The sequence below is a fragment of the Taudactylus pleione genome, unplaced genomic scaffold (genome assembly GCF_031769625.1).
Source record: "Taudactylus pleione unplaced genomic scaffold, aTauple2 ptg000497l, whole genome shotgun sequence".
Lineage (NCBI taxonomy): Eukaryota > Metazoa > Chordata > Amphibia > Anura > Myobatrachidae > Taudactylus > Taudactylus pleione.
This window is the reverse complement of record NW_028284899.1, coordinates 404,125-476,213: the sequence shown is the minus strand read 5'-3', so window position 1 is coordinate 476,213 and position 72,089 is coordinate 404,125. Positions and strand designations below refer to the sequence as shown.

The window sequence follows — 72,089 nt, the reverse complement described above, 5'->3', positions numbered from 1 at the left end:
TTTGTCAGTGCAAGAAAGGTACGAAGAAGACTAATGGAGGTTGGCCTAAAAGGTAGGATTCCCAGAAAAAAGCCATTACTGAATAAAAAGCAGCAGCGGAAACGAATATAGTGGGGAAAAGAACACATTGCATGGACAGAAGGTCAGTGGAAACAAGTGCTAAGGAGTGACGAAACTAAGATATCGATATTTGGTAGTGATGGGAGAAAATGTGTGAGACGTCGCATTGGGGAAGAGGTACATCCAGATTTTATTCAAGCGACAACAAAGAATCCTACAAGTGTTATGATCTGGACATGTATGACAGCAGATGCTGTAGGCCGCCGTTATGTCTTAGATGGCACACTGAACAGCATAAAGTACATTGACACCATCCTACAACCAAAACTTCTACCTTCTATCAGGGATGTTTTCCCAGATAATGTCCCATTTTTTTCCAGCAGGATTCAGCTCCCTGCCACACTACATGGATATGCAAAAAGGGGTTCACGGAGAATGACATACAGGTGCTGGGATGGCCAGGAAACAGCCCAGGCCTGAACCCCAAAGAACATTTGGGGTTCTGTTTGAAAAAACTGGTACATCTGAGACGTCCATCCAATAAAAGACAATTAATTGAGGCTATAATTGTCTCATGGCACCACATAAAAAAGAAGGAAGAGCTCCAAACATTGGTTGGCTCCATGACACATTGCTGTACTGCTGTCTTGAAAAATAAAGGATACCCCACAAAATACTGATAGGTCAGGGATTTTCACCCTAAGTGTTGATTTCACTGCATAACTTCCCTTGTAATGCAAATATTTGACCTCTGTTTATTGTGTTGAATTCAGCATTAAATTTCCTTTCATTTGATATATGAATCATTGCACTGCGTGAAGTGAAGTGTAACAGTTTTTATAAGCATTTGAAGTTGAAAAACATTCAAATTTCAAAAAGTGTCCGCAATTTTGGCCACCCCTGTATATATACACATAGTATCTATAAATCAAGTTTAGTTCCCTGAAAATGTCATATGCAGCTATTTTTCAATTCTGTATGGTAACAATGCTGGGATCTAAGATTTCCCAGCTCTGACCAGGCTGTTCATGTGACTGACATCATAAAGAGCCTCTGTACTGTGTATACTCACTACTTATTTCTGTGCATAAGGTAAGCTTATGTTATATTTGACAAAAAATATACTCAAGTTCCTCACATTGGTGCTGATGCAGAATGAGGATTACACCACATTACATAGTGTAGCTGCCACCCCCCCACTGTGTATGTGTATATGATTTACATAACTGTACTAATATGGTATTTATATGGATCATGGTAAATCCATCAGACCCCATTTGTTGGTGGTTGAGGGCTTTGTACAGGGTGATATAAATGTGAAAATATTAACTGTGCACATCTCAAGGGTGAATGGATTAAATAGGTGATATAAGTTATTATTGTAACTGAGGGTAAGATGTACAGTATTTATATATTTCATATCACTAAGCCTAGGGTAGCCTGCATGACCCAGTTGTATTTCTGTAATATACTTTTTGGTTCTGGATCTATTGTAACCAAAAAATGTTGTAACCAAATATACCCTTATATACTGTATATAATATTTAGTGTGCTGTATTCTGGGACTATCCTGTGTAGAATGCTTAGTGCCCACCCACACCTTGTTATAGGTCTGTGTTGCAGCATCATGTGACTTATTATACAAATGGGAACTAGTTCCCAATTACCCATATGCTGTGCGGGGTGAACGCCGGACAAGCGTTGCCTGAAATCTCCTCCTTCCTCCTGTTAGGATCTGTGGTTAGCAGCATATTGTTTGCAGTTCCAGTCTTGGTTGCTGCTGAGCCTCTTCACTAATTACTGCCTGTCTGTGTGTACTATCAGGTGCACACTGATTGATTCTCCTGTCTCTGCACAGCCCAGGTTCTCACTGGTCTGTCATTAGGGAGACTTGCTCTGGTTGGGCCCTGTTTTTGTTAAATTCCAGCCAGCCCTTCACTCCATGCCGGTGATAGTGTTTCATGTGTTTCCGGTTTGTGTTGGTCTCCTGTTCACAGTCGAGTTCCACAATCCAGCCAGCTCCATTGTTCCTGCCGTTTGCGTCATCCAGGCGGCACAGTCCGAATGTGCACTACCTGCCATATGTATCATCTGGGCAGCACAGTCTGCACCTGCATTACCTGCCATTGGTGTCATCTTGGCGGCACAGTCTCCATTCCTGCCTTGCTGTTTGTGCCATCCAGGCAGCACAGGCCGCACTCGGTGTACGCAATCCTGTGTACAACTGCTTGTGTCATCCCGGCGGCATTTAGCGCACCTGGGCATCCTAAGTACGCAATCCTTTTTAACAACCGCTTTGTGTCATCATGGCGGCATTTAGCACACCTGGGCACAGGGCCGCCATCAGGGGGGGACTGTCGGGACTGGAGTCCCGGGCCCGGACACTTAGCAGAAGGGGGGGGCCCAGGCCGCTCCTACCACTGTAGTTTCTGACTTTCTTCATGGAGCGCCGCTGCACACATAAGGGAGCCTGGCTGGATACACAGAGAAGGGGGGCTGGCTAGACACACAAGGGGGCCTGGCTGGATACACAGAGAATGGCGGCGGCTGCATACACAGAGAAGGGGGGCTGGCTCCATGCAGGCTCGGACTGGGCCGCCGGGGATACGGGAAAATCCCTGAAGGGCCCCCCGAACTTGTAAATCACCCGTGGGAGTGGGCGGGGCCAAGCATGCCTCACATCTTTCGCAACCCAGCCAACCGCCTGCATGGTGCAAGCTGCCGCCGGCCGATGAATGAAGTGTCACTCACCTCCACTCTGGTCTTAGGGTTGTCCTCCGCCCCCCACTTGTAGCACCGCCCACTTCTGTGGGTGGGAGGGACCAGGCCTGCCTCACTTCATTCACAACCCAGCCGGACGGGAAACAGCTGCACTTACAGTAATATATTGGTGCTTGCTACCGCCGGCTGGTGAATGAACTAGTGTAATCTCAACTCACCTGTGAGGGCTGCCCCGATGAATAGCTCCACCCACTCCCGCGGGTCCTGCTCATGGCCGCGGGTGGGCGGGGCCAAGCCCTTTGCACAGTTCATCAGCTGACAGCCAAGCTCACCAGAAGACAGGATATGGATCAGAAGACAGGATATGGACTAGGAGCCAGTAAAAGGTAAGCTTTATACTGGCATGGCTGACGTGACCGGGTAACATGGCAGCGGGGTGCCAGTGGCCAGGGAGGGCAGCAGGCCAGTGCTGTTATAACTCTCAGGAGTCTGCCACTGCTGGGGATTGATTGCTTTGGCTCCTCTCTGCAGTGAGTCAGGTTATTCTCTCCCTGTTTGCGAGAGCTCACACTGGGAGCAAGGAACAAACAAACTACATGACACTTTGCAAGTATATTTAAACACTGTTGAATACACATGAATAGTGGCAAGTAGTTTACTGACTGCCCCTGCAGACACAGAGAAGCTGCCCAGAAGACAGCCATTATTAGGGGTGTAATGGGCTTTTGTAGATCAGGGGAGGATAGGGGGGGTCCCATGTCATTCTGTGCTTCTATCCCATCAACTGCGCTAAATTGCTAAATCCAGATGACCTCTGTGTCCCTACTACTACCCCACCTAGCCCCTTCTATGACTACCACCATCACCCACACCACCTCCCCCAGCTGCCATGTGACACTACAATTACCCACACCCAGTCCCTGCTAATACTACTATAAGCACCCCGTCCACCTTACTCTGTTGCCATGTGTCACTACTATTACCTCCACCCAGTCCCTACTATTACTACTTTAACCCCACCACTATCATGTATGTTGATCCTACTACACCATCCTCAGCTGTCATATATGTCCTTATTACGATCGCCTTCCCCAGTTATGAAATGACACTACAAACTCCTTACCTTGTGTACATCCGTGCGGCCAAGTGTGCAAGAACAGAGATGACCACTTTTAGCACATAGTGATACCGATTGGTGCATCTATATATGCCACCATCGCTTGCACCATCCATACTAAAACGCTCCTATAATGGCTGGCCACTCCTCTCTGGAGACTGGCCACACCCCTTTGTGGGCCCCTATGATTGCAGTCCCCTGGTGGGCCCTTCATGTCCCAGTCTGACACTGATTAAATGTATCCAGTTGTATTATATCTAGATTTTTTAATTCCCTGCAACCCAAATAAAAACGAAAAATATTTACTGTGAACAGTTTGTTTGATATTGCATTTATGAAAGAAAATGCCTTTCATATACATTTGTTAAGTTTAAATAAATGAAAAAAAAAATAAAATAAACTGCAAAAATGATTTTTTTTTATATTAAAGTACTAATAAGTCAGAAAATATACTGCAGTGGTAGTTCCCTGAATGCTCCCTACAGGAGCGTACACACTAGATGATATGCTCCCTGAGCGATATCGTCTAGTGTGTCCCGGGCAGGGTGTGCTCAATGTCGTTCATGACATTGAGCACACCTGCTGAACGATATCATTAATGATATCGTTCAGCGCCGGGCTCTCTCCCCCATTCCCCAACATGCAGCAAACTGACGACATCGTCAGGTTGGCCTGCATGTTTACTCGATGAACGATAATGACGAACGACCCGCGGGAACGCGCGTTGTCATTATCGTTAATCATTTTCATGTTAAAAATGGACGATAAAGTGGATGACTGAACGATAACGATATCGTTATCGTTCACTCGTCCACTTTAATTGCCCAGTGTGTACGCACCATACCACTGTGACTTATTCAGAGGTAATGGTAGTACTATACACTGTACACTAGATGGCAGTAATGCACTGTAAAAACATAGGGGCCGATGCACAGTTGCACACAAGTCTGTATGCCGAGAATACGCATTTTAATCACATGTCCACTTGGGACTGAATGGATGTAACCAGACTATGATGGGATGTTCTCACATAGGGCCTGATTCCGAGGTGGACATAATGCCGATGTTTTGCACATTTGAACGATTATTTGTTACTGTGTAGTCCTGAAAACCACAACGGCACATGCCTTCCCATGAATGTACACAGTGTTTAGAGGCTCTGGCATTAGAACCAGCTAGTAACACCTAATGGGCGTTCCTGAGTAGTGCCTGGGACCTGAAGTGAGCACAAAGAAAAGCCGTCTGGGCGTGTTATGGGACAGTCACAGGTGTGTCAGTGAATACTGCCGCATTCCCAAATGTAGAACCACAGCCACAGAAACCATATTTAGCCAGAATTCAGAATGAGGCACTGTGCCAGCCAGGCTGGTGCAAGTGTCTATGGTGGACACAATGGTCCACAGATGGTGGAATGTTCAGAAGCACAGGCGGAGTTACAGTGTCCACGGATATTGAAAGTGGGCATTTCATGACTTGCACAGTCCGGTACACAAGGGGAAGGCTGGAACTAACATTTGCAAATAAACTCAACTGCATCTCTCCACAAAGGATCTGCAGCACCGTAAAAAAGTACCCACAGCAAAGAAAAAAACATTAAATTGCAATGCAGATAGATAATAGCACACGAATAACAGAACAAACATCAGCGAGATACAAAATAACTTGAAGAGACCAGCAGAAGAAGTGAGAGGACAGAGGAAATCACCTGTGCCCAGGAGCTAGGACAGGGAATACAGGAGCACAGCCACTGAAGGAGGATATGAGGCTGGGAAGTCCAGTAGCCAAGGGCCTAGGAGAGAAATGCAGGACATAACTGTGCTGGTGTTGTGGATAGTGAAAGGAAGAGGGAACAAGGGAAGAGGGCCCTGCTCATTAGGGAAGTGTACAACATGGAGGATGATACTAGCCGGTGGTTTGTTATTATGGGTTAGGTGGAGGTTTGGTATGGTGGATTAGGTGGAGGTTTAGTATGATGGGTAAGGTGGAGATTTGGTATTGTGGATTAGGTGGAGGTTTAGTATGATGGGTAAGGTGGAGGTTTGGTATGTTGGGTTAAATGGTGAGTGAAGCTGTAGAGAATGGTTACTGGAGGAGGCATAGGCAAACGCAGGGGGGGTTTCCGTCTCCCTGGAAACCCCCCTCCCCAACCCACCCCAATAGAAATAGTAATATAATGGAATTTTACTAGCACTGCATGTTCTTCTCACTATCATAAATGAAATAATTAGCACCACCTGTGGATCTTTTAACATGTATCAGCCAGTAATAAATAACCTGTGCACCAACTAGGAGATCTGGAAAACATGCACTGTTAGGGATGTGCTGCTATAGAGCCCAATATGTACATATATGTCCAGGGCAGTGCTAAGTTATTCTGCTGCTCCCCCAGAATCCCGAACTTGCTCCAATACTCTGGTATGGTGCCCACATCTAAAATAAAAACATTCAGCTCAGACAGGATGGCCTACTGCTGCATATAATGGCTTACTGTGATCACTGGTCCTCTATATGCTGGAATTATGACACACAATACACTTTGTATGACACATATTAAAGCTGGTTAAGTGCTAATTCTGCCCTCTTCATGGACTGGCCACACTCACTCTAAAATCAAACATTTGGAAACCCCCCCTCTAGAAATCCTGCGTTTGCCACTGAGGAGGGGTTACTCTAGAACGTTAAATTCACATATTAATACTAGAAGTGCATTCATTATTGGTACACTAACTGCAACCTAACCACATGTATATCAAGTAATAGTTACTAATAGCTGTAGCTCAGAACACTGGCCCCACAGAGTGGGACAGCCATCCTAAGTCAGTGCCACTCAGCGGCTCTGACTAAAAGCACCCAGCAGCCTGTTCAAGAGCAGAAGAAAGCAGAATAGCAGCATCCCCTGACAGGTACCTTACACCCAAACACATTGTCCCCCAATTTCTCCACTGCCAGCCAGTGCTGACACCAATTAGAGGGAAGGGGACACATTTTAATTTAAAACTATGTATATAAATTTCAAAAATGGCAAATGCACACATGAATGCTGGCAATGTATGGGTTTTTCATCTCATGCACATCGTTGGGATGTTCCCTTCCCAGCCTCCAAATCTCCATTATATCGAAATCTCTATCATATCCGGTGATTTGGAGGCCAAATCGGCCAGAAAATTGAAGCGATTTGCAGCAGTTTATAAGTCATTGCAAATGTGCAGGTTATTTCATTCCAGTGTGCTTATCCTGTGATACTGCTGCATCTTGCACACCTGCTACTACAAGCATCTATTTGGCCCATTATCTGTCCCTGCCTTCATGGTAACTAGAAGTGGTACTCTCAGGTCAGTCTGTCATCTTAATTTTTATACAATTGTTCCAACTATTACTTATTACTTGAGATTAAGTTCTTGGGGCAACCGAGTGCCGGCGCCCATGTGTAATTCTGTGGGTTCATTGTTTGCTATAGTAAGTAAGAGGGAGAGTGGTGAAATGGAAGAAGTAAAAGCTGGTAGGATAGGGGAGGGGCATTGTGAGTAGAGATGTGCGCTGACCGCCGTGTTTTGGTTTTGGATCTATATCTCCCCTGGTTTTAGATCTGGATTGGTTTTGCCAAAACCTCCCTTCCGTGTTTTTTTTTGTTTTGATTTTGGATCTGGATTTTTTTTCTTAAAAAATCATAAAAACAGCTAAAATCACATCAAATGAGACTCGTTTTGTTCCTACAGTACTATTAACCTAAATAACATTTATATCCGCTCGTTTCCAGTAAATTTTTACCACCTCACAGCTTACAATATTGATTTTTTTCATCTAGTTAAGGGCCAAAAGGTTGCATCCAGCTAGCTGGCTGTGACGATTCCTAGGCGGAATCAAAAACTGAGTGATAAATAGAGTTGAGGACTGTGCAAAGATGATGGTTGGTGTACCCCTTGAGGATTGAAGAACTGATAGTTGATAATTTATACAGTCACTGACTGAAAGAGGAATTGATAGTTGATAATTGGTGCAGCCACTGGCTGAAGTAAGAAGAGTTGATACTTGATAATTGGCACAGCCACTGGCTGAAGTAAGAATAGTTGATACTTGATAATTGGCACAGCCACTGGCTGAAGTAAGAAGAATTGATACTTGATAATTGCGGCAGCCACTGGCTGAAGTGAGTATAGTTGATACTTGATAATTGGTGCAGCCACTGGCTGAAGAATTGATAGTTGATAGTTGGCGCAGCCACTGTCTGAAGTAAGAAGAGTTGATTTTGTGTGTACCCCCCACAAAACAAGCTGCCAATGCACTGTGGACATTGGTGGCAATGATCCCATACACAAACTGGCTTTACAACATAGGTAAGATCAGATATCGTCATCATTATCCCCATCAGTGTGTACATCCTCCTCTTCTTCACACAATATTAAATTGTCCCCACTGGAATCCACTATTACAGACACTTCTGTATTTTTTTTACTTAATTGCTGGTAAAGGTCTTCCTCGTGGAATTTGTAATTCATTTTGATGAACATCATCTTTTCCGCATTTTGAGGAAGTAACCTCCTACGCCGATCACTGACAAGGTTCCCGGCTGCGCTGAAAACTCTTTCGGAGTACACACTGGAGGGTGGGCAACTTAAGTGCAGCAAAGCCAGTTTGTGTAAGGGACTCCAAATTGCCTCTTTTTCCTGGCAGTAGTGAAACGGACTGAGTGACATGCCTATTTGGATGCTATCCCTAAAATAATCATCCACCATTCTCTGAATGGTAACTGTATCAAACAAAGTCAAGGTAGACATGTCACTCATTGTAAGCAGTTCTTTCAGACCCAACCAGATGTCATTAGGTTTTGCTGACTGATTTGCATCACCACCAGCAGTGGGTCTCTCAGTAAAATGTAATTTTTTCCAGGCAGCTGCAGAAACTGAAGGAGGAGATGCTGCCGTGTCATATTCTGCGTGAGCTGACAATTATTTCACCACCAGCTCTTTGCATCTTTTTAGATTTATGTCCGTCGGAAAGAAAGACACAAGGTATGAATTAAACCTAGGATCAAGTATGGTCGCCAGAATATAGTTATCTGATTTCAAGAGATTGACAACCCTTGGATCCTGTCAAAGCGAATGAAGGGCTTGATCTACAGGTCCGTCATACTTAGCGGAATCACTCCATTTCAGCTCCTCCTTCAGTTTCTCCAGCTGCATTTGCAAAAGTCTGATTAGGGGAATGACCTGACTCAAGCTGGCAGTGTCTAAACTAACTTCACATGTGGCAAGTTCAAAGGGTTTGAGAACCTTGCACAACACGGAAATTATTTCCACTGCACTTGACTAAGGTGCATTCCCGCTCCTTTCCCTATGTCATAGCCCATAGTGTAGCCTTGGATGGCCTTTTTCTGCTCCTCTATCTGCTGAAGCATATAGAGGGTAGAATTTCACCTAGTTACTACCTCTTGCTTCAGCTGATGGCATCGCAAATTCAACAGTATTTGGTGGTGCTGCAATCTTGGACACGCAGTTGCTGAATGTCGAAAATGTCCCGAAATCTTTCGGGCCACTGAGAGCATCTCCTGCACCCACCTGTCATTTTTAAAAAATGTCGCACCACCAAATGAATTGCGTGAGCAAGACATGGGATGTGTTCGAATTCGCCCACATGTAATGCTTGCACAATATTGTTGGCATTGTCAGAAATCACAAATCCCGAGGAGAGTCCAAGTTGGGTAAGCCATTTAGCAATGATTTCCCTGAGTTTTTCTAAGAGGTTCTCAGCGGTATGCCTCTTAGTGAAACCGGTGATAAACAGAGTAGCCTGCCTCTGAGTGAGCTGGCATTTGTTAGATGCTGCTGCTGTTTGCACAGTTGGAGGCAATATACCTACCCAGTGGGCTGTCACAGTCATGTAATCTTTAGTTTGCCCTGTCCCACTTGTCCACATATCTGTGGTTAAGTGGACAGTGGGTACAATGGCATTTCGGAAGACATTAATAAGTTTTTTTTTAATGTCCTTGTACAGATTGGGAATTGCTATTCTAGAGAAGTGGAATCTAGAAGGGACATGGTAGCGGGGACACAGGAAATCCATTAACTGTCTAAAACCCACTGCATTAATGGTGGATACTGGATGCACATCTAATACCAGCATAGCTGTTATGGCATCAGTAATCCTCTGTGCAACTGGGTGTTTGCTGTCATACTTGTTCGCAAATGCAAAGGATTGTGTGACAGTTAATTGTTTGGTTGAACTACTCAAAGTAGTCTTCTTCCTGGTCCCCTTCTGGGATGAAGATCCACTCACAGCAGCAGTAGGCGTAGCATTCAAGGATCCTTCTGAGGAACAACGGATAGGAGAGGAGTCAGTCCTTATATTGGCTGCAGGACTACTTCCGATCACGATGATAATAATTCCACACATGAGAAGTGGATTTTTTGGTCCTTTGCCCAGGCATGACAACAATGGGATTTTTCCCACCAGGGACAAAAACTGTTGGCTGATTTACAGTTTTTACAAACATCCTCACCATCAACATCCTCATTATCATCAACATCCTCATCATCCTTTTTGTTATCGCCAACTACGTAAATATCCTCCTCATCCTCCTGGTGCAATTCTACAGAAGCATCCCCGATTTCTACATCAGCATGTTGACTTGTGCTGCTCATCCACACATTTGCAGAGGGCACACAAATGGTGGAAGGAGGATCCTTTACAAGTACAGTATTAGAAAGGTCAGGCTCACACATGGCAACCACGGACACACTTGGACTCTCCTCATGGATGTGTAACTTTTCAGAGCACACAGGGCCTGATTCAGAGCCGGATGCGCTGACAAGAGCGCTCGCTCTAAATCTGGCCCGTCCTACCTAAAATTGGAGCGGCCTCCTGGCTGCTCGCATAGCTGTGGGTGACCACCCACAGCTTATGCGAGCGGCCAAAAAGATGGTCGCGATGGTCAAGACCATCACGACCATTGGGCTTGCGACGAGACCCTTGCGGTAGGGTCTCATCTGCTGCAAGCCCGGAGTGCTTTTGGCTCTATCAGAGCCAAAAGCACTCCCACTGACATCACTAGTGATGTCAGTGGGGCCGGACCCAGACGGTAGGCGTTCCCATGGGAACGCCTCCGTCTGGGCAGCCACGCCCCCGGCCCACCCACCGAAGCATGCCCCCTTTGGTGCGAGACCCCGAGCGACGGCTTCCCCGTCGCTCGCCAGGTCTCGTGCATGCGCACGATGGAGCAGCCTTTGGGTAACATCGACCCGCTTGCGAGCGTACAGCGCTCGCGAGCGGGTCTGAATGAGACCCACAGTTGGTTCCGGTGTCTTACTCGTCTTAACAATTTTAATTTTTTTTGTACCCCTCCTTCAGGCAGAAGGACTTAAATCATCACAACTAGAACCACCAGTCATAAATAAAGGCCAAGGCCTTATCCTTTAGTTGCCAGTTCGTGTAGTGAATGGCATATTGCCATATTGTTTCTCTAAAGCTAACTTAGGTTTAAATATTTTTTTTTTAACAGGGTAAAAGTTGATTTTACATGGCCTGACTTAAGCCCTGGTGCATCGGCCTTCATAGATGGTGTTGACATCGTCATTATGACTGCTGCCAGCAGCTACAAGACTGGTATGTGGATGCTGCTCTCCTGTCATGTGACTGTCCTCCATACTCAGGGGGTCATTCAGACCCGCTCGCGAGCAAAGTTCGCTCGCTAGCGGGTCGATGTTGTGAGAATGCACATGCGCACGACGGAGGGAGCTCCGTCGTGCGCATGCGCGAGACCAGGCGAGTGACGAGAAATCCGTCGCTCGGGGTCTCGCACCAAAGGGGGCGTGCTGTCGATGGTGACTGACAGCACGCCCCCTTTGGTTGGCGTGCCGGGGGCATGGCGGCCAGACGGAGGCGTTCCCATGGGAACGCCTACCATCTGAGTCCGGCCCCACTGACATCAGTAATGATGTCAGTGGGAGTGACTTTGGCTCTGATAGAGCCAAAATCACTCCTGGGCTTGCGGAAGCGAGACCCTACCGCAGGGTCTCGTCGCAAGCCCGATGGTTGCGATGGTCTTTGACCATCGCGACAATCATCATGGACGCTCGCATAAGCCGTGGGTGGTAACCCACAGCTATGCAAGCGTCCATGAGGACGCTCCAAAAACAGGTAGGAGGGCCCTGATTCAGAGCGAGCGCTCTGATCAGAGTGTTCAGCTCTGAATCAGGCCCACACTGCGGTCTTACAGCAGTGTTACCAAGCAATTATAGCGCAGCTAAGTTGCGGCTAACGCACACAACCACACAAAAAATATATATATTTTTTTAAACTGGGGAAGAGCACCTCTGAACAAGACAGCGGCCCCTTGATAAACGACACAGGCAGCACCCCTGCACAGCTACATTGCTGATAAGTGTGGCTAATGCGCAAAAACACACATAAAAAAAATAATTTATTTATTTTTGCACTTGGGGGAGAGCACCCCTGAACAAGGCAGCAGCCCCTTGATAAACGACACAGACAGCACCCCTGTGGAACTACGTTGCTGATAAGTTTGGCTAACGCACGCAAACACACACACACACACACAGAAAAAATGGTATATATTTTTTATTGCACTTGGGGGGGAGTGCACCCTGAACGAGGCAGCAGCCCCTTGATAAATGACACAGGCAGTACCCCTGCACAGCTACGTTGCTGATAAGTGTGGCTAACGCGCACACACAATTTTATTTTTTTTGCACTTGGGGGTGAAGAGCACCCCTGATGGACAGAGCACCCCCTGGATAACACAGCAGTATCCCTTATGGACTGCAGTGACACAGGAGCCACTGAAGCCCCCCTCTTCTGTCTGCAGCACAGATCCTAGTATATAAAGTAACAGCCCTTATGGACAACAGATACAGCACAGCCCAGCACAGCAGCCAGCCCTAGTATGGACAACAGCCAGCCAGCCCCTATGACAAGTGATAACAGCCAGCCAGCCCCTATGCAGTATGGACATTAAGCAGCCAGCCCCTGACAAGTGACAACAGTAGCCAGCCCCTTAAACACACAGCAACAGCACAGCCCCCTCCTTCATCTTCACTCTCCACAGCGGGAATGAAAATGGCGGCGATCGCGGGACCTTTTATACAATCCAAAACCCGCGAGAATCTGACAGCAGGATGATGACGTTTTTCCTCGTTTTGAGATCTGAGGCTTTCCATTTGTTCTGCAACTTCGAGTCGTGGGGTGGGTCAAGTGTTGATGATGACTGACATATTTATTAAAGTCCTTTCTCTTTGTCTCCTGTTACCTTTCTCTTTCTTTACAAATATATTGCAATGTGAGTATCTGGCAGCAACTTATCTGTTATCATTGGGATTAAGGATTGTAACTTTCCGTCCATCAGCACTGATCAGAAGAAAACTTCAGTGCGAGTTGCAATGCCATTATTATGGTGAACTCGCACCGCAAATTACATTTGCAATCCAATTCCAAAATCGCATAACTTTTTCAGAGGAAATTAAAAGTGTTTTTGTGTGCTCCCGTCCCCTGAGCAGGTGAAAAGATAGGGAAAATCTTTATTTTAAGGTACAAATGTCGGGGCACAATTCAGAACCTATTGTACACTCCTCCCAATGAATAATCGTGCAATTGGAGAGTTTACTTTAAATAGCATAATTTGGCCAATAAATACATTAAAGTTTTTAGGTTTATCTCTACAGGTATGAGGAGGTATAAATGATGTGGGACAGGTATGTGGGGGTGTAAGTGATGTGGGACAGGTATGTGGGGGTGTAAATGATGCGGGACAGGTATGTGGAGGTGTAAGTGATGTGGGACAGGTATGTGGAGGTGTAAATGATGTGGGACAGGTATGGGGAGGTGTAAGTGATGTGGGACAGGTTTGTGGAGGTGTAAATGATGCGGGACAGGTATGTGGAGGTGTAAGTGATGTGGGACAGGTATGTGGAGGTGTAAATGATGTGGGACAGGTATGGGGAGGTGTAAGTGATGTGGGACAGGTATGCAGAGGTGTAAATGATGTGGAACAGGCATGGGGAGGTGTAAATGATGTGGAACAGGTATGCAGAGGTGTAAATGATGTGGAACAGGCATGGGGAGGTGTAAATGATGTGGGACAGGTATGTGGAGATGTAAATTATGTGGGACAGGTATGTATGAGGTGTAAGTGATGTAGGACAGGTATGTGGAGGTGTAAATGATGTGGAACAGGTATGTGGAGGTGTAAATGATGTGGGACAGGTATGTGGTGGTGTAAATAATGTGGGACAGGTATGTGGAGGTGTACATGATGTGGTACAGGTATGTGGAGGTGTAAATGATGTGAGACAGGTATGTGGAGGTGTAAATGATGTGGGACAGGCATGTGGAGGTGTAAATGATGTGGGACAGGTATGCAGAGGTGTAAATGATGTGGAACAGGCATGGGGAGGTGTAAATGATGTGGGACAGGTATGTGGAGATGTAAATTATGTGGGACAGGTATGTATGAGGTGTAAGTGATGTAGGACAGGTATGTGGAGGTGTAAATGATGTGGAACAGGTATGTGGAGATGTAAATTATGTGGGACAGGTATGTGGAGGTGTAAGTGATGTGGGACAGGTATGTGGAGGTGTAAATGATGTGGGACAGGTATGGGGAGGTGTAAGTGATGTGGGACAGGTATGCAGAGGTGTAAATGATGTGGAACAGGCATGGGGAGGTGTAAATGATGTGGAACAGGCATGTGGAGGTGTAAATGATGTGGGACAGGTATGCAGAGGTGTAAATGATGTGGAACAGGCATGGGGAGGTGTAAATGATGTGGGACAGGTATGTGGAGATGTAAATTATGTGGGACAGGTATGTATGAGGTGTAAGTGATGTAGGACAGGTATGTGGAGGTGTAAATGATGTGGAACAGGTATGTGGAGGTGTAAATGATGTGGGACAGGTATGTGGAGGTGTAAATGATGTGGGACAGGTATGGGGAGGTGTAAGTGATGTGGGACAGGTATGCAGAGGTGTAAATGATGTGGAACAGGCATGGGGAGGTGTAAATGATGTGGAACAGGCATGTGGAGGTGTAAATGATGTGGGACAGGTATGCAGAGGTGTAAATGATGTGGAACAGGCATGGGGAGGTGTAAATGATGTGGGACAGGTATGTGGAGATGTAAATTATGTGGGACAGGTATGTATGAGGTGTAAGTGATGTGGGACAGGTATGTGGAGGTGTAAATGATGTGGAACAGGTATGTGGAGATGTAAATGATGTGGGACAGGTATGTGGTGGTGTAAATAATGTGGGACAGGTATGTGGAGGTGTACATGATGTGGTACAGGTATGTGGAGGTGTAAATGATGTGGGACAGGTATGTGGAGGTGTAAATGATGCGGGACAGGTATGTGGAGATGTAAATTATGTGGGACAGGTATGTGGAGGTACAAATTATGTGGGACAGGTATGTGGAGGTATAAATGATGTGTGACAGGTATGTGGAGGTGTAAATGATGTGGGGCAGGTATGTGGAGGTGTAAATGATGTGAGACAGGTATGTGGAGGCGTAAATGATGTGGGACAGGTTTGTGGGGATGTAAATGATGCAGAACAGGTATGTGGAGGTGTTAATAGATGTAGGGAAAGGCATGTGGAGGTGTAAATGATGTGGGACAGGTATGTGGAGGTGTAAGTGATGTGGGACAGGTATGTGGAGGTGTAAATGATGTGGGACAGGTATGTGGAGGTGTTAATTGGGACAGGTATGTAGAGGTGTAAATGATGTGGGACAGGTATGTAGTGGTGTAAATGATGTGGGAAAGGTATATAGAGGTGTAAATGATGTGGGACAGGTATGTGGAGGTGTAAATTACATGGAACAGGTGACAGGTATGTGGAGGTGTAAATGGTATGGCACAGGTATGTTGAGGTGTAAATGATGTGGGATAGCATAGTGGTGTTAGTTTAATCTATAGGTGGCCTGCCGGGACCAGCAATGCAGCTGGGATCAGTAATGATGGAATGTGTGCACGGGGAGAGTATCTGATTCACGCTCTGAATCAGGGCGTTTTGTTTTTTTATTGTTGCGGCCTCTTGGCCACTCGCATAGCTGTGGGTTACCACCCACAGCTTATGTGAGCGGCCATGATGATAGTCGCGATGGTCAAGACCATCGCGTCCATCGGGCTTGCGACGAGACCCTTGCGGTAGGATCTCGTTGCCGCAAGCCCAAGAGTGCTCTTGGCTCTAACAGAGCCAAAAGCACTCCCACTGACATCACTTGTGATGTCAGTGGGGCCGGCCCCAGACGGTAGGCGTTCCCATGGGAACGCCTCCGTCTGGGCAGCCACGCCCCCGGCCCGCCCACCGAAGGGGGCATGCTGTCACTCAACATCGACAGCACGCCCCCTTTGGTACGAGACCCGGAGCGACGGCTTGGCCGTCGCTAACCGGGTCTCGCACATGCGCACGACGGAGCCGGCTCTGTCGTGCGCATGCGCACTGGGCCACCATCGACCCGCTTGCGAGTGCATAGCGCTCGCGAGCGGGTCTGAATCAGGCCCTCTGTCTCCTCTAACAATTGCCATTCATAGTAATGCCTCTTTTAACATTATCCCTCTCCCCCGGTGTCCAGCCTGCAGCCTCTTATCTCTTTGTGCACCTAGCAGCCTCAGTCTGTGCTCCCCCTGTGTGCTAGATCAACAGATGGTCGGTGCCTAGCCGCCCGCCAACTCCCCACCATGCAGGGTTCAGATGCAGCCATGGGAGACAGTGCCGCTGTCATTCAATCCGGCGCTCGTCGTGAGCTCATCAGAACTCGCGGAATGGCAGGCGCTGTTGATTGGCTCCCAGTGCGCAAGCTCTGATTGGCTTGTGACCGGAGCCAGATTATAATTAACTTTGCACTGTGTTTAATGGCCTGTGGGTGCAGGCCCACTAAATTCATGCTGATCCGGGTCCCCCCTCGGTGGCACTAGCCGAACTGGCCCACCTGGCCTTCGGCCCTTCTGGCATTTGCCAGAATAGCCAGATGGCTAGTCCGGCCCTGCTTTACACACATTTTTCTGTATTCCAAAGACTTTATTTGCTGAAAAACACTTACTTACTTGCTATCATTATTCAACCATTAATAAAAAGTGCACATTTGACACCTTTTAAGAACTTCATGTACTTTCCTTATAGCCACTAACAGCCTTGTATATGGTCATACAATCTCAGCTACCATGTTTTGGGGGGCCAGACATTGGCGTATCTGTAATGGGTGCACACGGGCTCCTGGGTCCAGTGGGGGCCCACACCGCACAACCTGCACCCATATAGTTATACTTACCTCTTAGGAGTCCCACGTGGGTTGGGCCTGCAGAGAGAAATCACTGGGAAAATGGTGCTGCGGCCATTTTCCCCACAAAGCCAGAGTCAACTGCACTGCCAGAGAGGAGGGGACCCGCATGGAGCCTGCACAAGGGCCCTCTCCTCTTTTAAACCGGTCCGGGAAACGCTTGGGTCTGTATGTAAAGCTTGCCATGCCCCCCTGGCACATCTTTTTCCAGGAGTGCCATCTCTGATATTTGAAGTTTATGTTCCAATGGTTTGTGGTCTGTTTAAGCCATTGTTCTGCAGCCATCAATGTACTGATGGAATTCCTCCCATCCTGTAATGACGGCCAACATTTCTTTCTCAATCTGTGCATAACTGATCTGCATTGGTGTCAGGGTATGCAGACAACTGGCTTCCTTCTTGAGTGAACGCCAAGGCTATCCCATTTTCTGATGCATCCACTTCAAACACAGGGCCCAATTCAGACACGCTCGTTAAGCCGCGATTGCACGCAGCCAAAAGGGACCGGGTATGCAAATTTTGCGATCGCACGGCCTGGCTTAAGGACGCCCTCTATGTCTTAGCGTGCAGCGGATGTGTGATCGCAAGCTGGTCTAATGCCTCCCCCTTTCCCTTCGCAGCACACGTCATCTCCAGGAAGTGTATTAAACCATCGGTAACATCGAGAACCATCGAAGGCAAACACAGTGCTTGTGGTAGACCCTACCCTACCACAAGCACTGCGAGTGCTTCAGTCACTAAAAGAGCCAGATGACGTGTACAATGACGCTCCAATTTAATTATGCTCGCCCTGTAAATGCCGTTTTGACGCTCAGACACGCCTGCGTTCGCAGCACCACTCCCCCGTTCACAAGCACCTTCCCCTCTTACCACCCACAAATGGCACTTTCTATCACTCAAACTAGCGGGCTGTCTATGTGTTGAGGGCAATCGTTTCCCGATCGCAATGACTAGCTCGCGCACGCGCACTGCGAATCATACGCATGCGCAGAACACAAAAATTGCCAGCTACCGTGCAATCGCGGCTTAGCGAGCGGGTCTGAATAGGGCCCACAGTAACTTCATTTTAATATCAAATAAACTTAATTCTACTGCGCTACTGTGTGAGTCTCAGAAGTTTTATAAGATTTAGGGGTAAATTTACTAAGAATCGGGAAATTTTTTAAGTCGGTTTGTTGTTTTAAGAAGACCCTGGATGCTAGGGAGAGCAGTGCCAGGATGTCGGTGAGTATAGGATCTTTTTTGCAGGGCCATCCACACGGATTTCTACTTTAGACAAGTGGACCGACCGGCTGGTACAGGTAAGTATGTGTGATTGAGGTATGTGTGTAATAAATTTATACTAAAAACGGTGTGTGTGTTGTGTCTTTATTTAACTATTTATTTTACAGTGGAGGTACGGGTTCTGGCCGCCTGCTGGTACTTGTAGTTCCACAAGTGCCAAAGGGCAGGCATGCTGGCACCTGTAGTTCCACTGTAAAATACAATAGTTTACTTCTATTTTACACTTTATTACCCCCATATCCACAGCCCAGGGGAGTGGGGAAGAGCCCCGGGCTTCAGACCAAGCCTGGGGTGCTCAGGAGAGGGGGGACCCCTTTTTGGGAGGCTCCCCACATCTCCTGAGATCTCCTGCTATGGCCCTGGAGATCCGGTATTAGGATCTCCTGGCTGTGGCATTACACCCCAGTTGGTTTGGGTCCGGTGCTGGTTTTAAATATAGGATGACCCCTACGCATTTTTTCCCCCTATATTTAAAACCAGGACTGGCCCTGCAGCATGGTACTGGTTCCTAAATTACGGTGGAGCCCTAGTTGTTTTGTTCCTTGTAATTTTTGGAACCAGGAATGGCTGACAAGCCCGGGGCTGGTTAGGCTTTTGGGGGGGACGACTTCAGTTGGTCCAGGCTTGGGTAATAACATTGCTGGGTGACCGTAGTTTCTAAAGTAAAATCATTATAACATAAATCCCTATTGGAAAACATTAGACCTGAGACCCTCGGTGTGTGTGAGATCCCTGTCATGTGTGAGAGTGTGGAGCAGGCGGCAGCCGGGCACAGCTGACAGAAAAGTGTCTGGAACACATCAGTGAGTGCCCGGGTGTTTCGTGACCGCATGGTTTTTGTCTTCCCCGTGGGTTGTAGCCGCAAAAAAGTTTTTAAATTGAATAGCACTGATATCGGAAGTGCACAGACCAATCGCATAATGATTGATAGGAAGTGTCGTTTGAGGGAGGTGACGGGTGTGTGGTCTGCAAAACGAAGGTGTCACAGTGCATTCGGACGCTATTGCAGGGGCGTGCATAAATTATCCACTGCGATGCTGTACGCAGCCTGAGGCCTGATAGCGTGCGTGGAAGTTATCAATTCCTGAGCAAGGTCAGAGCTTGTGCAAGTGTGCGTGAGGCTGCGGTGGTACTCGATTGTACCGATGGTTTTGCAGTGTTGCTACACATTATGGATGTGTGGTAAGTAAAGTGGGCGTCCTTATGTAGTGCTGCGACGGGAAAGCGATCGCAATTAATTAGCATACTATTGCAGTGGAACTGCGTCCGTAATCGCAATTGCATACGCAGTTGCGATCCATAGTGAATCAGGCCCTATGTGAGGTTTTTGTTGTAGAGTCGCTCTCTTCTTTCTGGGACAGTCTGTCTGCTTTGCTGGTCCCATCCTGGAGCCTTTTGCATAAGCCACACCGTCTGGCATTAGGTCAAGCCCCCCGGTGATGCCATGCAGGTCACAGGAGAATTCTGCAAGAGATATGAGGCACTAGGCTTCATGAGAAAAGGGGCGGAGCCTAACTGTATTTGGATACTAGAAAACCCCAGAACTGAGAGGGCAACAGATAGGGGGGTCATCAGTTGCCAGGGACCTAGGACAGAAGGGAAAGAGGTCCTGGGTTCCCCCACTGTTACAGCACATGGGCAAAGCATCTGAAGAGAGGATCTTCTGGCATCAAAAGGGGAGAAGAGTCCCTGTGAGAGAAGGAAAAGTGCTGACCAGAGGCAGCGAGGCTACATAGTACTGCATGGAGGCACTGTGCATGATTCCTGGAGGGGCATAGAGGGCACAGAGAAAGTGTGTTATAGCCCAAGGGATATTAACCTGCGCCCCATACCACCATATACAGTGACAAGGAGTTACATAATATAAAGGGTTATAGCATCAAATCTCCAAGAGTTTCCTGTTGTCGGTTTGGTAGTGCCAATTGAGCAGATTATACATAGTGACCATCGAAAACTGCCTATAAAGGTATTGCTGGAGCTTCTTGATCACCCATACAATGGCTAGTCACAAACCACCTCCCAGTCTTGTAGCTTCTTGGAGAAGTCCGTCGCTAGTGGGCTTGACCTTCCCCCAACTGGCTCAGCACTTCTCCCATTCCAAATAATGAGGTATTAGCATGAACCGCCATTGGAAGTCAGGGTCAGACAATACTGACAATACTGGAGCTTGAGTTAATGTGGACCTAAAATGGGCGAAGGTTTGCTCAAACTGACGATGTCATCTGTTTGGGAAAGTTTCTGTTGTAGTTGGTTGTAACTAACAATTCCAGCCCTATTTCTGGTTGGAGGGCTGAGGCCAGTTCATTAAGGTCACATCTATGGCCACATAATCCAGTAGGGTACATTGCAATTAAGCAAACTTAGGGCTTGATTCAGAGATGTACACTAATGCAGTTGTAGCTGCAATCCAACACGCAGATGCTGTACGAAAGTGTGCAAATGTTGCAGACACCGGGATATGTATTGAGACGATCGCCAGGGGGCCAACGCATATTCATTATCTGCTGACTGCATCACGGTCGCACTGCGCATGCATCAAGGTACCTTAGCGATGCCACACGCAGTGAGGATTTCATTGTAAAGTTGTTGACATTTGGGAATCGTTACGGGAAGTTAAACTGTTTTTGGGGAGTTTTGGGTGATCCCATCGTCTCAGTTCAGGCGGCCATCCTGTGTGACCATTGGGCTACTCAGCTGCCCGATTATCGAATGATTTGCGATGGCGGCTGCTTATTTGTACGCACTTGCTTGAAACTGCAAGACTGTGGGCGTCTCAATACATTTCCAGCTGGCAGGAGCATTAGAATATGTTCCCAGAGCAGCGGCTAGTGGGATCACAACTGCGAATGCATTAGCGTACATATCTTAATCAGCCCCTCTATCTCCTGCGTACTATACTTGCTAAGATTCACCAACCCGCCTCCTGTTGTTCATGTGCTCTATTAGTCTGATCCAGTCCGTGCTATCTGCTTCATGTTTCTATCAGTTCTCCACCAGTAGACTGTTCTAGTTGTTTCAGTGATCCAGGCCACAAGGCTGCTCACTAGCCTGCTCTGCATTTTGCCTTTTACCCACACTGCTACCAACCTGCATGAGGAGGAGCTTCATCAAGCCGCCTAGCTCCAAATATTCTCCTAATACAGAAGCCAGCCCTGGGGTCAAAATAACCCCAGTGACCTGACAGTTTGTTCTGGCCAAATGGACCCTGCAGGGGAGCAGACCCCAAGGGTGGACAGAGCCTAATCTTCTGGAGAATCAAGAACCCAAGACCAAGTTATGCAGTTCCTTCAACATTTGTCTACTCAGATGGACACCATTCAAGTAACTCAGTCAGTAGTCTACACCGGGATACGTTCAGTATCCCGTCTTGCGGGGTGCCGATGCTGGAATCTCGACACGTGTTAGAATCCTGGCGCCCGGCATCCGAAAGTAAGTAGCGGGCTTAGGGGGAGGGTTAGAGTTAGGCACTAGGTGGAGGGTTAGGTTTAGACACCGGGGAGAGGGAGGTTAGGTTTAGGCACTAGGGGAGGAGGTTAGGGTAAGGCACCGGGGAGGGAGGGGTAGGATTAGGGGTTAGGTTAGGATACTTGTCCACGTCGGGATTGTAACCTGGTCGGGATACCAGCGTTGGGTACCCATCCTGTCTACACCTTCCATATTTATTTATTTTTTAGCAGTTTCTTATATAGCGCAATATATTCAGTTGAAAACATTAATAGAACAAAACTGGATAATAACAGACAGATATATAGGTAGGAAGGCCCTGCTCACATGCTTACAATCTACATATCAGACCAAGCAAGGCCTGGGTCCCCATTGCCTGTATCCAGACTTCATCTACCCACACCTGCTAAATATGACAGCAATCCAAAACCTGTACGGGGTTCCTAATTCAATACAGCATCCATTTTGAATTACTACCCCACTAAACTGGCTAAAAGTGCCTACATCATACCTTCCTGAGGGGCCCGGCGCCACTCCCCCCTCCCTCACAGCAGCCCAGCACACAGCGTGTGCTGAGCTGCAGTGGAGACTGCTGTGGCTGCTGAGCAGCAGCCCCAGCAGTCTCCGATGCCTGTGGGGAGGAGCGATCACACTGATCGTGCCCCCCCTGGCTTTGAGCAGGGCTGAGGGGGCTCAGAGCGCCCCCTCCCCAGCGCGCAGCGTTGCTTTGCGGCACTGCATATCTTTATTTTTTTGGGAAGGGGGCGTGGTAATGCCTCCCGCGATTAGGCCACACCCCCTATTACCCGGGCCCGCCGCGGCTCTCAGCGGGCCTGTCTATGGGCTTGATTCAGCAGTGTTCTCAATTTCAACTACGTACGCAGATCGGCTGGTTGTTCAGTACTGCACATACATATGCACCGCACTGCGCGTACGCTGCAATCGGACTGCGATTACGCACGCACATAGGAATCCATCGCAGCGTGAGTGACAGGCCATGAGCATTTGGCGGTGGTGACGGGGGAGTGGTCGGAGAAATGCAGGCGTGTCTGTCCGTTGGAACGCTGTTACCTGGGCGTGTATAAATTAGCCACTGCAACAACATACGCAGTGACAGAATAAAATGCTTCGATGTTACCGATGTATATGCAGGATTGCGAGGTATTACTGATATGAGAAAGCAGCAGTGGGCGTCTCTATGCTGGCAGAGCTGTGGTAGGCATTTGCATATTTTCGCAGCAGCATTGCGTGTGATTACGCAGCTGTGATCGCAATAGCGATCCATATTGTATCAGGCACTATGACTATTTCATAACCACCTTTCACAGAATATTCGATAAACCAGGAAGAACAACATCAGCTGCATTTCATAGTCTCTGGCAAGGGTCTCTCCAATACCCAATCCCCCTTTGGGAAAAACCTTTGTTCCTGATAATCTGCTCAAGAAGTAGTTGCAGTGAGTCCATGGCTCTCACTTTGACATCCATACCAGAGACAACAAAACTCAAGAATTGATACAGCAAAGTTATTGGTGGCCCACTCTGCCTCAGGATATGAAATAGTATGTTGCAGCATAATCAAAGTGTGTTCAGCACAAGATCACCGGAGAGTCTCCCGCTGGGCAACTTTCTCTGTGCCAAGTGTTCCAGGGACTCACATCTCAATGGATTTTCATCACAGGCTTTAGGCCCTGTTGAAACACTCACAGAGATATTTGGATTGAGGAATGTATAGGGTTATTCATCACTAGCGAGGCCATCCAGCAACTACACTTCCATAAACCCTTGATATTCCAATTGTAAAGCGCAACGGAATATGCTGCGCTATATAAGAAACTGTTAATAAATAAATAATAAATATTAACTCGGGCCATGAGGCTATCCTGAATTGTCCTCTAGCAATAACCATTCAGTTCTTCAACACCCATGGAACATATCAAACCACTACGTCCCTGCACCTCATTGTCTCCCACTCATAATGGTTTTAAGTCTCTCCATGTGTTTCTGGGGTAAGCCTACCTATAGCCACTTCCACCTATAAATCACTTGCTACACCTTTGGCACATCAAGACCATTGTGGAAGGACTAGTCCTAGCTTAAGAGAAGGTGTCTCAGGGGCAGTGCTGAGACACCAGTGAAGCTCACTGTACCAGTTGTGCTGAAGCTGGGGACATCAGTGGTCTGGAGTATTAGGGGGACTGCTAACCTCTCAGTAGATCTCAGTATATACTCCACAGGATGCCAAACTCCAATTTCAGTGCATGGTACCCTTTAGGTTCCTCCATGTAAGTTGGACCCAAATATCTGGGTTACTCTTCTGCCCTCAGTGGCATTCTGGTCCAAGGCCACTAGAAATTATAGGAGGGTGGCTGGTGGTTTTTACGACATATCCCAGTGACCTCATTCTTTGAACCCTCCTGCCATATCACTGGAATGTTCCTTGTTCTACTCATTCAATCAATGGATAAGAGGCAATAAGTAATTTTCCCTTGGTAGGAACAATTCCTGTAGGTCCCTCACTTAACCCTTCAATATACCTGCTCCATCTTTACCACTTTACCGCTCCAGGGTGCAGTGACTAGAATATATCTCAAATATGATCACCTGCAAATTCCTTTGACTGATATCACCCCTCTTTTTATTATTAGAGTTAGGTTAGGTTTAGGTTACAATAAGCAAAGAATCATATGTCAACATTCTGGTGTCAACATGTTTAATATCATATTTAAACCCCTGATGGAACCTTTTTTTGCAGACTTTTCATCGCAACTCCTGAAACTGCGAGGAAAAGTCCACCAATGGAAAATAACGCACAGGGTTAAATATGCTCATTGAATTGCCTGCCGCAGGTAGTTAGGGTAAATGTATGTTGATATATTGGTTGTCGACCTAATGTCCATGTCTACATTCTGACTGTTGACATTCTGGTGTTGATATTCTAAATGTTGACCTTTTGAATGTCAATCCAAGACGTCAGGCACTTAAAAGGTTGACGGAGCATCTGGCACTGAGCAGAAATCTAAGCAGGTTTAAATACGTTGTTGCTCATAGCATGCCATATAGGCCTCTAAATCGTAGCATGAGAATAGCATGGTGTGGCGCAGTAAGGCGCAGTGAGACTTGACAATATCCACGGCATGCAATACACAGCTTTACCACTGTGTGGCCAGTGCTTCACTGATTAAAACTACATTATGGCACTACAGAATACAGTACAATAGAACAGTAAGCTCTGACAGGCGGGCCAATCACATACTGTGGAGTATAGTATTGTAGAGAAACTACTGTCGTAATGAGGCCTGGGTAGCGAAACTGACTGCGTTTTATGCTGCACACTTGCGGCACTGTCGGCGCTGTCCCAACTGCGGCACTCATACATTGTACTGTACTGTAGTGATTTCATGACTTAGATACTGTAGTGATTACATGTCTTAGAAAGTAGTAGTGGGGTCTGATTGAAAGAGGGGTCTCTGGATTACAAACTGAATGTGCGTTTTAAGCTGCACACTTGTGGCACTGTCAGCACATTGGAGCTGTGGCGGCTGCCGGCAACGGGGGCTCTCCAGGCGGCTGCACATGGGATCTCCAGGGCATGCCCAGTGGAGCTGGTCAGGAGTGATACACAATGCATCAGCACTAGGCTGATGTGCTGTGTGCTCAAGAAAGTGGTGTGCGGTGCTCCATACATCATGTAGCGCCCTGCTAGTCATGCTATGCTGTGGCATATGGAGTCTCATAGTACTGCGCATGCCCAGTAGAGCCGGTCGGGAGTGACACACAGTGCATCAGTACTAGAATGCGCAGAAAGTGGTTTGTGGCGCTCACATACAGTGCTGTATTACTGAATTACAAACTGACTATGCGTTCCAGAGTCCCCTCTTTTACTACTAGTTTCTAGTCATGAAATCACTACAGTACAGTGTATGAGCGCCACACACCAGTTTCTTGAGCACACAGTGCATCAGCCTAGCGCTGATGTACTGTATGTCACTCCAGATTGGCTCCACTTGGCATTCGCAGTACTATGAGACAGTATAGCGCGACAAGCAGGGTGCTACATGGCGTATTGAGCAAGACTTTCTTGAGCACACAGCGCATCAGCCATATATAATTTGTACTCAGCACACCAAATGATTTAATCATTTATTACACACTCAATTACAGCTCTTGATCGACGACAACTATAGCGTAGCAAATGACAGCTTCAGTCAGCCAATGAGCGGGCGGTAATACAGACATTGCATTGTCTTTTTTTACGCATGCGCAGTGCAGTTTAGGAAAAGCGAGATCTGGTGGACAGAAACTTGTACTACACTCTCCGGCTTTTCCAGCGCTTCAGTACGTTATGATGCGACTCCATACACCACGGCATGGCGCGACTAGCATGGCATATGGTGCAAAGCTTAAGCAGGACACATCTGTAGAGTGGTAAAGCAGAGGGAAAGCTGGGCTTTGGCTCAGCCAATCACATGGCTAAGGTTTACCTTTAGCCAGTAAGATAGTGCCTAGTTCGCAGAACCTGGTATGCCCTAGGGGTATATTTACTAACGTGCGGGTTTTTAGAAATGGGGATGTTGCCCATAGCAACCAATTCTACTTATCAATTTTCTAGCACCTTCTAGAAGATAGTAGCTAGAATCTCATTGGTTGCTATGGGCAACACCTCCACTTCTAAAAACCTGCAGTTTAGTAAATATACCCCCTAGAGTCAGTTCGACAAGGGTACATTGCCACAGTCAAACATTAATAGCACAAATACATACTGTATTAGGGACGGGTTACGGACTATAGACAGTTAAAAAGTCAACAATGTCTAGATATCCACCAGATGTTAGACAGGGACAAAAGGTTGAAACACTAAAGGTCAACATGTGAAAAGATCGACGGGTACAAATGGTCAACATTATCAAAAGGTAGACACACAAATGGTCGACACATTTTATTTTTCATTATTATTTTTAGAGTTAGGTACTTACCACAATGGTTAGGATTAGGCACTTACCCCAATGGTTAGGGTAAGGCACCAGGAGGGAGCGTTAGGGGTAGGCACTTACCGGAGGGTTAGGGTCAGGCACCTACCCCAACGGTTAAGGTTAGGCAACAGGAGGGAGGGTTAGGGTGAAGATCAGGGTTAGAAAAAAAACAAAACATGTGTCGAGCATTCTTGTGTCGACCCTGTCAACCATTTGTACCTGTCGACCTTCTTCTATGTTGACCTTTTAATGTGTCGACCTTTTGTCCCTGTTGACCTATTGCCTGTCTAACATCTGGTGTCTATCTAGACATTGTCGGACTTTATCTTTCATACCACACCCATTAGGGACAGCAGTTCTATGGGTTCGGCCTTAACCTTATTTGAAAGTGCCCTGTACCTACCTCCTGTGAACACACTGGGACACCTGTGGAATGTAGGTTAAAAGTACAAGGCACCTGTGGAATAGAACTCAATGGACCAAATGTAATAGGGTGAGAGTTTAGGAGATCACATTTTTTAAACTCGGCCAATGTAATAGAGTCTGAGAACAGGCAAACTCGTATGTTTTTAGACCCAAAAAACTCTCACGATTTAAACTCTCATCCCTTTTTTTTCCCATTTTGAAGATAAAACTCGACCAATGTGACAGGCTACTGCAAAACTCTCACATTTTCTAACCTCTCACCCTATTACATGTGGCCCAATATCTTGTTTAAAATCGTCTTTAACAAAGTGTTTCTAAAAATAACAAAGGACACAAATAATTTCAGAGCTGATGCAAAGTCGTAAACATTTGGGCTCTATCAAATTATTGTGGGCAGACTTGGCGTAGTATTGACGGCATGCACATGCAATAGGTTATTGTGACAAGCAATATGTGATGAGGTTTAAAATATAATTGGAGATGAGGGTACGTAATAAGCAGGAAGTGGTAAATCTATGGATGGCTTTGTAAGGTGCGGTCTTAAATTTTATTATTGAGGAAATCAGTGGGAGGATGGCAGCATAAGAGGGCAAATCACATTAGCAGTGAGTTGCATTGCAATTTTGTAATATAAAAAGTGACGGGTATATTTACTAAAGTGCGGGCTCTTAGAAGTGGAGATGTTGCCCATAGCAACCAATGAGTTTCTAGCTATTATCTCTAGAAGGTGGTAGATAAATGATAAGTAGAATCTGATTGGTTGCTATGGGCAATTTAGTAAATATACCCCAGAGCTTTCAGCAAAACTCTATCCTCAGCAGTGTCTAATGCCGCCATCTAGGGCGTCACATAGAACAACAAGGTTTAGGGGGGACCTAAAACACTGAATAATGTGCAATAATGCCACTCAGTGTTACTATTTTTCCTGTGGTACTCTCACACAAAGCGATGGTCGCCTGAGGATTTCCATTAAACATCCCCAAACCCTTCCTCACTGGGTGAATGGAATTTCCAGATAGGGAGGAAGTTTGCTGCCAGACCATTGCGTACAGTTATACTTCAGACTCATGCACCTAACCGACCACACATCCTTAACTGCCTAACAATTCTTTCACGGGCTCCATAAGCCACAGGGTGATTTATGAGACTAACAGCCCTATGTTTTTCAGAATTGGGGCAGTGTCCCTGGCCTATGTCCAGTTAACAACAATGCAAGCATGTGATAGTGAAATTATACTGCTTGTGCCGCACCAGCCGGTCTGTTATTACGTTATTCTGCTGTGAGCACGGAACAACATGAGTATTCTCTACAAATCAATTTTGGTTAATGAGAGGCCAGAGCAAGTAATTGAATCATCCATTTTATAAAGTCAACGCCAAAATGGAGTCAACTCGTCTGAAAGTCAGGGGAAAAAACAACAAAATTAAAAAAAAAAAAAAAAAAACCATAAAAAGTAAAAAAGTGAGGGACAATAAATGTTAAAGTAGTTTTTAGTTACAGCTATTATTATACCTTATTTTATAGACCAAAAGAGTGGACAATAATGTCAGTTCTACCCAACAGGGGCAGAACTATCGGAGACAATGGATGCACCTGACGCCGGGCGCCAGCACTAAAGGGTCACCTCCTCCATAATATATTCACCCCACTTAGGGCTGTAACTATATATCCGTGTGTGTATCGATATGGCCACCCAATACATGGCACCTTTTCCTGGCACCTGAGAAGCTACCATAACCATATACTAGTGGAGGGCTCCGTATCAGACCATCAGGTGCCACTTCCATCTATCTATATAGCCTGTCCCTGTTCATTGGTGTCGCTGCTCCTCAGTAGCTTCTCATGCCAGTGTGACTCTGGCACTCCCCCTCACCCACAACTCCCCATCCCACTCCTCCCTGGAGGCAGCTCTAGCCGTGGACCTGTGGGGCGTGCCTGGTGTAGCCCCTCACCCACAACTCCCCATTCCACTCCTCTCTGACAGAAGCTCTAACCGCAGACCTTTGTGGTGGGCCCGAGCATTAGTGTGGCTGCGGATCTTCCAGGAGCTGGATGTCAACAAGGATGTACCAGACGGAGCTGCGGGTAAGAGGGCATGAGAGGCGGGGGCCTGGGGCACCAGCAACTGAGTCTGGGGACAGATCTTTGGTGGAGCAACTTCCCGGCATGTGAAGCAGTCGGCAGTAGACTGGGCATTTTGTGATTTGTAGTTCCACCACAGAAGCAGGCTTACAGTATCTTGACTCAAACTCAAAGCCACCAATTCAGGTGGTTTTCTCCTCTATCTAGGCCAGGGTATAAGGAGGGCTCCCCACCCCACATCAGGTGGCTTTCTCCTCCGTCAGGAGGACTGTGAGCCTCATGCTAATTGCACCATACAGGTCACTATCTTATCTGTCACTAATGCATAGCTGTATATACCTGAAAAAGTGGGGGGATATCCTGCAAATTTACTTTAGTAAATAGGCCTAATAGAAACAAATTCACATATTATATATTAATGTTGTTGTGCGGATAGATAGATAGATAGATAGATAGATAGATAGATAGATATGACATAGTTAGATAGATAGATAGATATGACATAGATAGATAGATAGATAGATAGATAGATAGATAGATAGATAGATAGATAGATAGATAGATATGAGATAGAGATAGATAGATAGATAGATAGATAGATAGATAGATAGATAGATAGATAGATAGATAGATAGATATGAGATATGCTGCCCATCCACTAGGCGATTATACCAAGCGATGGAGCGATAACGACGGTCGTTATCGCTCCATCACTTGGTAATCGCCCGCAAATTGAGCAGTAAAAGGTTAAAAACGACCAGCGATGCACGCGCCCACTGGTCGTTTTTAACATCAATCATCGCCCGAACATGACGGTCAACCTGACGACCGCCGTCAGGTTGCCATGTTCGGGGATGATTGATCCGCATACACTGATCCTCTGAACGTTCAGTTCATGCAGTTCACCCAGCGGGAGACGACGGCGTCGTAATCATGCCGTTGTCTCCCGCATCGTTAAATGGATGGGTAGCATTAGATAGATAGATATGAGACAGAAAGATATGAGATAGATATGAGATAGATAGATATGAGACAGAAAGATATGAGATAGATAGATAGATAGATATGAGATAGATAGATATGAGATAGATAGATATGAGACAGAAAAGATATGAGATAGATAGATATGCACCATATTTATTTTCCTTTTTTTTAGGGGGAGGGCAGTGGCGGAACTAGCGGCGGTGCAGCCGGTGCCTTGCACCGGAGCCCGCTGTGGTGCAGAGGCCCATAGCCCCTGCAGCCAAAAGTGTCGCTGCACCTGCCACCAGTGTCCCCCAGGCCCCACAGTGTAGTGCGGACCGCAGTGAGGGCCTGATTCAAACCTGCTCGCGAGAGCTATGCGCTCGCAAGCGGGTCGATGGTGGCCCAGTGCGCATGTGCACGACGGTGCCGGCTCCGTCATGCGCATGCCGAGACCCGGATAGCGACTGGCAAACCGTCGCTCCGGGTCTCGTACCAAAGAGGGCGTGCTGTCGATGTTGAGTGACAGCACGCCCCCTTTGGTGGGCGGGCCGGGGGAGTGGCTGCCCAAACGGAGGCGTTCACATGGGAAGCCCCACTGACATCACGAGTGATGTCAGTGGGAGAGATTTCGGCTCTGTGAGAGCCGAAATCTCTCTGGTCAGAGCGTCCGGCTCTGAATCAGGGCACATAGCGGGGACTACTACTGGGGGCACTGCACATAGGAGGGACTACTACTGGGGGCACTGCACCTAGGGGGAACTACTACTGGGGGCACTGCACATAGCGGGGAACTACTACTGGGGGCACTGCACATAGCGGGGACTACTACTCGGGGCAATACACAAAGAGGGGACTACTACTGGGGGCACTGCACATAGGGGCGACTACTAATGGGGACACTGCATAGCAGGGACTACTACTGGGGGCAGTGCACATAGGGGGGACTACAACTGGGAGCACTGCACATAGTGGGAACTAGTACTGGGGGCACTGCATAGCAGGGACTACTACTGGGGGCAGTGCACATAGCGGGGATTACTACTGGGGGCAGTGCACATAGCGGGGATTACTAGTGGGGGCAGTGCACATAGCAGAGACTACTACTGGGGGCACTGCACAGAGGGGGTACTACTACTGTGGGCACTGCACCTATGGGGAACTACTACTGGGGACACTGCCCATAGGGGGAACTACTGCTGGGGGCACTGCACATAGGGGGAACTACTACTGGGGGCACAGCACATAGCGGGGACTACTACTGGGGGCACTGCACATAGGGGGGACTACTAGTGGGGACACTGCATAGCGGGGGACTATTACTGGGGGCACTATATAAGGGGCACTACTGGGGGCACTGCATAGGGGTACCACTACGTGGGGCACTGCATAGGGGGGCCCAAAGCATATTCTTGCACCTGGGCTCACCACTCTCTAGTTCCGCCACTGGTGGGGGGCACCAAGTTATAACTTGCCTCCGGCCGTCTGGGATGAACTTATGTCACTGCTACCCAATAGCACATTTTGAACTACACAACCTCTCATTGTTACCCACAGTGGCTAAAATATGTCATCATTATCCATATTCATTTCTAAAATTGTTAATAACTGACATTTAGAGGGCATTTGGCATTGCTGGCCCCACTTCCTAAAATTCAGTATATCTGCTTATATTTGCGCACAGGTTTGATTCAGGAACCAAAGGTATTTATTGTTTAGTAAAGCAATGAAGCAGACGTAAACTTAGAAGTGTACAACAGATAGTAATGTCCCGAAGGACAAGTACGTTGGGACTTAATGGTCTCTCAGCACTAGCAATATATGACTTTTGACACACTTTGTACATACAGGCACTGATAAACATTGCTGTTATCACTTTCAGCTAAATGATTGACGTGTGTTTTCAGAACTAAGGGGCATAAGGCACTAAGGAGTCTATGTGCTAAGCCTTGGAGAGAGATAAAGGACCTGATTCAGACCCGCTCGCTCTGAGCGCTTTTCGGCCATCTGCGCATGCGTATAATTTGCAGTGCACGTGCGCAAGCCATTCGTTGCGATCTGATTTTGGTAGCTCCTAAGCCACTATCAGGTCGCTGCTTTGAGTGACAGATAGTGACGTTTGTGGGTGGTAACAGGGGAAGGTGCTTGTGAACGGGGGAGTGGATGTGCGAACGCAGACGTGTCTGGCCGCAAAAACGCAGTTTAAAGGGCGTGCATAATTAGCAAAGTAGCGTCATTGTACACGTCACCTGCATGTATTTCAACCAGCGCTGATCGCTGTGCTTGCGGAAGGCTAAGGCAACCCCAAGGGCTGCGAGCAGCTCCGATGGCTCACGATGATCCCGATTAATCCCTCATTTCCCGAATATGACGTGTGTTGCGTGTACAACGGGGCGTCTTCAGACATTGCGAGCGCACTTTGCCGTAGCTCGGTAAAACATAGTGGGCGTCCACAACGCAGTGTGAGCGCTTAATTTAAGTATCTGGCCCCTTTTTGCCAGCGAGCGATCGCATTTTGCGAGCGAGTCTGAATGAGCTCTAAAGTACCAACCAATCAGCTCCTGTCATTTTTTAAACACAGCCTATAAAGTGTCAGTTAAGAGCTGAGTGGTTGGTACTCTGGACCTCATTCAGAGTCGGTCGTTGCGGCCGTATGGTCGTAAGGGAAAAGGGGCCGGATATGCAAATGATGCACTCGCAAGTTGCGTCGTTAAGATGGGATCGTTAGCTGGACGACCAAGGGGAGGATGCGGCCGTAAGACAAAAAATACGCCCCCTTCTCGTTCGCATTACAGGTCATCTCCGGGCATATAAGGTTTAATCGAGAACATCGGGAACCATCGGAACTGGTCGTAGAGCTTAAGGTTGACCATATCTAGAGAAAGTAAGTGGTCTGGTGCGCTCTTTAACAGTAAGCTTATGTGGGATACTTATTTATCTAATTAATATCTATACCCTAGTGCTGCCTCAAATACCTGTGGCTTACCTGTACCACCTACTTGGAATAGATAATATGGATCGTACAGGGCGCAAAATAGACTAAAGATATTAATGTATAAAATAAGATAACAGAAATATTTATTGAAAACTACATATATGTTAAAAAATGGTCCTATCAAGATAAGGATTAAAATTTTAATCAAAAAGATAATATAACCATTGAATAAAATGATGATATTCTGTTGTTCCTAATTGGAATCAGAATTTCTATATTAACAATGGTGTGGTGTTACCCTTAATAGGTGGGTGTATCAAGTTATAAATAATGACAGGTTGATATTAAAACATATAATAATGAAACATTCATCTGTTCATCATGCATAAATAACAGATATGATAAGTAACGTGAATATAGTTTATATAGTCCAGGCTGATAGCAGCAACTGTATAAAAGATCCAGGAATGTCTTTTAATAATAAGAGTTTTAGATAATGAAATCTTGGTTGAATATGTGTCTCATGAATCCTTGCTGTATATAGCCATGGGAAAAATCATAAAAAAGTTCATTTTCCATAGACTCTAGAACTCCTAGAAACAGCACTCCTGGAGGCTAAAGCAACAGAAAGAACAACTCTCCTTGAATACAAACCAAAAAGAAAGGAAGAAAAAGGACTCTTCTTTATCACTCAATTTAATAGTCAATTTAAAGATATAGAAAAAATTATTCGCAGACACTGGCATATTCTCCTGAAAGATGACATTCTGAAAGATCTCTTACAGAAGAAACCTCGATTCGTTTATAGAAGAGCACCAAATTTAAAACAAAAAATAACCTCAAGTTACCTAAAGCCAAAAAAAGAAAATAAAAGTATTAGGAACACCTGGCTGGAAAAAAGGAACCCAGGATTTTACTACTGTAACAGATGCAAAGCATGTAAAATAACCGGAAAAAAAACAAACCTCATCAGTGTGTGAGTTTACATCAAATACCACAAAACAGCACTACAAGATTAAAGAAACCATGACTTGTGATACCCAAGGGGTGATTTACCTTCTGACTTGCCCTTGCGGCCTACAATATATAGGCTGCACTAAAAGGAATCTCAACATAAGAATTAAAGAACATATCAACAACATTGAAAAGAAATTCGAGGCCCACAGTGTCTCCAACCATTACAGAAATTTCCATAACGGGGACCCAAGCACACTTCATTTTCATGCTATTCAAAAAATAAACAAACCCTGGAGGGGAGGAGACTATATAAAGATTATGTCGCAAGAAGAATCAAAATGGATTCATGAACTCAAGACGCTTAAACCAAGAGGATTGAACATCGACTTTGAATTCTCATATTTCCTAAAAGATTAAGACAAGAGGGCCCAAAGCAGTATTTATGAGCATCATAAGTACGGAAATTTTAATTTGGGAGATAAGGGACACATTAGAGGTCACTACTTACATACCACCCTGTCACCGCCCAACCACTTCCGAACTTGGAAGCTAAACAGGGTAGGGCCTGACAAGTAATGTGATGGGAGGCCTCACATGAACATCAGGTTATGTAGTTCAACCTCAATATGATGTCATTTGCTCCCTTAATGTGGAAGTACGATGCCAGAAGACAATCATCATGTAAGGGCCCGAAGAACAACAATTCAACTTCATCAACAAATCAACTTTGTCAAGAAGAAAAAGGATGAACTAAACCAATTAGAAACAATTCAATTAATTAATAGAGAATCCATTAAAAGAGAAAAATACATATTATAAATAGAAACATTAATACTTTACCACATCCATATAAGGAATATAATAATTCATAACACCACTCATCTGTAATATTGCAATTCTTTTACCTTCCATGTTCCAATTTACCCTATTAGATCATAGTGCTAAATATTCCCTTTAAACTCTCATTTCAATTCCATCTTCACTGTAATATAGATTTACAAATTGTAACCAACATTGTATTTATATGAAACATTTTTCAGCCTCACTGTGGAATACACTTATTTCAAGATTCTTATGTTAATATAGTACAAGTCACCACCATCTATATGTTGCTGCAGTATGAGCAACGAAGGAGTTAAAAAGAATAGGAGGAGCTGAAAGCCCTATATAAAGGAATCACAAACAAAGGACACGCACACACAGCCCTGACGAAGCCCGCATTTTGATTGGACGGGCGAAACGCGTAGGCCACGCCCCCTGTACGGAACACTACCCGGAAGAGGGAAGCCGACGGTGACACAGACGTGCACGCACACCGCCGGTAACATCCCTCTACAGCGGCTGAAGATTTCCATCGCCCTGGCTGCTACATCACGGGACCCACCCAGGACGGGTCTCCAACATCTCCAATGGGATCCGGGAAGTAACCGCAAGGAGGCAAGATACTACACACTAGCAAGGAACGCTGACATTGTTTATACTGACACGGAGGTAGGAGGTGCATGCACCGACCAACGTTTTTAACAGTCTTTGGAAAATGAACTTTTTTATGATTTTTTCCATGGCTATACACAGCAAGGATGCATGAGACACATATTCAACCAAGATTTCATTATCTAAAATCCTTATTATTAAAAGACATTCCTGGATCTTTTATACAGTTGCTGCTACCAGCCTGGACTATATAAACTATATTCACGTTACTTATCATACCTGTTATTTATGCATGATGAACAGATGAATGTTTCATTATTATATGTTTTAATATCAACCTGTCATTATTTATAACTTGATACACCCACCTATTAAGGGTAACACCACACCATTGTTAATATAGAAATTCTGATTCCAATTAGGAACAACAGAATATGATCATTTTATTCAATGGTTATATTATCTTTTTGATTTAAATTTTAATCCTTGTCTTGCTAGGACCATTTTTTAACATATATGTAGTTTTCAATAAATATTTCTGTTATCCCATTTTATACATTAATATCTTTATTCTATTTTGCGCCCTGTACGATCCATATTAAGGTTGACCATGCCCTCTCTTAAGCTCTACGACCAAGTCAGTGTAAAAACCTCCCATGTCACGTGTGCCATGACACTACTTAGTTAATTATGCACTCCCATAAAATGCCGTTTGCAAAGTCAGGCACGCCTGCGTTCGGATCTCCACTCCCCCGTTCCCAAGCCCCTTCCCCTGTTACCACCAACAAACGCCTCATCCTGTCACTCAAACTAACGACCTGGCCAAGTTCAAGGAGAGAGATATTTCCAATCGTAACAGCTAGTTTGCGCACGGGTATTGCGAAGTTTACGCATGCGCAGTTTAGCGAACATCGGTGGCGTACGACCATGCGGCCGCAACGACCGACTGAATGAGGTCCTCTATCTCTCTCCAAGGCTTAGTACATAGACCCCTTAGGGGCTGATTCTCTTTGTACAAATCTCTTTGTATGGACGCAAATAGCGAGATTTACACATTTTTGTGTTTCTCCATCCCACTATGAGTTGGACGGATCTTTGCTGGATCTGTCTTTCTGTGAAATGGGGCATGAACTGGACGGTGACAGTACGCTCACATGTAGCAGTTCTGCCTTGTGGAAGTGGCCTGGACTTGTAGCTACAATTCCGTGCAATTCGGAGGCAAGCATACGGACAAGGGAAACCTATGTCACACGGACCTCTTGCACGAGCATGAGACGTGTGCAAGTGCCAATACTAATGATGATCGCAGCTGTGGACAGGAATACAGTGGGCGGAATGGCTTCCAGTCTGAAGTCGCACAAATCCTCCCATTAGTCCTACAGAAACTGGCATTAGCGTAATTTAGTAGATCAGATTTCCGTGACATCACGCAACTTCCAATTCAGAATCAGACCCTAAGTAATCAATGGACGTTGTATTTTAACTTAGTGCAGACACTGCAGGTGATGTTGAAATTGACTCAAAGCAAATCGAACACTTGTCAGATACTTTGTACATGTCCATCTGCTGATTTTGTAGACTACCAGCAGAAAAGCGAGTTTAGCATACTCTACAAATGGACGTTAGACCATAAAAATTACTCGGTTTTACTCGGATATGTTCGGATCTCAAAAACAGCATCATACTGGCTATCTGGCTCTCATGTGCAGGGGAGTAGCGAGGATGGTTCCAGTGGAGCATGAGCTCCGGGTGCCAAAATAGACAGAGGGCGCCATCCAGGTTTCCGGAATTCATGGGGCGCTGCACAGTATGACGGCCGTCTGTTAGTTTTATCTCGGTTTGTTTGCTCTATATCCTAAATAAGTTATGGATCTGAGATCCGTTTCTACATTTCATGCTCCCCCAAGCTGCCCAGATTGTCTCCCCTCCGGCCCCCCCTCCTCTGTGATCAACTTCTGTCACCTCCCCTTTCCTGCCAGATTGATTACATTCACTTCTCACCTCTTTAATTCCCTCCCCTCTCTATCATGGGATCAGCTCATTGCCCCTGTCCACTCCTTTATTTTTGGCTTCTGTCACCACCCCTCTCTGATCAACTCTTTGCCCCTCCCCTCTCCTTTCTCATTGGCTTCTGTCACCACCCCTCTCCTTTTCTTATTGGCTGCTGTCACTACCTCTCTCCTCTCCTTTTCTTATTGGCAGGTATGAGTTTAAAAAAAAAGTAACTGCTTTGCTTTTTAAAGTAATGAGGTGTTCCTAGGCATGACCACACAGTGTTACTTGAAAGGCCTTTAAAAAAATACTGTATTAGGAGACCTGAAATAATGGTGGTAGACAGAACATGATTAGTAGTACATACATTAATATAGGTGCAATGCATACCTCCCAACTGTCCCGCTTCTAGCGGGACAGTCCCATTTTTCGGAGCAGCGGGTGTGCAGAAGATGCCGTACGCATCGCACGGCATCTGTTCACTAGCGTAGGGAGAGCCTGGGGGGCTGCCCAGCATCTTGGAGAGTGCTGGGCACACCCCCTATAGTGACGAAAATGGGGGGAAGCCGCGAGGCTCTGTCACGTTTTCAGTTGGCTCCGCCCCCTTTTCAAAAGCCACACCCCTTTTTCAGGCGCGCGCACCCTGTCCCTCCTTCCCGTTTTGAAAACTTGGGAGGTATGGCAATGTATATTTGCTAAGTAGTAGCATAGCTGAGAAGGGAGCTTTCCATAGGTGTTCCCACTCCAGTGACAGCTGCTTGGGGCAGTAATTGCAGTAATGAGCTGTGCACCCTGTGGAATCTCACTCTAGCACATGTACTCTGTCAGTTTAAGTTAAATGATCAGAATATATAACACAATCTCCTCTATTGACTAATAGCAATGATTCAAATGAGATAAAAGTCAGATCCTAGGTGCTATACATAAATAAAGCAGTGCCAAGCAACTACTCCTTAATGTCAGATCACCGAAGCATTCTATTCCCCCAATGAGACCTCAATGCCCAGCGTGATACTGCCACTGTGTGCTGGTTCTCTCTTCACTTCATTCCCCCGCAGGCTGGCCATACCCCACTGGCACAGTTGAGTACAGGGAGGGGGCGCTACAACATGCACTTTCTCCAGGCGCCATGGTTCCACGCTACTCCTCTGCTCACGTGTTTTGGATATCCAATAAGATAAATCCGAACTTGCGCTAATTTGACGATAAGAACCAACTAAAACCGAACCTGCATATCTCTAGTAAAAATGAATTCCTGTATTTGAGACAGAAGCAGTTTTGCAGACATTTTTATTGCTTTTATCTTCTGTTGTAGAAATTACTTTACAAATGGCTCATCCTGCCCACTGTAACATGCTGTGTGGTGGCCTTACACGGCTGCCTCGTCTTGGCAGGATCAATGACCTGTTGAACTATTTATACAGTATGTATCCTGTTAGTTGCTTTTCCTTTTACCCTTAGATGTCTTATTTTTATGTATTGCTTATCTCATACACACATTGTTATCTATACTTACACTCCTAGAAGGTGCGGGAGACCCACGATCTTTCGGGTAGCCTTCTGGACCCCCAGAAGAGTGGATGGATCTCCCGCATCCCGCCCACTTCCTAATTAAATGGGCAGGATGAGGAGATACTGGGAATCGTGGGTCCATATGGAGGGTTAAAATGACACATCATTTTAGTCCCTCCCAATCCCCACGCATTCGCGATTCTCAGCATTTTGCCGCGACTAGGACGGGGTCCAATGACGAAAAGAGCCTGGCCCCACCCCTGAAGTGGTCAGCTGCATCTCCTCTCCGGACTTATCCCAGAGAGGAGAAACAGAAAGTCGGTAAGTATGCTATGTTGTACACCCAAGATGGCTGCCTCGCTTGATTCTTGTGTAGAATGAACAATGCACAGTTTTGATGATTTTGTAAGGCTCTTGTAAGTATTTTTATGTCCCCTATTATGTGACATCTCTTCCAGATATTGCCTATTCTGTCCAGTTTAATTTCTATGTAGTCTGCCTCACCTGGATCCTTCATGGGTAGGATGAATAATCCTTGGAACTGATGACCCAAAATGGCTGCCACACCGTTGTTTTATAGTTTCTGTATTGTATGCAAATGTAAACCTCTGTATTACATTCATGTTTTCTGTATTTTATGAAAATCTGAATCTTTGTATTATGTTCATGCCATTTGGAAAAAATAAAACTATTATTATATATACCAATTAATCTCTTAAACTAACAATGTTATCGTGTGAAGTCAGTACTGATGTAGAGTTGAATAAATTTCAAGACGCACCTAGCTCTGCAGTGGTTACATATGTGCTAAGTCTATGCCACAAGAAAACAGTGGTACATGCTCCTGGTTTATACGAGATGGGTCTTGACAGTGGGCCTAATTTAGTGATGTACGTAAAGTCGATATTTTCGATTTTTACAGTTCTGCACATGCGTAAGAGATGCACTGAGCATGTGCAGATGTTTCTGCAATATCGCTCACAGTGCACCAAAGCCGCAGCATGACTGACATGATGCCGCCATTTAGGGGCAGCGAGGGGTAACGTTGCAGAATACAGGGATGAGTCGGCCTGATTTTCTGTGCATGACAAAGCCAGTGGATGCAGCTTCACTGGTCCCGGTATCGTGATTTTGCTGGACACCCTGAGGATACACGCTATAAGTAACCTGAGGATACACGCTATAAGATTATCTGTCCAATCTGGCTAGTTGGAACGGAAATCTGGTAATGCATGGGAGCAAATGCCATCAGACCTTTTGTTCACAAATGTCGGAAAAGTAAAAGTGCAAGGACGTAGTACCCCTTTGTGACAAATATAACGATGACCAGTCCCCCCTGCACCATGCTCTGCTTTGCATCAAGGTCAGGCGGTGGAGCTAGGCCATGGGTGAGGGGACTAACGAGGGGACATCTTTTGGCACTGGGGTGGTTATGCTGCCCATTTTTGATGGGGGCCTATGGACACGGGTATTGGGGGATGCTAAACATCTCCTAAGTGTGTATATATATATATATATATTTTTTTTTTAAATAAAATAAAATATTTATATACATTTTTAAAAATACTTTTTATACTAAAAAATAAATAAATAAAAAAAAGACAATTTCTGTGTTTCTGACGATAAAAAAAGTAAGTTAAGTGGTTAAAAATCAAATGGTAATTTTCTTTCCTGCCGCAGACGGAACAGAAATATTATATAATTGGAATAGACCTCAGAATTCACTATAATAATTTATATCGCTGGTCAAGAAAAACGTGCATCTTTGTCGCGCTCTAGCTTAGTCACTATTGCGTAGTCGGACAGTACTTACATTCTCCCTGCCTGCGCATAATGAGTCGGAAGCGCAGGGAGGGAGAATGTACCTGTGGGACGGAAGACTTCATTTCTGTGCAGGCGCAGTATGCAAATACGCATTTTACACAAGAAAATAAGACGCTTACGCCCAACTGTACATCAACCTGTCAGTGTGTCTGATTCATTAAGGATCGATATTGTGATCGCAGCTCCATAATCGCACGCAGGTTGTTGTGAAAATATGCTAATGATTGCTATCGCAATTCTGTCACACTGCCAGCAGACACCCAATGCCTCCACTACTGCTATCTCACATCCATAATACCTTGCAAACCTCCATAAACATTTGTAACATCGAGTACCATCGGCCCCTCACGCAGAATTACACGCAGTATGTATTCAAGCTGCATATGCAATCGTACTGGCTAATTTATGCACGCTCATGCAACTGTGTTGAAACGAACAGGCATGGCTGCGTTTCGTCAACCACCCCCAAACGCTCACGGTCTGTCAATCACTTTGCGATGGCTCTACGTGGTCTGCTTGATCGCAGTGCGATTGCAGTGGTGCCTTTGCGGACTGCGATGCATGCACAGTATGCAATAATCGCCCGTCTGCATACTCTTTAGCAGTTGCGATCCTTAAAGAATCAGACCCTGTGTTCACTTTGGTAATACAAGCACTTCATTCTCTGTTCTCCAGGTGGCTCTGTGCATTGCAGTAATTATCATCCAGCCTGTTCCTTTTTCTGGTAGTTATCAGGAATCAAGATCACAGTAGCAGAATCAGGAAGAAACACAAACAAAAAGCACTATAACCCAAAAAAATCCCCTCTCCTCTCCTACACCCCTCCCTGCTGTGAATCAGACTCATGTGACCATTAAAGTTTCCCAATCTCAAACACGAAACTTCCTCATTCAGAGCCAGAGAGGATTTCTTCTGTCCCCGCCCCTATCAGGAAGTACCCGCCCACTCTTTCCTCCTAGCCTATCACAGTCCCCCAGTCCCTCTCTCTTTCCTCCTCCTCCTTCTGCTGCACACACTACACTACATTACAGAGACGAGGAAGCTACTGAGCCCACTGTACTACTGAGCTGAGCTCCCCAGGTCTGCGTACATCAATTACCTTGTGTTCTATATACCTTCCCATAGCTTATATACTTCTACTGTGCCTCTTGCATATTATTCAGCTGTGCACAAGCTTCTGTAGCTATTAACCCTATTACAGGTTTCTTATTAGCTTTTTTGCTACTTTTTAGACCACATAAATAATACAGCAGCTATTGCTTGCAACTATTCAGCTGTATTTGCTTATTCTGTAATGACACAGCTATATACATAGGAGCCATGCCTGTGGGTGATAGATGATTACATTTACAACCCCCCTCCCTAATATGAGTTGCCCCATGTGCTAGCCCTGTTTGCACATGGTATTTTCAATGATATGAGGGGGGAAGGGGTAAATGTGAGCATTCACAATCATTTTAAAAAGTTGTCCCCTATGTATGTAGCTGCGAACACTCTATTGATCCCCAAACACTCCCCTCTGCCTGATTATGCCGCATCTCTATTACACTTACCTCCCTCACATCACTTGTATGTGTGTACACAACACAGACCGCTAGGGTCACTTGATCCCATCATTATTGAAGTTTTATTTATTTTTTTCCAGAGGCGAAGATGGGCTCCATATTCAGAGGGGAAGAGATGTGCCTGGCGCAGCTGTTCCTACAGTCTGGCTCAGAGTATCAGTGTGTGAGCGAGCTGGGCGAACTCGGTTTGGTGGAGTTCAGAGATGTAAGTACGTTGTGCAATAATGTATCTTCTGCTTTTTTTCTTTTATATTCTATTGTGAACAAATTTTCATAAACAAATTTCAGCATTTGAAATGTTTCTATAAAACGAGCTTTGTAATGTTCAGAGAATAAAAATGAATAAAGGTGCATACACACACAATGATTTTTTGAACGATTATCGATAACTGCATCGTTGAAAAAAAACGTTCACTTTCTGAGTTAAAACGATGAACGATTATCGTTCATTCGTGTTCACGTTTGTAGTTCAGTCAGACTGACCAACTCAATGATTTTCAGTAATGGAATATGCAAAAATTTTTATAGTTCAAAAAAATCGTTCATTACATTTAGTAAATGAACGATTATAGTAAACGATTTTCAGTCATTTTTCCCTTGAAAAAATGAACGAAAATCATTTACTAAAATCGTTCAGTTACTAAATCGTTGTGTGTAAGCAGCTTAAAGGTGCATACACACACAACGATGTAAAGCTGCATACACACACAACGATTCTTTGAGCGATTATCGTTAAATTATATAGTTTAACAATAATCGTTTGAAAAAATCGTTCACTTTCTGAATCAAAAGATGAATGATTATCGTTCATGCGCGTTGATGTTTGTAGTTCAGTCAGACTGACCAACTCAACGATTTTCAGTAAGGGAATATGCAAGAATCGTTTGTAGTTAAAAAAATCGTTCATTACACTTTAAAAAATCTGACAGATAATCGTTGATAAAATCGTGGTAACAAAATCGTGTGTGTATGCAGCTTTAGTAATGTTTTCGTTGAATGATTTTCGGTCAGTTTTTCCCTTGAAAAAGTGAACGAAAATCGTTTTACAAAGTAGTTGGTTTTACTTTACAATTACATAATAAACGATTTTCTGTGTGTTGAAGGAAAAATGTTTCAACTTCTATTGAAAATCGTTTAGTTGGCCAGTCTGACTGAAGTACAGTTGACAAACGTGAACGCACATGAACGATAATAGTTTATCGTTTTACACTGAACGATTTTTTTGAACGATAACGACGTTAAATCGTTAAAAAAATCGTTGTGTGTGTACGCACCTTTAGTATTGCATAGTCCTATAGATTGCAAGCTTGCGAGCAGGGCCCTTTTACCTTTATGTCTGTCTGTCACTACCCAGTTTTGTTCTATTAATGTTGTTTCTAATTGCAAAGCACAACAGAATATGCCGCGCTATATGAGAAATTGTTAATAAGTAAAATAAATAATAAACACAAGTTTTATTGTGTAACTTGATCAATCCCTAGGTCAGAAACGCCTGTTCTCATGTGTCCCTCTCTGTGTTCCTTCTTTCAGGCGTTCTCCCTATAATGAGATTATTGTGGGTTTGCTATGGTGACTGTTGAGAATTGCAATAATAGCCCAAGAACGCTTCTTAAGTGCCTTCTATAAGGATATAATGATGGTGCAACCCCCTCCATGACATTACTAATGAAACTTGTTCTAATGTTAACTTATTTTAACTGCTGCTCTTGAACCTTAATGAAATCTTGCATAAATAGAATAAGAGAAGTAGGACTGACTGCACTAGCAGTTTTTAAGCGGAAGAAAAAAAATCCTTAGCACTGTACAGGAGACTCCGAGATGGGCGGAACTTTGGTCATCCAATTACATTCTATACATTTCTTCCATTCTAACAGGTTTAACCACTAGTGCTCCAACCTCTCCGATTCTCCTTTGTCTAACATGATGTAGGAGCTTGTGTCAAGTAAAGCTGGGTACACAATAGACGATATCTCGGTTGATATGGCGAATTGGACCGACTTATCATCCAGATCGTCTCGTGTGTATGCACTATGCGTGCTCATGCGCGGCAAGATCGGGGTCGTGCCATGGACCGTGCATGCACGGCAGATGGAACCACCCAGCTGCTGACGCCTGGAAGGTGAATGTTACAGGTGAACGATGTATCGGGTGTTCGAACACCGGTTTGTGCAGTGTGTACCAACCGACCGATATATCGTTCCGTCGGGTGTCAAATTGGCGGGTCGGGTAATGTGTATCCGGCTTAATAGAGACTCCCTACAATTTTTATTTATTTTTGGTGGGGGGGTGTAGTTAAAGATGAGAATGGTTGAAAAGGTGCACCTCCCCTCCCCGTGATCATTATTCTAAGTCTCCATCTCGCTACGTGTCCTCTGTCAGTATAATGTTTGAGTAGAACAACCTGTTAATGAGATCATTGGACTAGTTACAGCAGCACAGATTATTTCATGAGGCGGTTGAGAGATAGTGGAAGTAGCGATGTGATGCTCCTGTCAGACTGATGTGGGCCAGTTGCTGTCAGATGTACTTTTATATGACCCAACTTGTTTTTCTTTTGATCTTTGTAGCTGAATCAGAATGTTAACGCTTTCCAGCGTCGTTATGTGTCGGAGATCAGGCGTTGTGACGACATGGAGACTAACTTCGGTGAGTGCTAGGGCTTTTCCTATGGAGAGAACCGGCAGTGTCGTCGGTCTCAGTGTTTTCATGGCTGATTTAATGCTTTTCAGGGTACCTGGAGCAGGAACTGCGCAAAGCTGGGGTGCCCGTGCCGGTGTCCGTGCTGTCTCCACCTGCTCCTTTACCCAGAGATGCGCTGAGGATTGACGAGGAATCGGAGCAGCTGGCAAGAGAGCTGAAGGAGGTGTCTGGCAACAGGCAGACTCTGCGAGAACGTCTGCGGGAGCTGCGGGAATACGCTAATATACTGCGGGAAAGTCAGAGGTTCACAGGGCCGCTGGTGAGTGTCTGGGAGTAGAAGGGTTTATACAGTACGTTATTCTTGAACATTTTACTCTCATGGGGATCGGTATTTTTCTATTCACTAACCTACCCCCACCCCCAAACACTAACCCTCCAATAAGGGGTGCCCCATCTCCAACACCCCCCGCCCTAAACCCCCCCCCCCACACCCGTGCGGCCGTGCCTGGCTTACCTTCGAATGGGATGCCGGGCGTCGGGCTCCCAGTCTAGGTAAAATGAAAGGCATCAGGATTTTGAGGCCTGTCATTAGACCTCTGCCGGGATTAGACAGTCAGGATGCCGATGGTCGGCATTTAGACCGTCGGCATCCCCACTGCATACCCTCTCATGTATGGGGAGCATTACCGAAAAATGGTGCACGACGGCCCTATTTTCTGGGTGTGCCGTAGCTGGTGGCTGCGTCCTTGGGTGCAGCTTCACTGACCCCTGCAGTGTGAGTTTGCCGGAGATCCTCTGGGGGTTACTTAATGTTTACGCAGTTGATCCGATGCTGCATCTACCCATGTCTGGTTTTCCCCTTCTTTCCTCATTTTTCTCTTTCCAGTTCCACAGTGCAACAGCTTCAAAACCCATAATCACACTAAGTATTAGATGGCACTGAAGGCACCAACATCATGTGTCTGTCTGTATGATCTGTCCAGCAGGGAGAGGAGTACGCAGTCCCGTATAGTGGGTAGCAGGGATTAGGGTAATCATTTAGTTTATGCAGAATTTTCTGTATTTTATTTTATTTTTTTAACCTGTCTACCAAGGATAAATGTTTAGCTGTGCTGGTAAAAAAGTTGGAGCTGCAAAAATGGTGAGACGAGCCCTCCACCATTACCCCTATCCCCATCACCCATCTTCCTCCTCCCTCTTTTCCCACCTCGGGTGCTGACAATTAGGGCTCTGGAGAACATTACATGAATCTGCAGCTTTAATTTCCAAATCTTCTCTGCCTTAAGAGTTACAGCTCCTCCCAGGTAACGACTTGAAAGAAAGGTTATGTGGAGTCAGGCAGCCAGTGAGAGCTGTGAGGGGATGGAAGGGACGAGGCTTACCTGCAACAGTCGACTGATGTCCCTTCTTGTATTTTTATACACGGGGGCATAATCTTAACATCATTAACACATGTTTTATGTACAATTAAACTATTCATGACTCACTTCATAGCCTCATGTATGTAAATTTGATGAGGGTATGAATTGGAAAGTCACAGGATTGTTGCTTTGGGACAATCCCTCCTGGTCTACTCTGGGTGTGTAATTCACATTTAACACGGTCACTTACGGCAGCTTCTGAAATGGGCCTCATTGCTCTGGTTGGTGTATGTCTGTAATGCTATGATCATTCTGTTAATTTTTCGGCATCTTAGGAATTCCTGAAACAGAGTGTGACTAAAGTTAGTCGCTTCCTTGGCTATATCCCCGGAAACGATAGAGATCTCAGAGCAATCTTTTGGAGCGTATGCTTCATCCAGTATTGGCTGACTATGCCTTAACATGTTGTCCTGCTGTCCTGTATCAGTGACATGTTACATTGTAATGGTGTCCATTTTTTTTTCTATTATTGCTACAGCCGGAGTCTGAGCCATGGAGGGAGAGGACGGAGACTGACCCTTTAATTGACCCTACCGTAGCCTCTAGACAAGACCTCAGAGTTAGGTGAGTTGCTGGCCCCTACTATCCTCTATGAAGGTTGGCATGTACAATTGTTCAGAAAGGAAATTGGTGCAAAAATAGGTCCTGTTTCACCGCCAAAAACGGTCCAAACAATACAGGTCTGATTCATGAACCTTTTCAATTGCTCTTATTTATTCAGTGGACTATGGCAATAATCTCCTATTTAATCAATTGTAAACTAGATTATTGGTTTCTGTGGCAGGTGGCCCAGAATTTATCAATGTAATCGGTGCCCAGGATATATACAAATGTAAATCAATCACTGGTTCTGTATTGAGTGCCAGCTGTGCGTATTTTCTTTAGAGTGACAGATCTTTGTTTTAAGTATGAAGGTAACAAAAAATAAATGAATGTGACGGGTCCTCTTTTAATGATAACAATTTAAAGCACATTTTACACTTCGCTTCAAATATTTGTCTTTGCAAATGAAAATTCAACATTTGCTGTGTCTCCTGGTGGCTTACTACCGGGTATCCAAGCAGCTGTTGGTCCTGCACTGTACAACATCATATAATAAATAGTTATGCAAAGAGCAAAAACTAGAAAAAAGACAAATAAGCCTTTGTTGGGGCACTCTTAGAAAGAAAATGTAATGAAAATTAATGAACAGAATTATATGAAATTAAAACTTAACTTTTAATAGTGAACTTGGTAAGATAAAATCTCTTCAGTTAGGTAACTCACATGTAAAACAAATATATATAGTGAACAAATGTAAGCAACATAAATGTTGCAATCAGCATACTGTAAGAAAACAATTGTTGGCATATATATAATATAATATATGAGAGTGATTTACCTTGTATCACAAGTCATTGATTGAATGGCAGCAGGGAACAAGAATATTTAGACCTACGGGGTTGGAAGTTTTGTCTGTTACCGCTAGACTACCAGGGACAGAGCTGCAACAGGGAATCATTAATAGCAGGTCCCTGGGTTTTTCCAGGTGGGGAGGAGCTTTTCCTTGAACTCTCCACCCCCCACTCTTTGGCTGGTTCCTGTCCTGGGCTCCCCGCTAAAGGCTCATCTCTCCTCACTCCCAGACGCTGAGCAGCCATATTGGCTCACGGCACAGCCTGCCTGCACGGAGCGAGGATTTTCTGCCTCCCCTATAGCTCAATCTTGTGGTGCCAGGTTTTTCCTATCCCCTTCCTCATCTATTGGTGCTGGTTGCTGGGAATATATGTGGTCTCTCAGTCCAGTGCTCTTGCACCCACACGCACTTAGTTTATTTACAGCGTGTCTATTTGCTGTTTCTTTTACAGAGGAAATATGTCCTCCAAGGGTACTTCTACAAGGAGAGGGATGCTCCTATGATGCGCATTTATACCTCCAAAGGAAATCTTTTCCTGTTTGGCGCAGAATTACACTGGCGTTTGTGACCGGTGTTCTGTGGAGACACAGGATGAGTCCCTCTCAGAGGTGGTGCCTCCACAGGAACCTGTCTGGGCAGCCTCCCTGTCACTTGCCATGCGGGAATTAGTGTTTCAGCTGGTGGTTTGCCAGGCCCCCCCGTCTTCATCAATGGTCTCTGGAGGATCTCAATTGACCTCTTCTCAGCCTACGCTCGGGGATCAACAACTGGCCCTCTCAGAACCAGTTTGGGTTCAAGGTTTGTTCCAATCAGTCCAGGGTTTGGTGCAGGTCTCGGCTCCCTACGCCTCTACACTTGGACTATGACTCCCAGTCTGACATCTACTCTGAGGAAAGCGAGTTGTCCCAGACATCGAATCTCAAATCCTCCTCGGTTCAGGGCGAGCACCTAGCCCAGATCGATGTGGATGCCTTAATAAAAGCAGTTAAGCCTATTATTAAGGATTCTAATGTCTCTCCAGCTTCTGCACGGTCCCCTCTTCAAACGTCAGAAGAAGAAACAGGTGGTTTTCCCTCCATCTACTCAGCTTCAGGATATTCTGATATTCTAGCGGAAGCCTGGTCAATAATGCAAAATTCTAGGTATCCATTCTTGTCCCCCGGGGGATTGGAGAAGATGGGAATCTCCTCCACCAGTCGATGCACACATTGCACTGTTAGTGAATCTACCACGCTTCTCATTCCCAGTGTGGCCTCTCTCAAAGACTCCAAGGACAGAAAGTTGGAAAATTTTCTTTAGTCCATTTTTGCCAATTCGGGGGCTGCTTTGAGTACAGCTCTTGCTTGGGTTGGCAAAGCCCTGGGACGCTGGGCGGATTCTCTGGAAGACTGACTCCGCTCAGAAGCTCGTCGCTCAGACCTCCTCTCCATAGTGGATACCATCAGAGAGGATGATACTTATCTGGGTGAGACCATTGATTTGGGTATCATATTCTGCAAGGTCTCAGCTTCCACGGCGGCAGTTAAGCAAGCGTTATAGCTTCGCACTTGGCAAATGGACAGCGAGTCCAAAAATCCCCCCTTTTTTGGTGAGGTTCTCTTTGGTGCTGAGCTGGATAAAATTCTTGCCACTGTAGCAGCTTGAGAAAAAAAAAAAAGGGATATTCCCTCCAGCACACTGCAGCAATATTGGCAAAAAATACTTGAATCCTACATGATAATAGAAATTCAGAGGTATTAGTTGCATACATTTGCAAATATATGATTAAGCGCCGGGACAACGTCCGATCTTCTCTCCCGTGTCTTCATCCTGATCTCGCCGGGTTGGCTATTGAAACCTCGATTCTAAAGGATTATTTTGATTCAGTTATCCAGACCATGATCCAAACCAGGAAACCTTCCTCAGCTAGGATCTATTTTACCGTGTATGCGAACATATTTTGAGTGGTGTTCTGTCTATGGTAGGGATCCACTAATTTTTTACCTTTCCAAGATTTTGCAGACTATCTTGGATCTGGGCCTTCGCCTTGCTTCCCTGAATGTACAGATGTCTGCCCTCTCGGTCTTATTACAGCGCTCTGTGTCTGGCTATTCAATCATTTCCTTGCAAGGGGTCATTAACATTCAGCCACCCTTTATTCCCACAGTGAATTTACTGTTGAGGGTGCTACAACAATCCCCCTTTGAATCGTTTGCTGATGTGGAAAACAGTTTTCTTACTGGCTATTTCATCAGCCCACAGAGTCTGGGACTTGGTGCTTTGTCCCACTGAGCGCTTTTTCTTGTTTTCCATGCTGACTCTGCGGTTACTTCTGGTTCATGCCTCCAGTTCCACTTCGACTAGTCTTCAATTACCTCCAGTCCCAGTCCTGTTTAAACCTCTGGTTCCAAGTTTGCAATCTCTGATTCTTATCAAGTTCATCTATTGTCCAAGTCTGAGTTATTCTGCAATTCCAGCCTTCTAATAGAGCAGGATGTCCACTACTGACATCAGGGAACGCCTGCGTTTGTGCAGCCACCCCCCCTCCCCGCCTACAAAACGGGGCGAGCTGTCATTCAACATCGACAGCCGCCCTGTCTTGTAGTGAGTCCCGGAGCGACGGCGCTGCCGTCTCTTGCTGGGGCCAGCGCATGTCGGAGGTGGCGCATGCGCAGTGGGGGAACATCGACACGCTTGCGAGCGGGTCTGAATCAGGCCCTAAGTTCAGAGACATGGGAATGGTTCAAGAGCTCTCCTGCGCCTTATAGTGTCTCAGCGCCTCCTACGCGCCACGTGCCATAACAGGTGCCGTCCCCACCACTGCTACCTTAAGCAGACGAGCAGGAGGAACTTCTCTCCGTGAAGGGGCCCACATGACAGGATGACTGATCCGGACTCTCAGGTAGCAGTGCTGCTGACTGGGATAACGTGTCCAACTAGCTGCTGCTGATCTCTGAGCCTCGGACATTGCTTCTGCAAAAAGGTATGTATGCACTGACAGGAATTGCATTTTATTGATCAACGTTTATATAATCTAGATTGATTTATAATCTATCTATGACACTAGTTTAGCCGGCACCTGTCTCTGTCCCCCGCTCAGCCCTGCCCCCTCTCTGCTGACCTCCCCTTTCTTGCGCAGCTCCGTCCCGTCCACACCCTGTCGCACCTCTGTCCCCACTCTATCATGGCTCTGTCCCTACATCCGTGCTACCATACCATGTGTATCAGGTGGGCACTACAATGTGGTATAATGTGTATCGTGGCACAGGGATGTAAAATAATGGACTGAGACATCCACTTTTAGCGACTGTGCACGCAGTAATACTGATTGGTGCGTCCTTGCACACCACCATCGGTCACACCATCCAAACTTTCACCAGCCCTGTGGCATCTGCAGTGTCTCTGTCTGGCTATGGACTCCTATGGCGGGACCATTTTTACGTGCCACCGCCCAGGAGCGCCCATCACTTTTCCACAGCATTTCTGATACCATGTGTCTCTTTCACAAAAGTGCCCTTGTGTATACATTCTGTGTAACGCATGCGATGGTTGTTTTCAGAAATGGTAGGGCATAGGGCATGCATAGTTGCCAAAAATGTCTTAACTACGTCAACCTCTGCATTGCGTGCGGCCCTAAATCATGTTCAAAATGTGTACTGAGGACACTAATATGTGGGATGATGTGTATGAATGGGCACTACTGTGTGGCATAGTATGCGTTGGAGTCGCTACTAAAAATAATGATGGTGATCATTTTAGCATCTTCAGTGTGTTGAGTTGTAAGGGTATAAGTGAGTTTTGGTGGCGGCAGGTATGTGCATTGCTTTGCTGCTATTTTGCCTTTGGGAGGTGATCTAAACCGGAATTAAATCGCAGATGTCTCATCTCCCAGCAGGGGCCATCCAATCGTCCCCCTCTCTGTCCTCTGCCCTGCATCTCTGATGTATACAGTCTGTGTGTATGATTTACTGTTATGTCCTAAACTACACTGCAAACAGCTCTTGACTGTTAGTGTAAAATTATATGCAGTATACAGTGTATATCTTTAATAAATAAAATATTTTATTTAATGCTCAATATTATAGAATTTAAGCAAAGAGGGGAGAGAGTTTGAGGTGGCTGACGGTAGGCGGTAGCTATGTCCTCCATGGTGCTAGCCACATCCCTGTGCAGACCAAACTCCCACAACTGTAGTCACAACCCGCTGTGCTAGTCACGCCTCCTGCGGAAGCATACAATAGGCCCTTCAAAAATGTCAGCTCCAGGCCCATTTGGACTTTAATCTGGCACTGTTTACTCCTGTCCTGCATCATATTGCTTTTATCCTGTGCTGCAGGTATTTTGCACTAGAGAACTCAAGCAAAGTCTGCCTATCTTTAATGATGGCTCAAAGCAATACCCTGTGACAGCGGGACTGTTAAAATTAAACGTAATCGGGCTCCGTATCTGAGCTAGCTCTATGGCTGGGATGGGGAACCTTTTTTCTGCCGAGGGCCATTTTGATATATATATATATATATATATATATATCTAACATAACATTATTCGTGGGTCTGATGCAGGCCATGCCTCCTCCGTGGACAATCGCTGGTGATTACAGCAGCAGAGTGACCGTCTGAAGCGTCCAAAGGATGCTCCAGGCGGCACTGCTGCATAGATTCTGGCTGCACGGTGCCATTCTAGGCACCCTGCTAGACAGATGAGACTAGTAGAAAAAAAAGCTCAGAGGGTCAGACCAACTGATTCCGGGGGCCCTAATAAGGCCCACGGGCCTGAGGTTCCCCATTCCTGTTCTATGGCATTGCAAGTTATTGCTACTGTGATTCATAATATCAAGGAGATTTTCTGTTACTAAAGTTACTATTCACAAAGACGGTTTACAAGAGACTGTGGCCCTGATTCAGAGCCGGACACTCTGACAGAGTGCTCACTCTGAATCGGGGCCGGGCTATTTTAAAAAATTTTTAACGGCCTCCTGGCCGCTCGCATAGCTGTGGGTGACCACCCACAGCTATAGCGAGCGGCCAGGAAAATGGTCAAGACCATCGCGACCATAGGGCTTGCGACAAGACCCTTGTGGTAGTGTCTCGTTGCCGCAAGCCCCAGAGATATTTCGGCTCTAACGGAGCCGAAATCTCTCCCACTGACATCACTCGTGATGTCAATGGGGCTGCCCCCAAACAGAGGCATTCACATGGGAACGCCTCCGTTTGGGCAGCCACTCCCCCGGCCCGCCCACCAAAGGGGGCGAGCTGTCGCTCAACATCGACAGCTCGCCCCCTTTGTTGCGCATGCGCACTGGCCCACCATCAACCCGGTTGCGAGCGCACAGCGTCTGAATCAGGCCCTGTATCCAATTGTCGGATGATTCATTACACTTAAGGTGCCCATACACCTACACGATTTCGGGCCGATTGCCCGATTTTCAATGAGTCATAATATGGATCTTGTGAAAATCGTATATTTTAGTAAGATACGATCCGATGTGAGCTCCCGCAGCTCCTAAAATCGGATCTTATGATCAGATGTGCAGCACATCTTGTCCATCGTATCGTGTGCAGATCGTGCCGTTTATTTTGTTCATGCGATCCATCGTGTGTAAATTCAAGTCATTTCAATGACTGTTTCCCTTATGAGCCTGTGAGACACAGGATCGATCTTACGACAGATCCTGTGCTAAGAAAAACAACAAACATGCTGCCGGGACTGCCAGGGATCTCCGGGAAATCGTATGATGAGTCGGATCTTATGCTGGTCATGTAGGTGTATGGGCAGCATTACTGGATATAACAGAAATCTTATGTAGTTATTTCATACCCCTTGTAGGGAGTTTATTGAATGTATTTTATTTAGGTTATGTATTAACTATATTTTTAAACTGTTTAACACTCCTGGGATGTGATGTTATGTTAAATAAATTATTTGTCTACTGCTATGTAATAATGTGAGATTGGTGGGATCCTCTGAATGTTACCATTTATGATATTTTGTCTCCCACTTTTTGATATTTGCTGAATTCTTTACTGTCATGTAGTGTCATTAAAATAAAAGATAAAAAATAAATAAATATATTTTGTCTATATATTTTTATATACTGTGTGATCTAATGTATCTAGCGGTGCAACATATATATTCTTGGTGTACCTGGAAAGGCATCCCCTACTTGTTGCTTGGCTGCTGATGCATTATTTATTGCGGTGGACTTTAGGAGTGCTAGGATTTACTGTTTATAGCAGATAATAGGATGAGTTTCGGGTCAACAAAGATGGTACTTGGTTAACTGATCTCAAAAAGTGTGTGTATGTATATGTATGTTTGTGTGGTGTGTGTGTGTGTATATGTATGTATATATCATCCAAGTGATTTTTCTTTAGTCTCCGCCCCCTCTTTGACTGGCCCCACCCTCTCTGACTGGCCTCGCTGTCTTTTATTTGATTTGCTGGGTTTTTATTGATTGATTTTTTTTTTGTGCATTTTCATTGAAAACAATAGATATCAGCCATAAAGTGACATGTGAATTTAAATTGAGCACTATGGTCTCTCTCTTTACCTCTCTCTCTCTCCTTCCAGTTTTATGGCGGGAGTCATTCACCCATGGCGCATCAACTCATTTGAACGCTTGCTATGGCGAGCCTGCCGCGGTTACCTTATTGTTAACTTCGTGGAGATGTCTGAGCCCATGGAGGACCTGCTGACGGTGAGAAATCAAACCTCTATTCCATCTACTGTTACGTTTATGTTGAACCATTACATTTATATTAAACAGGAGAGACCGTCTTTATTTACTAAAAGTGTTTCAGTTGAAACTGATCATACCAGACTGATTGCTATGTCTGTGATGGCTAGACCTCATTGTGAAGATGGCTCAGCTGTGCAGTTAACTCTGATGAAGCAGGATACAATTTCATTATCTTGTGTTGATTAATCAAATCACATAGATAAACCTGTTACCCCACCTATCCTAGATTTATTCTTCTGTGCTTCACCTAACGCTATCTACCAATGCTCTGTCCTGGCCCGGCATTGTCTAATGACCCCACACACAAATTAGTGTAAACATCCCATGGACTGTCCCCAACTATATGTCTTTTGTGCGTTAGGCTAAAACTACTGTAGACTTATAATGGAGCCTACCCGTGTCTGTCACAGAGTAACATTTATGTTCAGTGAACAGCATTATGTTCTCGATGAATATGGGTAACTGGATTATTCTCAGCCAAAGGTACGCTGCTAGCCTTTAACCATTTGGATCCAGTGTTCTCTTTTAGAGAAGCCCACAGAATTCAACTGAGTCATTTTGGAAGGATTTAGAGCATGTTTTGGGGTTTGCCCAGGACTGTGTCTTAAAAGAAACAGAAGAAGGTTTTGCGGGGAGGCAGATGTAATTTATTGCTAATGAAATAAATAGAGTGGGTGGAAAGTGTCTTTTAACTCATCTTTTGGGGATGTGGCATTCAAGATGCTCTGTTAATTTAGGTATCACAGAAAAAAGAAGATTCCCTCCAGCACACTGCAGCAATATTAGCAAAAATACTTGAATCCTACATGATAATAGAAATTCAGAGGTATTGGTTGCATACATTTGCAAATATATGATTAAGCGCCGAGCCAGCGTCAAGGCTCCTCTATACCTGCGTCCCTAACATTAAGGGGTTCACGTCCGAGGCGCAGAGCAGCCCAAAATAACCCAGCCAAGGACCATCCCCAGGGCATCACACGAAAAATTTAGGTATCACTGGATTCTTTCAGCCTGTGTAGGCTCCTGGATATACGCAAAGCCTGGTTCACCCCTTTCTTTAATAATTAATAAGAGCATCTCCTGTTTTCTCTTCTGATTACTTACCCTGTTTTTGTGTTTGGGATCATTTGAGGATGCTTGATTGAAGGAGCAAAGTACTGACATCATCACTGTGTTCCACTACTATATAGTTGTGGCCACCAGTTATCAAGGAGAGAAGACAAATTTCTATGGAAGCCTGGAGATGCCAGCAGGTCTTCTGTGGACTGGAATATACAATGGTGGCGCCTGATTAGACGATGCGTATCCTGTACAAGCAGGTGGCACAGTAACTTTGGCTTTCCAGTATCCCAGGACTGGATGTGTTTAGTGCTTATTTATGCCTCTGACACACACTATTTTTTTTTTTTTTTTTTCCCTGTAGGGTGAGAGTGTTACTCAGATTATATTCCTCATTTCATACTGGGGGGAACGCATTGGAGAGAAGATTAAAAAGATTGCAAACTGGTTAGTGTTGGTGTGCTAGCCTGGCAATTGCCCTAGCCATTACAGCTACCTCCAATTATTGCTGCCATCAATCTCATGTCGCTGCCTTCTTCCTAGCTTCCACTGTCACATTTACCCCTACGCTGAAGATGAGACTGCGAGACTCGACACACTGAGAGATCTCCTGGTGCGGATCGAAGACATGCAAAAGGTGAGGAATAGGGTTTTACATAGAAGAGTTTGTCTGCGGGGAATGGGTACGGGATGCCAGCGCTCAGGATCTGTGCATTCGGAGTCCCGATGCCAGCATCCCGACAGGGTTAGGATACCAATACCTGCAGGTAAGCATACTAAACCCAACCCTCCCCCTTACAAGTACCTTTATATAAAAGGGGTATTAGTATAATTCAAAGACCTACATGTAGAAGTTGCTGCACCGTGACCGAATTAGTCACTTTAACGTTCTATGTAAATTTGTTGTGTAGCCGAAGACTCCTTACTAGCCTGTTACCAACCAGGTTTGGATTAAGGTGGATACCAGAGCCTAACTGCAATGTACCTCAGTGGGCTAACTGGGAGGATGCGGGTACATGACAGGATGCCCGCTGTGCAAAAGATCTCTTCTCGCCCCTCTCAGTTTTAAAATATCTTCCATTCCATCCAACTAGAATGGGCAATTTTGCACCAGGGCAAAACTAAGGGTGGGCAAATATTTTAGATGTGCATGGCCTAGATCAACTCGATGTGGCAGTTCAAAAATTAAGCTGCCTACTGTATGGGTCCTGCCTGAAATAAAAAAATTGTGTTCATATTCCTCGCATCACAACTTTTTTTGCCCAGTGGGACTTGGAATCCTTTTACTGGATTTTCTCCTAATTTTAAATGAAGATCCTTGTATGAGTGGTGCAGACAGCCCTTTACACCCCTTTAACTCTCGTATCAGCATATTTTCACCTTCAAAATGCTTCTTGAACTATTTAGAAGGTTTTACAGAAAGGAAGTCTGGAGTGCTACAGATATTGTTTTCCCCGGCTTATCTTCCACATCTCCCATTTCTGATCACAGTTGCACTTTTATATGATCAGCTTGTATTTCAGGGTTTAAATTCACAGTGAGTGAACTGTCCAATAGTCGTCGTCGTGTTTTTGGCCTGGTCTTCGGTGTGGCCTATTGTTGTGGGGTGAGATGCATCGTTTATATGTCTCATTTCTCCTACAGGTACTGTTACAAACTGAGGGTTTCCTGGTGCAAGTTCTCAATCGAGTGGCTTCAGCTTTACACCCTTGGAGAGTCTCTGTCAGGAAAATGAAGCACATTTATCAGATCCTTAACTTGTGCAGCGTTCGGGAACGGTGCCTAATCGGAGAGGTTTGGTGCCCAGTGTCTGACTTGTCTGTCCTCCAGGGGGCGCTAGCTCGGGCTTCGGTAAGCATAATTTGTGGGTAGCTAGCTAGTGCCATGGTTCTGCAAAGCTAGATCTGTGGTAGGGAAATTAACAGTGACCTAAAGGTCCATCAAACATTACAGGATCCATGTAATCTGTCTGGACCATGCACCCAAAAATGTAGATGTTTTTGATCTGTAATAGGGTACATGAGATAAGATATTACAAAGTTAGATTTAGGAATAGACTTAAGTTTATGTATGTGTGTGTGTTCAGGGTTTGAATTATTTATTTTTATTTCGATTTATAAATACCATCTAGTACACGTTTCAAGCATCCACCTTACGCAATAGCCTGCGATTTGCTGGCCTCTGCATGATTTTGATGAAATATTCATCATATTTGATTTAAAGCAGCAATTGGTTTTAAATCGAAACCATGTTGTTTTTGCTTTTAAAATGAATTGCTGCTTTAAATCTAACCGCTATCTCTCTGGGACCAGCGAGTCACAGCTTATTACATAGGGGCCTTAGAGTAGCCACCTTTCTCTAAGCAGAAAAGTATAACCTTGGCTGCTGCAAAGCCATTTTAGCTATCGCGTGTCCAGAGAGCTTTTCTTTACTAGTAATGTTAGCATTTTCCTCTACTTGAGAAAAGGATAATTGAGACATTTTACACTGAAGGACTGAATGTTATTTAAAACTGCAAAAAAGGAAACTTGGAACTGATGAGGCCTAGGGGTATATTTACTAAAGTGCGGGTTTATAGAAGAGGAGATGTTGCCCATAGCAACCAATCAGATTCTAGCTATTATCTTCAGTAAGGTGCTAGATAAATGTTAAGTAGAATCTGATTGGTTGCTATGGGCAACATCTCCACTTCTAAAAACCTGCACTTTTGTAAATCTACGCCCTAGTGTGACGTAATAATTGGTACACACCTTCTTCCAGGTCAACAGTGGAGGTGGTGGCGAATCATTCTGTCAACGGATCCCTTGCTCCATCAGCCCACCCACCTTAATACGAAGTAATAAGTTCACCTCTGGATTCCAGGGGATTGTGGATTCCTATGGCGTAGCCAGTTACCAGGAAGTGAACCCAGGTATGTGCGATCGATTGGATTTAATTTAGTCTTCGTGTTCCTGCTGTCTTCAACGTCTAACTTTGTTTGTTTTGGAAATTAATCCTTTTTTACTCTGCACCTTCTTTCAGCTCTGTACACAATCATAACATTCCCATTCCTCTTTGCTGTGATGTTTGGGGACGTAGGACATGGCATCCTCATGTTCTTGTTTGCCCTTTGGCTGGTTCTTGGGGAGGACAACCCAAAGCTTAAGAATTCTGAAAATGAGGTAGGAGGCCAACATGTGGAAGATGGCTAGTGACTGCTGAGGAGAAGACCATGGGTCCTAAGATTGAGAGTCACTTTTCTATCTCTTGTCTACGCAGATTTTCTCCATGTGTTTTGGAGGTCGTTATCTAATCCTCTTGATGGGCCTGTTCTCTATATACACAGGCTTTGTGTATAATGAGTGTTTCAGCCGAGCCACCACCATTTTCCCTTCCGGTTGGAGTGTTGCTGCCATGGCGAAAGATAAGGGCTGGACGTAAGCCGACAGTCAGTGGGGTGTTGAGGGTAAAAAGGGTATCTTTTGGTTCAGTATGACTCTCTTATTTCTCTAACATTTAGAATCGAGTACTTGAATACATCTATCCCGCCACCGCTGGACCCCAACATAACCAATGTGTTTACTGGTGCATATCCATTTGGTATAGATCCGGTGAGCGATGCTTAATGTCTGTTATCATTCTATTCTATCTTTCTCTCGTTTTATTAATATTTCCTTAAGAAGCCATTGGGAGGACACCAGAAAGACCATGGTATAGTTGGCGGTGTGGGGACTTTGGCTGCCTTAAAACCAGCTCAGGCAGGCTTTTTATATAAGGACATATTGTTTTTCGCCCAAATGGTCTGGGTGGACAATGGAGGGATAAAATGGTGGGGTCATTATTTGATGTTTGGGAAAGTTACACTGGCATTCTGCCTAGAACTGGACAACTCAACTTCCTAATTCTCTGAAACACACCTCATGGTAGGAACAGATTACTGGATGATTCCGATCTGAACACATTAAGAATAGTCTCTCTTTGGCAGTGTCGGACTAGGGAAAGAAGGGCCCACCAGGGATTGCAGTGGTAGGGGCCCAAGCTTAAGGGGGTGGCAGAACCCCACAGAGGGACATGGACAACCAATAGATAAGACATGCAAAGAATAGTGATGCTTTATAAAGGAGGAGACAGGGGTATGTCAGGACCACCCACTTTGATTGAAAGGCTAATCTTGGTGTAGTTTCCATAGAAACAAACCAAGCATCCAGATTCATCCATGATCCTGCTCCACCAAGTTACTGGTGTTTAGAGGAGGGGGTGGGGCCCACCAGTGATGTCTCCTGTACACCTATTGGCCAGTCCGATCTTCCCCTGTGGTCTCCTGGGCATATAATTGCTCTTGTACTCAATATATCAATGCTCACTAAGTGCCTTTCAGAGATGTCCAGAATTACAGAGCCGGACACAAGCGCCTGTGCAATTCCGTCTATCTAAAAGGCAAATGCAGTATATGGGAAAGACTCCTGGACTATATATATATATATATATATATATATATATATATATGGGTGGTGCTACCTGATGAAACTAATCTCAGGTGCACAACTCCACATTATTGATAATATATAAATGCAACAATATTTTGCAATCAATAGAGGCTTTTGGCATAATCATGGCCAAGGTTATGGGCCTACCCACCATATCCAGGTAACCTCTTTAGGGGTAGGTCCCTAACATACTAGGGTTCAAATCCAGAGCGCAGGACCCCCCCCCCCAAACTGGCCCAGCTAAGCCGCCCAGGGCACCGCCATAGTAAGAAAAGTGCAGTGTAAAATAGATAGTTAAGAGCAGCCACAGCTGCATATAAAGAATGAAAATTAAAAAGTGAAGTACATGTATAATAAACAAACAGTGAAGGGTTAAAATGTGTTATAAAAGAAAAATGTGTTATAATGCGGTGCCCTGAAACAGATTAACCAAAGCAATCCAGGGGGACCCACGCCCCAAAAATGAACCAAAGTTGCACTACAGTATATAACTTGTAGGACCTACCTAGAATTGTGCCTAATACCAGTGTGCATATACATTACCAGACTCCTTGCTTTTAAACCAATAAGGAAGGGTGCTAGTCCAGACTGGGGGCGTCTCCTTTCCCTCAAGTGTGCAATAAAGCACATTAAATGGAGTATATGGGAGATTCCTGGACTGCATATATATTATCAATAATTTGGAGTTGTGCACTTGAGATTTGTCTGTTTATGTAAAATGCAAATGCAGCAGGAGATGTCTGTAGGACACTAGATACCCCCTTGCTGCATCTGCGCTCTGCGACCGAGATCGCAATGGTTGCTACTTTGGCCAGGCTGCAGAAGTTGAAGCTTACCGCAGCCTGGCCGGTGTCCTGGCAGCTGCAAGGCCAGGACATTTGCATCGACATGACCCTGGCCTCCACCCCCCCCCCCAAATGCCGCTGCATGAAGGGGAGCATTCAGAAAGATAGGCGAATATGGGAAGGACTGTAGTGAAGGCCTTGGGAGTAAAAAAAATTTTTAGGAGAAAAGGGTGCATTACCTTGTTGAAAGCAGCAGAGCTGTCAAAGAAGGATGAGATGGAGAATAGGCTCTTAGGTTTAGCCGTGAAGAGGTCAATGGTCACTTTGGTAAGGGCAGTTCGGTAGAGTGAGAGGGTGGAAGCCTGATTGTAGATTGCTGATGTGCCATGATCACCTAGGATAGCAACTGAGCGCACCCAAGATGGCTACCACACCCTCTGCTGTATGAGTCCCATTAGGAGAAAGGCGCTATAGAAATGCAAAATTTTTATTGCAACGTGAGGAAATTTTGTAACAATTCTTTCCACCTCCTTTACAGATCTGGAGCCTTGCCTCAAACCGCCTCACATTCCTAAATTCCTTTAAGATGAAGATGTCTGTAATTTTGGGGGTGTGCCACATGACCTTTGGAGTTTTTCTTGGTATCTTTAACTTCATGTGAGTATCATTACTGCATTGAAGAGCTGAAAAAGCACTTGTCACCTGCACACAGCGGGGATAGCCATTTTGTGGATTGTACTGTCCTCTGCATCATCAGGCAACTGACATTCAAAGTCCCAGTAGCAACCGTCAGGGCCGTCGAGCTCTGACGGGCCAAGGTACAGGGGGCGGGTCCAAACTCAAAAGGCATAGCCTTGCCCCCTTTAAAAAAACAGAATAAGCTTATTGCTGCGGTAATTGCGCACTCAGAACAGGGGGCAGCTCCAGGGGAGAGGGGGTGGCTGCAGGGGACGCCCTTGCTCTCTGCCCACTACCGCTGGCCGTGCCTGTATAACAGCGGACTGCAATAGCATTCTCAACTCTCTTACTGCCTAATGTGCCTCTCTGCTCCGCCTCTATAAAGGCGCAGCCAGCGGTAGTTGGCAGAGCAGTGGGGGAGATTGTAGACCCGGGCCCCCGCCAGACCCCACCATCCGGCCAGGGCCCAGGTAAATATAGCCCGCCCCCTTCAAGTCTCGGAGCCCCTAGCAACCAATCCTGCACAGGGACTTCCAAGTATAATTACGTCAACTACCTGAATTCTGTGGGGCTGACACATTTAAAGAGAAGACTAGATGGGCCAAGAGGTTCTTATTTGCCGTCAAATTATGTGTTATAATTCCCCTGTGCTTTGGTCTACTCTCAAATCAGTCCTCAACCACAATCAAGGGCCCAAACAATGTAATGCAAGAGGGAAGCCTACAATCCGCTAAGGGAAGGGTGGGTAATTACTATTTTGAAATATGGCTAAAAGCACAATTGGCCTTAAAACGTAACAGTGCCGCCCTGTTCATTACCAAGCAAAACAGTGAGTTGCAAATATGGCATTGTCCTATGTTATATTCATAAAATACTCACTTTGAAGTCTTAATTTAAATTACCCCTTAAGGTAGAGGTTCCCAAACGCGGTCCTCAAGGCACCCCAACAGTCCAGGTTTTAGAGATACCCATGGTTGAGTACAGGTGGTTAAATCAAATTGACTGAGGTGCTAATTAAGTCATCTGTGGTCAAGCATGGGTATCCTTAAAACCTGGCCTGTTGGGGTGCTTTGAGGACCGCGTTTGGGAACCTCTGCCTTTAAGTAATATTTGAGTAGACTCAACTGCAACACAAACAAATGTGATGTTTTTATATTTATCTCTCGCAGTCACTTCAAACAGAAATATCGCATTCTGGTGGTCTCCATCCCAGAGCTCCTGTTCCTCCTTTGCCTCTTTGGGTACCTGGTATTCATGGTTTTCTACAAGTGGTTCGCGTTCGATGTAAGAGATGCTCGGACGGCTCCAAGTCTTCTCATTCATTTTATCGACATGTTCCTGTTCACTAAGAATGAGAACAACATAGACCTCTACAAAGGACAAGTAAGCCCAAGCCACACAATTACATGGGTTTTGGTACAATAAATCCCGTCTTGCTATTTCAGCAACGCATCACAACGCATTTGCAAATCAAGGATGAGTGTGAAGTAGATAAAGGCAGGTACAGTGGTGCTTGAAAGTTTGTGAACCCTTCAGAAATCTCCTTTGTTCGTGGCATGATACACCTCCACAAACGTATCAGACTTTGATAAATTCCTGTTCTTTTAAAAAGACAGGTTGTCCACTCATTTGTTTGATTTGATTCTCTTTATTTACTTTTAGTACTTGTGTGAAAATCTGAGGTAGTTTTAAGCCAAATTTCTGCAGAAATCTAGAAAATTCTGAAGGGTTCCCAAACGTTAAAGAACCACTGTAGGTGTGTTTCCAGCTGCATCGATTGTGCCCCAGGGGAGCCTTGCCATGACGGCTTCTCATACAGTAAATACACAACCGGTAATCTTAGTCCTAGTTACTTAGAACTGCTCAAGGTTCTATCAGTTGTTACAGCAATCTGTCCTGACACCGATTAATGCTGCATAATTAATTGAAGAGGCGGCTGGAAAGTTAATAGTTTGCAAATGAAGAAAAAGTTCATTCAAAAACTGATTTGCTGTATGCTGATCATTATGCTAGTAGACCTGTGCCACTGTTTTCCTTCTCGAGTTTAATAAGCTATAGCATTTCAGTATTTCCATATTGCAGGGTTTCCAAAACATCGCCATTACAGTCCATGTTTTAAGGATATCCATGTTGAGTCCAGATGGTGAAGTCAAATTGACTGCTTTACTAATTAAGTGATCTGTGCTCAGGCATGGATATCCTTAAAACCTGGACTGTAAAGGTGGAGTTTGGGAAACTCTAAGATATTCTATTCTCACACACTGTCCGGCTGGGGCGGAGTTGCGTGCAAGTCCGTGTTGTGGACAGATCTTTTTCGCACTGCGCATGTTTCGTAGGGTCCACATCTACAGGCGATTCAGCATTATCTGCAACTCTACTGACTGCTGAATGGTGGCAACAGGGAATTTGCAGACTAAGTCGAGCAAGGGCGTGTAGGCAGATTTGAGGGGTATTCAGAGTTGTGCAAGAGTGTGTTGATACAAGTGTTTGAACAAGCGTCTGGATAGGGACAGTGTATAGAGGCGTACAACCCTGCATATGGGCACATAACCACATTTAGTTGTGTGCATGCCACTCTGAATCAGTGTCTGCTCTAGGGCACAGGTTCTCAAACTCTGTCCTCAGGACCCCAAACAGTGCATGTTTTCCAGGTCTCCTCACAGAATCACAAGTGAAATAATTAGCTCTGCCTGTGGATCTTTTAAAATGTGTCAGTGAGTAATGACTACACCTGTGCACCTGCTGGGTAACCTGGAAATCGTGAACTGTGTGGGGTCCTGAGGACCGAGTTTGAGAACCACTGATCAGGGGAATGCATCTTCCTATTCTCAAATCACCTGGAATTGGACTTGTCACCTGTGACTAGTTAAACCGTTTGATAATTGTTGCTGCAGGCACTACCCTACTTTGTAATAGTGATGGGACGGATGACCTCTGGACATTACTGACTCTTCACAGTAGATTTGTGCCTAGAGTACAGCAGGACGTACCTTTCCCTTCTAGTGTAGGTGACCCCATTCCCAGCAGCAGTCACTTAGGCAGTCTGCCAGTCGGACTCCAACTTGCAAGCTCTCAGACTGCCTAAGTGACTGCTGCTGGGAATGGGGTCACCTACACTAGAAGGGAAAGGTACGTCCTGCTGTACTCTAGGCACAAATCTATTTACAGCAAAAGAGGCGATACTTGAAATCTCAAATCAAAAGCAGAGGAGTCAGTAATGTCCAGATGTAATCCGTCCCAACACTAAGGGGCATATGTGTCAAAGCTTGATGTGAGATAAAATTGTGAAATATAGATCACCAACCAATCAGCTCCAAAGTATCATTTCTTAAACACAGCCTGCAAAATGTAAGTTAGAAGCTGATTGGTTGGTGATATATATCTCACAATTTAATCTCGCATCAAGCTTTGATACATATGCCCCTAAAAAGTTTGTGCTGTGAAGACTTAAATGTTGCTTCAATGTATAAACAGGAAGCACTTGTAAACATGGCCTGCACCTCTGTAGCTTTGGATAACAGGAACTGAAAGAGAATTAGAAGAACTCCATTTAATGCATGATCAGATTCAAGATATTCAAGATACAATATATTACTCAAGTTTTTAAGATGCTATATAGAGGGTAAAATAAAATGTATGTAGCTGCCATTTTGGGTACAAAGTCTTCTCTGTTATTTTATAGCATATCGTCCAACTGACTCTGGTGGTTGTAGCTGTGATTTGTATCCCAGTCCTGCTGCTGGGAGACCCCATCTGCCTCTACCTTCAGCATCGCTGGAAGAAAGGGAGCCAGCAGCCTAGCAGGCAGGTATGATATGATACATTCCCCAACAGCTATTTATTAACAAAAAAAAAAAAAGTTGTGGATCTGTAGCTGAATCAAACAATGGAGAATATGTAGAAAAAATACTTTATTCATATATTAACCCCAGCAAGGTAAACTTGCCCCATTAAAACGACTGGGGAAATTGTAATGTAGTGGTCCGTGGCTGATGTTACTTTTAACATGGCTGAGCCAGTTCTATAGCAGCACCCACATGAGCGGTGTGGTTGGGATCTTTTGCTTGCAGAATGGATGGCAACCCTGCTCCATTGATTCCAATGGTCCCCACTTTAATGCTCAGAGCTGTGTATTCTTTGCCATGTATTATGGTGTTTAAGGGCGGGTGTGGTTAGTACAGGGATCAGTGAATTCTAGGTCACAGCGTTAGACTAGCAGTGGTGGCGAACCCTGGCACTCCAGCTGCTGTGGGACTACATATCCCAGCATGCACTGCCACAGTTTTAGCATTCCCTAATAGCAAAACTCCAGCAGTGCATGCTGGGATATGTAGTCCCACAGCAGCTGGAGTGCCAGGGTTCACCAACACTGGACTAGGGTGTTTGTGCCTATTGTAATCCTTTTTAGGTCCGTGATCTCCATACGTCCTTTCCATGCAGCAAAAGCAGGCGTGTTTGTACAGGGCTTCTTTCTAAAGGTTTACCAAATAGATTATTCCAATGAATGGATTGCTGGAGTAAAATAGAGTGCTTTTTTTTTCTAAATGGCCTCAGAATTTTTGTCAGGACTGTGTTCAAAATGGCATCCTACTTGTTGATCTGACAGTGATATTCTTTTCAGGATTTAGTAAATAATGACGATAGGAGCGGCATATTAGTGGAAGAAGATGCCAGTTCCATACAAGACTTGGGACATAAGGATAAAGGGCATCATGACGGCAAAGAGGTAATCTTTTACCTGGGGCATTAGGTTTGTTTTGACACTACCATGAAGCACAGGGGGAGATGTATTAAGCCTTGGAGAGAATTAAAGTAGGGATGTGCAGGCTCAGATTAGTTCGGATTTTCCCGCCAAAATCGGGTCTCAGAGGCAAAACTCATCTTTCATTGACAAACATGATCATTTATGGACAAAAGTCCATGAAAGATGACGTTTTGCCTCTTTCTGAGACCTGATTTTTGGATGGATTTTCCAGCCAAATTTGGATTTTTCCCAACTAATCAGAGCCTGCACATTCCTAAAATAAAGTACCAACCAATCGGCACCTGTCATTTTTCAAGCACAGCCTTTAACATGACAGGAGTTGATTGGCTGGTACTTTATCTCTCTCCAAGGCTTGATACATCTCCCCCAGTATTCTATGTACGTACTTCAGATAAAGGCCTTTTGTCATATTAAAGTGTTACATGTTGGGATATTTTACCTTTATTGAAATCAAAACCCTCCTAGATAAGATCAGCTCCTCCAAATAAATAAACTTCTGAATGTTTATTGCCTGATCAGATCCCCAGACAAATGGTTTTTCAAGTTTTAAAAATGGCGTACAAAGGTCTGACCTAATCCTAACAGAACTCTGTTTCCCCCTCCCATGTGTATAGTTTGATGCCAGCGAGGTATTCCTGCACCAGATGATTCATACCATAGAATACTGCCTGGGCTGCATCTCAAATACAGCGTCCTATCTGCGACTGTGGGCCCTAAGCCTGGCTCATGCACGTAATTATCTTTTCTTTTCTACATTCTACCATCACCCTCTTTCTGTAATTGTCCAACATAAAGAAAACGCCCTATGGATCTAGTTCTTGTTTTATGACAGTTTCAGCGATGGGGGTTCTACTGTTGGTTGTGGAGCTCATCATTCGGTAAAGGTGCTATTGTTTGACTTGTTTTCCCAAAGCAACTTTGTCTTCACACAGAAATCTTCCTGATGTGTAATAATCCTTTTAGGAGATGAGGAAGGTACGTGACCTTATTAGGGCCACGGTATGCCTTAGTTTGGCTAGTAACCTGGCATATATTACGGAGCAAGTAAAAGCGGGTGGAAAATGGGTCACTACTGTCTAACGCACAAAGGGATCTATGTACTAAGCCTTAGAGAAAGATAAAGTACCAACCAATCAGCTCCTGTCTTTTTTTTCTAACCCAGCCTGTAAAGTGACAGGAGCTGATTGGTTGGTACTTTTATCTCCTTCCACTTTTTCTCCAAAGCTTCGTACATAGGCCCTCATTCAGAGCCGTACGCTCTGAGCAGAGCGCACGCTCTGAATGAGGGCCGGCCTCCATGAAAATGGAGCGTCCTCTTGGATGCTCGTATAGCTGTGGGTCACCACCCACAGGCTATACGAGCGTGCTGTTTGATGGCCGCGATGGTCTTGACCATCGCGACCATCGAAACTGCGAGCCGGAGCCTGCGGTTGAGGTTTTCAACCGCAAGCTCCGGAGTGATTTTGGCTCTATCAGAGCCAAAATCACTCCCACTGACATCACTAGTGATGTCAGTGGGCCGGCTTCTGACGGGAGGCGTTCCCGTGGGAACGCCCCCGTCAGGGAGGCACGCCTACCAAAGGGGGCGTGCTGTCAATCAACATCGACAGCACGCCCCCTTTGATCAGACACAACGAGCGAAGGACTTTCCTTCGCTCGTCGCGTCTGGCGCATGCGCACGACGGAGCTCCTTCCGTCGTGCGCATGCTCAGTCCAGAAAATCGCCCCACTTGCGAGCGGACAGCCGCTCGCGAGTGGGTCTGAATCAGGCCCATAGACCCCATAATCTTGCTGTGAACGTTATTACTGTTACAGCCCAGTAATGATCATTGGTTACGTTAGTTTTCCGAGAATTCCAAATGATGTAGCTCCGGGTATCAATAGCATTAACTCCTGTATTTACAATAATGGGTTAGATGGTCTGGCACAGAAGCTAGGGCAGACCTTCCCTCATTCTGTTTATATCTCCACCTGTGCAGAATTGTCAGAAGTGCTGTGGGATATGGTGATGCACATTGGATTCTCCAATTTGGGGCACATATGGAGTATCGTTCTTGTGCTCATCTTTGCCGCCTTTGCGGTGCTGACGTTGGCTATACTGCTGATCATGGAAGGGCTCTCTGCATTTCTACATGCCCTCCGTCTGCACTGGTAAGTGTCTGAGTTCCTTTGCGAGTGTCATTACACCTAGGAAAATAAAGCCCATTACCCTCACTATTACTTTAATGACAAAAATCATTTACCCCATCATTTAGAAGCCGCATTCTTCTCAGTGGAATCCAATCAGAATGTCGGCATGGACTTTAGGTCGACAACCAATATGTAGACACTCGAAAATGCTGACATGTTCATGATGTCGACGTACAGTTTTTTGCTTATTCTTATGGAGCGTACACACGGTCAGATTTGTCAGACTTGTCAGATTTGTCAGATGAACGACTGAACGATTAAACGATTTGAACGATTTGGACGATTTGACCAAAGTTTTGAACGATTGAACGATTTTTGACTGCATTAAAATGAATGGAATCGTCCAAGTCTGACTGCAAACCCATCAGATGTCAGATATCGTTATCTGACAAACGGGAACGCGCATCGTTGATCGTCCATGGTTCAGGCATGTCAGATATGAACGATTTTTCATCAGATATGAACGACTGAACGATTTTTAAATCGTTATCGTCCATATCTGAAGAAAAAATCTGATCGTGTGTATGCACCATTAGTGTTAGGATAAAATAAGCAAAAGCTCAACATTCTTAACCGTGTCAACATATTGGTTGTTAACCTAAAGTCCATGTTGACATTTTGACTGTCGACACCCAGAACCTGTCAGCATTCTTCTGTCGACCTTCTAATGCTTGGTACATACTAGACGATACTGGATCGTGGCCGACAGACTGATAGATCAGCCATACACACTAAACGATATATTGTTTAGTGGCCACATCCAGGAGCATGGTGGTGTTCAGTGGCGTAACTAGGGTGTTTGGAGCCCAGGGCAAGATGAAAAATGGAGCCCCCCAACTATGTGCGTGCCAGTTTGGGAACATTCCTTTCCATTCCATATGCACCTTAGTGCCCCCAGTAGCAGTGCCCCTTATGCAATGCCCCTTATGCAATGCCCCCCAGTAGCAGTGCCCCTTATGCAGTGCCCCCCAGTAGCAGTGCCCCTTATGCAGTGCCCCCCAGTAGCAGTGCCCCTTATGCAGTGCCCAGGGCCGAAACTAGGATTTTTGTCACCAGGGGCAAGACAGTAATTTGGCGCCCCCCATGTAATTCCCCCTGCAGTAGTGCCCATATTGTAATGCCCCCATAGTAATGCCCATATGTTAATACCCCCATAGTAATGCCCCTGTAGTGCCCACCATACAGTAATGCCCCTGTAGTGCCCACCATACAGTAATGCCCCTGTAGTGCCCATGCTCCCATATTAATGCCCCTGTAGTGCCCATGCTCCCATATTAATGCCCCTGTAGTGCCCATGCTTTCATAGTAATGCCCCTGTAGTGCCCATGCTCTCATAGTAATGCCCCTGTATTTCCCATGCCCCATAGTAATATCCCTGTAGTGCCCTTACAGTAATGCCCCTGTAGTGCTCACGCCCCCACAGTAATGCCCCTGTAGTGCCCATGCCCCAATAGTAATGCCCCTGTAGTGCTCATGCCCCATTAGTAATGCCCCTTATTGCCTATGCCCCCATAGTAATGCCCCTGTGGTAATGCCCCTGCCCCCATAGTAATGCCCCTGTGGTAATGCCCCTGCCCCCATAATAATGCCCCTGTAGTGCAGCTTATTAAAAAACAAAAATACTTACCTTGAACCCCGCTCCTGCATCCAGCGTCGCGTCCGGTCCGCCGGCTGCTCCTTGGAACTATGGGGGAGATGTCATGACGTCTCCCCCATAGTGCCCGTGGGGAGAGCCGGAAGCTGGAGTTCGGGAGAGAACTCCGGCTCCGGCTACACCGCGTCGCTGCAGAGAAGGAGCCGGGCGCCCGCTGGTAATAAATATTACCAGCGGACGTCCGGCTTGGAGCCTCTCTGCAGCGCCGGGCTGGAGGTCACTGGCACCAGGTACAGCGGCTCACCCGGTGCACGTGCACCTCCAGCCCCCCCCCTAGTTGCGGCCCTGGCAGTGCCCCCCAGTAGTTCCTCTTACACATAAAACACATAGACGGACAAAATTATACTTCCCAGAATCCTGAGTGAGCTCCAGCCCAGCCCCGGCCCTGGGTGCAGCAGCCAAGCTTCTGTCTGACTCGGAGTGCCGTGGACCGCACTCCGATCCAACATATTGTCTAGAGCAAGGGTTCCTAAACGCGGTCCTCAAGACTCCCCAACAGTCCAGGTTTTAGAGATATCCGTGCTTGAGAACAGGTGGTTAAATGAAATTGACTGTGGTACTGATTAAGTCACCTGTGCTCAACCATGGATATCTCAAAGCCTTGAGGACCGCGTTTGGGAACCTCTGGTCTAGAGTGTACCCAGTTTAAATGTGGCCTTTTCATACCACACCCCCTATAAATGTCCAGAAAAAAAACAACCATAATTATCATATTATTATACAACCTCAATAATCTCTATCTCCTCTGCAGGGTGGAGTTCCAAAATAAATTCTATTCCGGCACTGGATACAAGTTTGCACCATTTTGCTTCGAGCCTATTTACTGATTAGAAATCTGTGTTTGGGTTTTTTTTTCCTCCCTTCCAGGACCTCAATTATTTATTGGGGAGGGGGGGGTGGGGTCAATGGCATAGGAGCTATTTCAGTGGGTTCTTCAGCATCCACAGTGTTTGTGCTGCAGCCAAAATAAAACATGACTATGTTTCGTGTCTTTGAGACATTTGGGAGGAGGGCGGGGGAAGAGTAACCCAAGTTCTCCCCTTCATTGAATTAAGTTGATCCTGTGACTATGGGCATTTCTCTATTGGGGTAAAGTGTACTTAATGTCACAAAATAAATTCATTTTAAGCAATGTCTTTGGTGGTTCTTTAAATGTCTACATTATGTATATGCTGAATGATGTTAATACTCTGCACTAGTCACACCATGTGGGGTTTATTATCGTCATTGATCTTGAATGACGCCAGAGTGCCGGGCAGTGAGGAATACAGGGCATACAAAAATCAGGGACATACAAGATAAATGCAGACATGAGAACTAAGGGTACAGGAAGGATCCTGCCCATAAGAGCTTACATTTATAATGGATTCATTCTCTAATCCATAATGAACAGTCAACTGACTTGATGTTATGCCTAAAAGAAAATACATGACTGATGGAACCTTAGCAGTGGTTTATGTCAGAGCCGTAGCTAGGGTAGTGCGGCCGGTGCCATCGCACAGGGCACCACAGGTCAGGGGGGCGCTGTTTGGGCCTGTCAAATTTGTTTATTATCATTCTTGCTTTTAGCTTCCTCTTATTTCATCCCCAGCATCTCCTGGCCTCTCCTATCTCTTCCCTGGCCCTTCCCCATGAAGCCATGGCCCTTTTTGGGTGCATTATGTCCCTTTTGAAAAATTAGGGGGGCGCCAATGCTCTTTCTGGCACAGGGCACCAAAAAGTCTAGTTACGGCTCT

The 72,089-nt window shown here is 45.4% G+C and overlaps 1 protein-coding gene and 1 pseudogene across 1 annotated transcript; both read left to right on the top strand.

Moving 5' to 3' along the window:
• Window positions 1-34,752: 34,752 nt before the first annotated feature.
• On the top strand, window positions 34,753-34,871 carry LOC148501857 (5S ribosomal RNA; annotated as a pseudogene).
• Window positions 34,872-41,989: 7,118 nt separating this feature from the next.
• TCIRG1 (T cell immune regulator 1, ATPase H+ transporting V0 subunit a3) lies at window positions 41,990-71,489 on the top strand. Its single transcript, XM_088449839.1, has 20 exons — window positions 41,990-42,096; window positions 42,662-42,786; window positions 45,149-45,227; window positions 45,311-45,540; window positions 47,121-47,206; window positions 54,588-54,714; window positions 56,180-56,262; window positions 56,359-56,452; window positions 57,460-57,666; window positions 58,576-58,726; window positions 58,837-58,976; window positions 59,074-59,231; window positions 59,315-59,405; window positions 61,605-61,723; window positions 62,914-63,127; window positions 65,427-65,552; window positions 66,366-66,470; window positions 67,124-67,241; window positions 68,489-68,660; window positions 71,105-71,489. The coding sequence occupies exons 2-20, from the start codon at window positions 42,670-42,672 to the stop codon at window positions 71,178-71,180; spliced, it is 2,493 nt and encodes an 830-aa protein (XP_088305965.1). The 5' UTR covers window positions 41,990-42,096; window positions 42,662-42,669; the 3' UTR covers window positions 71,181-71,489.
• Window positions 71,490-72,089: the final 600 nt, after the last annotated feature.

Bases quoted from the DNA above. Each gene is read 5' to 3' on its own strand.
- TCIRG1 (XM_088449839.1), top strand. From the start codon at position 42,670: ATGGGCTCCATATTCAGAGGGGAAGAGATGTGCCTGGCGCAGCTGTTC. The intron at 47,207-54,587 runs GTGAGTTGCTGG...CTCTCCTTCCAG, and splicing joins AGACAAGACCTCAGAGTTAG to TTTTATGGCGGGAGTCATTC. The intron at 58,977-59,073 runs GTAGGAGGCCAA...TTGTCTACGCAG, and splicing joins TTAAGAATTCTGAAAATGAG to ATTTTCTCCATGTGTTTTGG.